This window comes from Elgaria multicarinata, chromosome 2 (assembly GCF_023053635.1).
Source record: "Elgaria multicarinata webbii isolate HBS135686 ecotype San Diego chromosome 2, rElgMul1.1.pri, whole genome shotgun sequence".
Lineage (NCBI taxonomy): Eukaryota > Metazoa > Chordata > Lepidosauria > Squamata > Anguidae > Elgaria > Elgaria multicarinata.
The window spans coordinates 96,638,642-96,692,241 of record NC_086172.1 but is presented as its reverse complement, the minus strand read 5'-3'; the positions used below and the strand labels follow the sequence as shown (position 1 = coordinate 96,692,241).

The following is a 53,600-nucleotide window of genomic DNA, read 5'->3' as shown; positions in this document are numbered from 1 at the left end:
TTGCAATTTAGCTCAGAGGAAGCAGGGAATTCTGAGAGCTCCCACACCCCATTTGTGAATCTACAAAGCTCAGAGTTATAGCGGTTGGACATGTCATAAGATGAAGAAAACAAAAATGCAGGCTGCACTTTTTCAAGGCCATGCATGTCAGAGATGCTGGGACTGTCATTTCTACTTCAGCAGCCTGTCATTCTGCCCCAGAGCTTTTTGAAATGAAGTCCTACATTTGGAAGAGTTTTAAAAAGCAGTTTATGAGTCAGCTGTAGAGGCGACAGAGGGAGGTCAGGTGCTTCAGTGAAAATGATGGCAAAACGGTGCTTTTAGTCTTCCTAGGAAAGCTATGAGGAGGAGGAAATTGTGCTTTAGTCTTGTTCACGTGCAACTATCATTTGGAACTAGTATTTTGGCAAAATTCTCTGGACTGAGAGCTTTCTTGCTGCCCATTTATGCCCTCATCAGTTCCATCAGAACACTATAGTAAATGTAGAAATCAGATTGCTTTCAGAAGCTAAATGTTTTAAAATTAGAATGGAGTCTTTTGCATATATTTTTCAGTCATGAAACGTGTGTTCTTTAGCTGCTCACATTCCTGCAGCTTACTCAAGGAAGCGAGCCCTGTGTTCTATTCAGAAATAGATGGCACTTAGCAGGCCTATACTTGGACAGAGGGAAAATTTCTACGCTACAGATGCCATGCCAACGATGGTCGGAATCTAGACGATGACAACATGGAATAAACATTGTAACTGTCTGTTAACAGCCTTTTTGGGGTTTCTTGAAGGCTCCAGTCAATAGGAAACTCAATTTTTCTATTCAGCATCTGTTTGGGGGAAATCAATCTAGAGACAGACACTTGTTTTTGAGAGAGAGCTGAAAGTGTTTCCGGGCATTCACTCAGCTTGAAGAATGAATACAAGTATGTGTGTGTGTGGAAGCCCTTCAAATGGTATTATGAATCCCTGAAGATGGCTATTGTTGCCCTTGACACACCTGTCTTTGTTTCACTGTTGTCTCTGATCAAACAGTTTTTCAGGTTTTAAACCTGAAAAACCAGTTTACCAATTATACTTCTCTCATACTGCTTTCAAAACTGTGTGTGTGTGTTAGAGAGAGAGAGAGAGATTAAAAACTTGTCTAGGGTGATCTAGCTACTACTAATAGCTGATACTGATAAGATGTCTCTGGTCAAGGTGTCCTGAGGATGGCAGTCAGGCAAGCCTATCATCTGGGCTGTCTTTAGCACTAACAATGTAAGCCGTAACTTGCACTGCTGCTGCTGAAACTCGATCCTATTCCTGGTAAGTGGAACAGTGTCAACTTACTGGGCCCTGGTTGCGAGGAACATGCCCATGCAGTCCTCCTGTTATTGCTCCCAAAGGCTAGAAAGACCCATAAGAGTCGGTGCTGGAGGAACAGAGAGGGACTATCCTCTCCCTGCCCCTGCCAGGGGGGCACAGCAGCACCCCTTTAGTAAGGCAGCGCCACTGTGGCAAGGTCCACTGTCATGCAGCAGGGGCACCTGGAGTTGATTCTGTTCTGGAGTTGGGCCTGGGGTTTTGCTCCGGCTCAGGGGAGCAAAGGTCTCCAGTCTGAACCTTACACCATGTACTCTGAGCGGCTGCCAGTCATAACTTCTGTTTTACATCTGAGCTACAATGATGCCAGATTTGTGAATATTTTTATGCTCACTTTGGTGCCAGAATGGAAAGCAACTCTTTGCATAAAAGCATGTGACATGCTTGCTTTACACTGTTGTGAAAATCCTCTTGTGTGTCGCTCTGTCACTATTCCTCTTTTTTCAATGGTCACGGTATTGAACAGGAATCCCCAAGCCCCACGTTCTGAGATCACCCCTCCAAGAAGGGGTGTAACAATGCCTCCAAGTTCCATCTCAGACAGACGTCCCAGAAGGATACCAGGGCTGATTGTATCGAAAGCCACTCAGAGTTCCAACAGAACCACCTGGAACATGCTTTGCCTGTTCCTGTTCCCAGCAGGATCGTTCACAGAGACCAAAGCGCTCTCTGTCCCATAACCAGGCCTGAAGATGGATTGAAACGGATCTAGATAATTTGCATCATCCAAAAATCCATGGAACTAAGAAGCCACCAACATGCTCCTCCAGCATAAACATGCTAGGCCCAAGCCTAGACTATCTTACAGAAATATATAGTTTCTGGTGAAGTGACACTTAGGAAAGAGTCCTTTTATTTTCAAGTCTCTTGTTAACCAGCCATCCTTCGTGAACTCTTAATCTGTGATATATAAAGGGGGTTACCTAAACTACATTATATACAATGTGTATATAATGTACGGTGGATTCCCCCCCATTGAGCAGGGGGTTGGACTCGATGTCCTGTAGGCCCCTTCCAACTCTGCTATTCTATGATTCTACGAATTGACAATGGAAGCTCTTTTTAAAGCATCAATGTAGACTAGCTTAATTTAGGACTAGATCATTCAGGGTTAATTCCACCAAACCTTTGAAGACAATAATAACAGACTCTTCAGATCTCCCAGGGGGAACACGAACTTTGTTTTCCAGATCACTAGCATACTGCACCCTGAATCCAGAGACTGGTAAGAAGGGTGCTCTTGGGCTCTTAAGATTCATTCCCATTAAAGGGCAGTCCATTCGTAGATCAGCAGAATGAGAATGTTGCTAAAGCTGTCCGTTTTAGAATGCATTTGACTAAGGGGTATCTCTACATTAAAGAATAACCTTGCACTCTTACTGACCTATCTTCTTCTGGAATCTTTCCAGGTTTATGATGGTCTTCTTTAGATGGCGACCATGTAATTTGAAATTGAAAACTTCCATCAGCAATATTCTAATACGATCAATGAAACAGTGCCATCTAGTGGCTGTATTGCAGCACAACACCGGCTTTAAACACCAGCTTTAATCACTGCATTATCTTTAAACTTTTTATAAGTGAGATTACTGGAGGGAGATGTCATGGGAGTTGATGACATCATGTAAATGACCCACAAACTTCTGTGAGTGTCCAATAAATCACTCATGTAGGGAAGCTCTAAGATGAGGTGTTCATCTATTTCCCCTAGAAGCCAATGAAGGAGGTAGAGAAAAAAGATTAGTTGTGAATTATAATATAACATGTGGGACCCACAACAACTTTTTGTAGTGTTCAGGGTGCTGGCCAGCCAAACCTGGCCTCTTCCACGAGACTCCATTTCATTCTTCCTCAACCCATTTCCATTATTTCTTTCCCAAACAGATGCTCCACATTCTGTGGTGACTGAGCATACTGTTTTGAGGTTTTTCTCCCCCTTAGTGTGTGTGTGTGTGTGTGTGTGTGTGTGTGTGTGTGTGTGTGTACACACACACACACACACACACACACACACACACACACATACATACATAAACCTGGGATTTCTCCCAAGCCTGCTGATACCTACCTCTTGCATGGGGATAGTGCTGTTTTGCTTACATAAGGATTAGTGCTCAGAGAACGAGTTTGCTCTTTGTACATGTGTGTGTGTGCGTGTTGTGGGTTTTAATCATATTTGATGTAATGCATCAAGACGTATTGCTTTTTTTTAAAAAATTAACTTTTATTTATTTTCCACAAAAAACAGACACATAAGGAAGGTACAAAAAAACAAAAACAAAAAAGAAACACTACAAACTATACAAACTACTACACCACACATACATCTAGTAAAATAAACACAATACATAAGACTATATTTCATTTAAAGAGATCTTCATGTCAGATGGCAAACATCCATTGTTTCTATATTGCCAGGTACGAATTTCATAACAACAAGCTAATGTATATATATCAAAGGCAAAGGTACAGGTTATGTATAAAACCCACAAACAAATAAATCATCCTTTTGCTGTTCCTGTATATACTCATAAAAGGTTTACAGTCCAATACATATGAGGCTATTGTTCTTTCATGTACTAGCGCCGTTAATTTCGCATCTCCGCCAGTTCCATCATCTTGAGGAGCCATTCTTCCATTGTTGGTACTTGTGTTTTCCCCCCAATATTGCGCATATAGTAGTCTTGCTGCTATCACAATATGTTGAAATAGCAATCTTTTTTCTTTAAATTGATCATCCCCGAGTCCAAGCAAAAACCATTCTGGTTTCATTTCTATGTTTATCTTTAATTTTTTTTTCATTAATACATGTATTTTAACCCAGTATGCTTTTGCTCTTTTACAAGACCACCACATATGATAAAAGGTTCCTTCTTGTTCTTCACATTTCCAACAATCCCCCAAACAACCGCTGTACATTTTCACTAACTTTGATGGAGACATAAACCATCTATACATCATCTTCTATTTTTTCCCTTTAGTCTAGTACTTAATGTGTACTTTAAACCTTTTGTCCACATATTTTTCCATAATTCAATTGGAATCTTATGCCCCACATTGTTTTCCCATCTGGCCATACAGTCCTTCATTTGTTCTTTCTCCCCCTCCAGCTGTAATAACAGTTTATATACTTTACCAATAAGATGTTCATCATTAGTACATAATATTTCTTCGAACAATGATTTTGACCCCTCAAATCCCCCCTCTTTTAAATCAAGATGTATTGCTTTTAATGCAACTCTTTTAGCCTGTGATGCAATGACAAAAGCTTGTCTACAACCAATGTGAAACCCCAGAGCTAACAAATGCTTTTTCATTTTGCTTGGTGTAATAAAATAAAATTCAGCCTTGAGAAGACATCCTCATAGGCGGGATTGCACTTTAGCATCCCTCCTATTCCTCAGCTTTGATGTAGCCTCCAGGCTTGCTGTCAATGTAGGGCTTATTGACCCTTTGCTAATGCAAGGCGCAAGGCCTCTGCCACGTGGCTCTTTCTTCCTATTACATAAAAGTGACATCATTTTCGTGGGGAGGGAGAGCTATGTTTTGTTTTCTGTTGCCTCTCTTAGTCCAGAGATAGAGGAAATAGAGTGAAGCAAGCGTCTTTATCTAATGAATTGGCAAAGTGCCAGAGAGCTCCTAGATGAAAAGCAAGTTGCCTTTATCCCCAAAGAGTCCTATTTGCTTGTAAATGATTCATTAGGTAACAATAGCCAACTAGTCTAACATGAGAAAACATCACTGGTGTAGCATTTTGGCTGTTTATCATTCAGCACAGGCAAAGGATGATTGAGTAATAGATTAAAAAAATCTGTGCTTTTCAGCTCCTGTGTACCTTAGGGGTGTGTCTTCATGGGGCTGTTTTGCCACTCCTTTCTGATAAAAACCCTGCACAGCTGTGGGGTGGGGTGGGGGAAATCCCCATAGCAGGAGGGAGCACAGGGTTTCTGGTGTGAATCCAGCTCATTGAGCTGGCCCTTTGCCCAGCCTCCCCATGCTTCTGGCAACCAACCAACGGCTGCGAACTACTCCCTGGTGTGAATCCGAAGTGAGGTCATTACCAACACATGGAAGAAGAGTGGTGACCTCAGAACAAATGGAAAAGTCTCAGTGAGTCTGCGTCATTTTTAATGCACAGCTTCAGGGAAATGCCCCGTGATGGCTGTGAGTTGGTGGTTGCATTGTATAACGAACTCAGCATCACTGTGCAGCCACCACAGCATAAATAGGATGTGTAAAGCTCCGGGTTTCATGAAGTGTTGCAACGCATAGTATTGTGCAGTTTGGGTATGTGGAAACTGAACATCTCTTATATCTCATGGAGCACCTTTACATGGAGCATATGTAGTGCAATCAGGATCGGTTACTCCTTTTCCGGGTCCTTTTCACGACGTCATCATCCTTGGGTGCCTCTCCCAGTATTTTTTGAAGTTTATTCCGCTGAGATTTAACGTACTGAAAATCCTGTCACAAATATACACTGCTATGAAAGAGCTAGTGTATTTTCTGGATAGTGAAATGTTCCTGTAATGTTGCAGCGCCATCTGCTGGATGTTTAAATGGAACATGTGGAACATTCCCACCACAGGAACTGCCCAAAAAGGGGAGGGGAGGAAAGGGGGAGGCACGTTTATTGCGCCCATTGTAATGCCAATATGGCTGAGCAAGTAGAAAACCCATTAAGAGAGCGGGTTTGGGGTTGTTTTTTTTACTTAATGTAGAGATGCTCAGAGTCTTCTGTACTTATCAACAATCACTCACATTATTTGCATATCCCTAGGGATTATCTGAACAATTGTCTCTTTAAGAGCACACCTACATGGAAAACATCCCAACTGACAACGGAAGAAGCTGGCATTCTGGAAAAGGTTAGGCGCTCCCCCACCCCCGTCCCCAGTCCCCCAATTACCAGAATAACCCCCACAGCCCAAATGAGTCCCAAAAGTGAGCCCATAGCTCTTGTGGTCCAGAAGGAACTGAAGACCTTGCACCTACTGCAGGAGTGGGGGAAACCACTTTCAACTCATAGGCCAAATTCAATTTTGGAGCCGCTCTCAGGTTCCCCATTCTGGGTGGGTGGGGCCAAACAAAAAGGGATGGGGGGAAGGCAAAAGGGGTGGGGTCAAAATACACCCCACCCCCTGTGTATTGTAGCTTAAAGCCCCTACTGCCACTAACTAAACCTTAGGAGAGAAATTTCAACCTTTTACAATGGGGGGAAATGCACAAAAGCCCGAAAACCATCCAATGATTTGTGGTTGAAGGGAAGAGGGTGGAGCCAAGGGAAGGGGCGTGGCCATCTGGAGAACCCAGGAGGGCCACATTTGGCCCCAGGACTGGAGAGTCCTCATCCCCGGACTATGGATTTAGGTACTCTGCAGTGCAAACGATATTCAGCCTTTGCCTCAACATTGGATTTGGACGTTTTTCTGTATGTGTGTATGCATGTTTGTACAGATGTGGTGGTGGTGGTGGTGGTGTTAGGCAGCTATAAGCCGCTCCCTAGCATGGATACAGATCCATGTGCAAAGTTCATCTTTTGTAGTATTTCTAACAAGATGCTTAAAAACCACCGAGTTTGGCATGACAAGCATGCACCTGGAGAGCGGTGTACCCACTTGTATGTGCACTCTAGAAGTTGCAGGCATTAACAACTCAGTGTGTGTGTGTGTGTGTGTGTGCGCGCATTGGCGTGCAGACAACAGGTTCAACAGGTTCAACTGAACCCCCTAATGTGCTGCGAAGCCCCGCCCACTCTTCAAATGTGTTTGGGAAAGCCTCTCTTCCAGGGCCATCAACTGAGGAGGAAAGAGGTAACCCCCGAATCTCAAGCCCGGGGAAACTTCCTGTTGCAGTGTGTGTGTGTCTCTGTGTGTGTAAAATGCAGGCCAAAGGCGGCTGCGCAAGGGAAACTGAGCCGCGGCTGCCCCTGTCTTCTTTCTCCTGCTGCTCCTCCTGCTCGCTCCTCCTCGTGTGCGCAAGTGTAGCGGGCGGTGCCTCCTTTCCTGCTGCTGAGGGAGGAGGAAGGGGGCTCTGGGTGAGCATGCTCTACCTGGCCGCCGGGCAGGTGCAAGCAGCGCTGCCTGCCCGCGCGTCTCTCTGTGTGTCTAGCCCTACTCAGAAGCAAGCAGGACAAGACTTCTGAATGAATTACTCCACAACACTTTTAAAGAGCATCCCAAATTCAAAGTCTCTGCATGTCTACTCACAAGTAAGCAGGTCTCTGGTCTGTAAAATGCACATCTTAATTCTGTGCAGCAGCTCTCTTGCCTGCAAAAGGCACTGCTCAAAATCTTTGCAACTATCCCATTCTTTGCAGGATATTTAAAGGTTAAATGCTTTTAAATATCCTCTTATCTCCAATCAGTGATCAGAGTTAACAGCACAGAAGCTTACTTGCACAGGGATGGAAACCCCCAGGGGCTGCATCCTGCCTGTGGGCTGGAGGTTCTCCATTAATTTTCTATGGGGACAGGCCCTGCCATTGTCTAATCCAGTGTGGCATAGTGGTTTGAGTGTTGGACTGGGACTTGCCAGATCCAGGTTCTAGTCCCCACTTGGCCATTGAAACCCACTGGGTGACTTTGGGCCAGTCACAGACTCTCAGCCTAACCCACCTAGTTGCAGGAAAACAAGCTCAGGGCTCCCACTGATTCTGCATTATGGTGAGTTGTATAATTATTTCATTATATATTACAATGTAATAATAGAAATAAAGTGCACAATAAATGTAATGTGCATGAATCATCCCAAAACCATCCCCTCACCTGTCCGTGGAAAAATTGTCTTCCACGAAACCCGTCCTTGGTGCCAAAAAGTTTGGTGACTATCGGGTCTGTAAATTCCCCCCTCAACAATTTAAAAAGCCAAATCCCTGACTTGATTTCCCCCCTTCCATTGCTTGCATCTGAGTTCTGGACTTCATTACATTTATTTTCCCCATATAAATAAAATAGAAGAAACTAAAAATAAATAAATAAATAAATAAATTCATACCCCTTTCATAAAATGACAAGGATAGTTCAGCACACTGTATCAGTGATACAAATCACAGAACTGCTTTAAATTTTCCTAAGGTTTTCCAACGAATTCATTGATATATATTTTTTATTTAACTATTAGCTCTTGTGCCAATTGGTGGGGTGTGGGATGGAGAAGGGTTTTTCATTTCTCCTGTAATTGTTAGTTATTTCATATCACCCACTTGCAGTTTCTCTAGACTGAAAGTCCAAAGTAAAATTGTTAAAAGTCACAAAGACATTTCTATTAAGGTATTTCCATTGGAGTTCTACTGATGGTAAATTTGACCAGCAAAATATCTCAACCTATGCCAATATGAGCGAGATTTCCCAAAACATTTGCTGGGTGGGATCAGGAATTTTGAGTAATGAAGGAAATTTTCCCCCAACATAGATATAGATAGTTGTTTTTAGTCATCCTCTGTGGTATGTGGTTTGGCTCGCTTGCTTGAGTAGTGCAAAGGAAGAAGTGTAACTCTAGTTGGTGCTAGAAAACAGTAATTCATTTTAAATAATGCATTTTGACCCATAGACCTTCCTCTCCAATTTGTTTGATATAATTGGGATGTTGTATATTTTGAAACAATTGCTGATAACTGTTCATCCTTCTTAAAATTGTTTAAAAAAATTAACAGGGTTGCCATTACTATTTATCATCATCATCATCATCATCATCATCTCTCTTTTCTTACGAGTGGTGGTCTTTCTAGATGAACATGATGGGCTTTACCAACTCATGCTGTCTTTTACTGATTCAGAAATTTCTTGACTATTGAACATGTTTTAAGTGTGACAGCTTTCCTGATATTGGTGTGGATGTATTTTAAGAACATAAGAAGAGCCATGCTGGATCAGACCAAGGGTCCATCTAGTCCAGCACTCTGTTCACACAGTGGCCAACCAGCCATCGGTCAGGGATGAACAAGCAGGACATGGTGCAAGAGCACCCTCCCACCCATGTTCCCCAGCAACTGGGCCACGCAGGCTTATTGCCTCAAATACTGGAGATAGCACACAACCATCAGGGCTAGTAGCCATTGATAGCCTTTGCCTCCAGGAACTTATCCAACCCCCTTTTAAAGCCATCCAGATTGGTGGTCATCACCACATCCTGTGGTAGTGAGTTCCATAACTTAACTATGTGCTGTGTGGAGAAGTCCTTCCTTCATGCAACCAATTAGTAGGCCTAATTTCTGAATGTTTTCTGTAAAAGAATTTTAAAAAATGATGTGTTGCTGGTGACTAATATGACTAACGGGATACATGTAACTTTCCCCTATTGCCATAGTTCTTTAACTTCCATAGCCAGTGGTGTTAATTTCAGATACATTGAAAGTCTCCCGTTCTTTATTTCAGTGATTTTAACATTAAGATGTTATGTAGAACAGTTTTATCTTAATTATGTGCTGTGAAACGCTTTTTTAAAAATCCCTGCCCGAACCACCTAATGAAATGTGCTGTGCACGCCTATGTGTGTGTGCTTCCTTTTGTGGACTGGGCAGTTTATACACACAGTCTTTTGCTTTTGACAGTGAAGGCGCAGTTTATCCTGTGGCGTATACATATTCGGCAGATGGTTTAGTTTTAAATCTATATGCACGGACCGCACTGCCGTGTCGAAAAAGGGGAGAAGGCCACGCGCGTTGTTTGGGAAAGAAAATGCCAGCTCATTGTGCAAAGCCTCCTTTCCCTCGGCAAGCTCCCGACGATGAATGAAGGCGACGAGGCAGCCAGCCAAGGTTGCATTGGCAAAAGGCAGCCGGCGCGTGCCTCATTTCCCTAGACATATTCTGGAGCTCACCCATGTTAGGCATGTGGGGATGTGTAGCATATTGCAGTGTGTGCACAACCCCTCCTTTACTCAGCCGCACTGGCTGGGGTACCTGCTGCTCTCCAAACGTCACACCACGGATTGTATTATAAAGTGCACACAATAGACCGTTGAGGCATTCATTTCGACACTGGAGTGCAGCGGCAGCTTGAGAGCGAGCGAGGCGCTGCCAGAAAAGAGCCGGAGATGTTTTACTCGGGGCTCCTCACAGAGCCAACGAGGAAGGACGTGGACATGAGAGAAGCCGCGTCTCTCCGGCAGCAGAGGAGAATGAAGCAGGCGGTTCAATTTAACCACAAGGACTCGGCTGACCTGCTCCCGTTAGATGGACTGAAAAAGCTGGGAACTTCAAAAGATACTGTAAGATATATACATATTTTAATCAAAGAGGCATAGATTCAAATGAGGAATGTCAAACATGTTCTGTGTGCCCTAGTGTTATTTTTTTCCTGTGTTCAGGAAATAATGAGCTTGATTGCCTTTGGAAGCCATAGAAAATTAGCATAGCAGGGAAGGGGAGGAACAACCACTGAGGGCAGTCTTTAAGCCCTCATTAGGGGTTATCTATGTTTTATCCAGAGCTGAACATGGTTTATACTCATGCTTGCAAGTGCAACAAAGCATTCCTTCTTGGTGATGTTTGGCTTTGTTTTTAAAGATGGCCTTGTTTAGCCATTTTGATTTATTTCCAGTAATGTAAATGCTTGTGCTTAGACATAGGGCCAGCTGGTTCCAATGGAACTTACTTCCAAGTAAATGCGTTCCAGCTTCTTGTTACAATCCTTGTACACTTTCTGCAGAGGAGCAAATAGCAGTTTCAGGATGTCTGAAAAAAAGATTTAAAACCTGTCCCTTATGGTGCCGAGGATTTGATCCAATTCAGGGAGGGGGTGCATAGCTTTTAAAGAAAAAATAAACACACTGATTGTCACAGATTTCCTGTGGCTTGTCCACTTTGGCTCCACGTCTAAAATATTGTCTCCTGCACAGTGGGCAGCGAGTTTTCTTCCAGAACGTACATTTTACGAATCTTCTCTAGCTTCTTTAATAGAAACATACGTTAAAGGCATCACTGCCTTTTATTGCTATTTTATTGTTTTACTCTGTACAGCACCATGTACATTGATGGTGCTATATAAATCATCATCATCATCATCACTGGAACTGAGGATGAAAATCTATTCAAGCAGAAACGTCTATGTTAATTTCTAGTTTCTTTTGGAGTTCAGATCTTGCTCTATATGTTGCATGCTATATTTGACCTTACAACATTTGTCAAGAGAGAAGCTGAATCTCATGAACTGTATGCTTTTTAGAACTTTTACTTTGTGTAGTCTTTCTGCTGTTAAAATGTAGGTTTGGATTTGTAATACCTAATGAGTATAACAATTTCCAATTTATGCACAAGAAACGTCTTTAAAAACAATATCAGTCCTTAGCTTCAGGACGAGTGCTGGCAAAACCAAAGATTCCAATATTAATTAAGATGTTGGCTTTATGTATTGACTTATTCCATCTACTATGGGTGTTTGTTAAGTGCTTGCTAGCTCAAATAGTATTTTTATTTCTATTTTAATGGTGTTGGATTAAGTTTTGGACCTAACGATGATGAGTCTGTTCTAAGCAGACGTTTTGTCTAGATGAGGGGTGTCAACCTTTTTCAACCCAGGGACCAAATTCCAATTTGGGAAGGATCTTTGAGATTCCATTCCAGCAAGCCTAAGGTCATGGGGCAGAGCCAAGGACAAACAAAGCCAAGTGGGCAGGGCCAGATAGAATTCTCATGAATTTAGACATTTTCCCAACAATCATACAAAACACAGCTCAATTCTAAGCAAGCCTACAAAGGAGTAAGCTCTAAGAGCAATTCCCATGCCCGTGAAATCCATGTCTCAATTCTATGCAACAGTTCTCTTGCCTACAAAGCACAGTCTGATTCTTTGCAGGGTATTTAAAGGTTAATTGCTTCTTGTCTCCAATTACTGATGGAAGATAACAGCAAAAGAAGCTTATGGGCCTGATGGGAGAACCTCCACTGGCTACATCCATTCCATGCACTGAAGGTTCCCCATCCCTGGTCCAGATCAACAAATTCAGAGAAAAAAACTCAACTACAGAGAAGTAATGAGTTTTCAGGCATAGGGCCATCCAATCCACCGGGAAGTGAAATGTTTGGGCCAGATGGCATCATTGCACAGATCTCCAGTTCCTCAGCACATGCCATCTTTGGGATTGACTCTGGAACACTAACCCTCTATCTATACATTTTGTTGGTTTAGTGTCATGCTCCCTCTTGAGGACATCTGAAGCCCCCAAAGCCAAACATCATGGAGGAGCTGCCTGTGTCTATGGTCCCTGAGGCTGATCAAGGTGATCCTGGGCCCTTGTGGGAGACATCCATTGACCCTACACTTCATGACCTAGTTAGGTGCCTTCCAGCCTCAGCAGAAGATGTTAAGCAGACATCTCAAGGTTCAGGTGTGGCCAGCTGCCAGAGGCAGGAGTGCCTCTGAGGCATAAATTTGTTTGTTTGTTTGTTTGTTTATTGCATTTTTATACTGCCCAATAGCCAAAGCTCTCTGGGCAGTTTATAAAAATTAAAACCATGGAAACAATTCAAAATATAAAACAAAGTATAAAAGCATAATATAAAATACAATATAAAAACACAACCAGGATTAAATCAAGCAACAATGCAGAATTTAATACAGATTTAAAATACAAATGTAAAACAGCAAAGTTAAAATTAAGTTAACAGACTGTTAAAATGCTGAGAAAATAAAAAGGCCATCACCTGGCATTTAAAAGAGTATAGTGTAGAGATGACAGGCGAACCACTTTAGAGAGCTCATTCCACAGCTGGGGTGCCACGGCAGAGAAGGCCCTCCTCCTGGTAGCCTCCTCTTGGAATAAGAACTCAGCATGAGGAAAGGTATACTTGTGGACAAGGCTCTGCTAGGGAATAGACCATTGCTCAGGTGGCACTGATGGCCTGCAGCTGTGCCATGGAGGCTCTGGCTTAAAAGTCTTCTTTTCTAGGCTCACAGTGCTGGAACAACATCTGTGCACTGGCTTTCAAACTCCTGCCTTTTCTCTGATAACCTTGCTTTTCTCTGCAACACCCTGTGTTTGGTACTGACCTTGCCTTTGGTACTGAATCTGACCAATTCTCTGGAGCTCTGTTCCTGTGCCACTGCAAGTAGGAGAGCTGGGGGGGGGGGGGGATATTTTATTTATTTATTTATTACATTTTTATACCTCCCAATAGCTGAAGCTCTCTGGGCGGTTCACAAAAATTAAAACCATAATAAAACAACCAACAGTTTAAAAACACAAATACAAAATACAGTATAAAAAGCACAACCAGGATAAAACCACACAGCAAAAATTGATATAAGATTAAAATACAGAGCTAGAACAGTAAAATTTAAATTTAAGTTAAAATTAAGTGTGAAAATACTGAGAGAATATAAAGGTCTTCAGCTGGCGATGAAAGGAGTACAGTGTAGGCGCCAGGCAGACCTCTCTGGGGAGCTCATTCTACAGCCCCGGGGTGCCACAGTGGAGAAAGCCCTCCTCCTAATAGCCACCTGCCTTACTTCCTTTGGCAGGGGCTCACGGAGAAGGGCCCCTGTAGATGATCTTAAGGTCCGGGCAAGTACATATGGGAGGAGGTGTTCCTTCAAATAACCTGGCCCCAAACTGTTTAGGGCTTTGAATGTCTATACCAGCAGTTTGAATTGGGCCCGGATATATTGGGGTTGGTACAAATCAGCAGACAACTTTGCTCTTCATACAATTCCAGGATAACACAAAGTTGGGTCAGCACAGAGGAAAGGGAGACTATCCAGTCCAGGGCCTAGTTCTTGGGTCCATTGGGCCAGCCAGGGCTGACTTGAGGCAGAATCATGGCTGGAGATCCATGGATGGAATTCTTAACTCAAGAAGGAGGTAGGATCCCACAGATAATATGAGGCCACCTCTATCAAACTGCCATAATCCAGACTAGTACAATATGCCACAAGCACAAAAAACGAACAGAAAAAAACACACAGCCAACTTGAAATATACACAGGGCTAATAAGTCAAGCACGTGATCTCATTCTCAGACTACACACAAATCGTAACATGGACGAAGGTACCATTTTATCAAGAAATTAAGACAATGGTGGGGAACCTCGGAGGTCCCATCCCCGTCCTCTAGGGTTCCCCAGAGACCATGCCCCACTCCCTTTCACCCAACTGTCAACCATTTGGTGGCTTTCTGGATTTTGTACTGTTGTTTCCTCTCCTGAGTACTGGTAGTAAGAGCTTTAAGATGAAATATGCTGGTACTTGTATTTTTGGCCCTACCCCTTCAGCCTTTGACCCTGCTGCGTTTGACTTCAGCCCACCCACCCACCCACCCACCACTGGAAGGTTGTCAACTAGAGCTTCTCTGAAATGGAATTTAGTTCTTGAGTTGAAACAGGTTCCCCATCTCTGAATTAAGAAAAGATTTGTATTGCTTTCTGTTAATGTAACACAAGTACTGAGACCCCAAGGTTATAAAAACTAAGTGGGCTGCTCATCCCCACCCCATTGAATTCTACCCTGATTGGGTTTCATGGTGCGCTTTATAATATCCTCATCAAATCACCTTTTCATCATAAACTCTCAAAAGGGAGCTTGGATAGGCTTTGGAATATATAGCCTCAAAGAGTGTGGATAGAACATTTAATGCTATAATAGTAGCAATTGTTTTAAAATGTATTATTTAAACATGGGGCAAGGTTGCAGAATAATCCCTGGGATTATTGGTGTGAGGGCTTCTTTAGCACCATCTAGAAATTAAGGATCAACTTTCTGAGCAAAAGAAGTTACACAACTGAATCTTTCTTTTTAATGAAAACCAAATTTAAGTGACCCCCTCAGAGCTATTTGATTTGACAATTCCTGTCTCCCTCTTCCTCAACTGCACACCCACACCCCACTACCTACCTTGTATTAGGAAGTTTACTGGCAAGTCACGAATGAATAGGTCAGGCTTTGATGACACAGTGAATCACAACAATAAATTTTGCATGGGTTGTGATGTCACACCAAAGCTTCAAGTTACATTGAAATGGCCACAGAGGCCTGTATCAAATATTTCTTTGTGATAGAAAGAGCAAGAAGCAAAAGCATCTCTTCACTATTTATTGATCAGTGATGGATTCATTTGTACAAAAATACCTTAAGTGTAAAAGGAGGGCAACTGTTAGTAACATTTGCCCACCGCCACTACTACCACTGACCAAAGCTGATATCTTGCCTGGGTCAGAAAATCATAGGGTTGGACTGGTGAGAGACAGCATGTTCCAGAATCACCTCATTCTAAAGTCAGAGCTAGGAAGGACATGCAGACGGTGTACCAAGATTCCAGGGACAGACTTTGTCTATGGCTTAACCTTACGTGGTACTGATGGAGGAGTTCCTGAAGCCATAGGACACTGGCAGGTAATGCCACACAAAACCATCAAACCCAAGAAGGTGCCAAAGGACTTCATTACCATGAATTATAAAGGAATTAAGGCAGGTCTTTTCACTGCAAGGGAACACTACTTGTATCGCCAGCACCATGATGTCCGCTGCAAAGGAGCGGAGGGCGATAGGTTCCCAAAGGATCCACCTCGTCTTCCTGACGCCATGACCTATGGGAAGCCATATCATCCTTCCACACCTATCACTGATATCCTTCAACATAAGTTTCGGGATCTGTGGCTACAGGAGCAGCAAAAATCCAATATATATCTTAAAGAAAAACACCAGCAGAAAAGGCGAGGGAAAATGTATGAGACGCGTACTGTTCAGCTGAGGAAACACCAAATCCCAGTGAAGCCGGACTCACTGTGGCACATGCCCCAGTTTAAGAACATCGCCCCCCACCTTGTCACCTTCCCAACTCTAGAAGATCGAGCAAATGCTTTTAAAGCCCAGCGAATCGAAGCTCCGGTTCGACGGGGTCACCTTGCTCAGGGCATTTATACACATGGCTAGGATTCGGCTTTATATAGAAACATGCAGCCACATATTCCGCCTCAAAAGGTGGAGCACTTACCCCATGCTAAAAAACAACCACTTTTGACTGTGCTTGTCATGGAGACGATATTAAAATGAAGTTCCTTGCCAGACATTTTGATTGGTGCTGTTGTAACAAGGATGCACTCGCTGTTAGGCCTGGGCCAGCAGGAAGGATGGAATTCCTGGTTCCCGCATAAGTTCGACATTGCAACCTGTGCCATTGGCCTGCCATTACGATGACATGCAATGGTACAATGCAACAGGTTACCACTGCTATAGCAGCAGCAGCAGCAGCTGGACTTAGTAAATCATTTGGGGGACCCTCCGGAGCAGATTTAGAGGACTTGCAGGGGTCTGAATGGAAGGGGAGAGGCTGTGGAAGTCCCATTCTGCAAGCAGTGTTCTTCTGCAGGCAGGATGAAGGGTCTGGATCCAACCCAGTGACTAGTGTTACCATAGTGTTAAGAATGAAATCCTGGGGTTTAAAAGGTCATCTGGAAAAGGGCTGTGGTGCACAAAAATGTGGCAACGGGGTTCTCAGAGTATCCTTTAGCTAAAAAGATGGTACCAGACTCTTCTTTTTGCCAGGGAAAATGACCCCTTCTTTGGAAACCACCCCTCACTTTATTGCATCTAGTCTGTGTTTTCTCCCCAAAACATTTTATCCACTTCATTTTATTACCTTTTCCATTCCTGGAAAAGGTAAATTAGATTATATATTATGGAGAACATCCATAATATATGATCTAATTTATTACTATTTCCTTCTTTTTAATCATCAAAAAAAATTGCTGGTTTACACTGGGCGGTATTTTTCAAGATGTATGTGTACATGCAGTATCTGCATATTATTGGCAGATTCAGGTAAAGATGGGTTCTAAGGTATATAAAACAAGTTAGTCTACATTGGGACCTATTGAATGTTTAAAGATTGATTGGCCAATTAACATGAGATTTTGGCCAATTAACATGAGATTTTGGAGAGCTGTCATAACTCATAACCTAAAATATGTATTTTAGTTGCTTATATGGTACTTCTACAGCTGTGAAGTATTTGGATTTCATTTCATTTGCATGGCTTCAACTCTTCCATATAGCTTTGCCTTATTTCCTGTCATCTATTTCTTGGTCACACTAAAGTGTGATGGAACTCTGGAACTAGTGATATTATTATTATTATTATTATTATTATTATTATTATTATTATTAATTTATTTATATAGCACCATCAATGTACATGGTGCTGTACAGAGTAAAACAATAAAATAGCAAAACCCTGCCACGTAGGCTTACATTCTAATAAAATAATAAGAAGGGGAAGAGAATGCACCAAACAGGCACAGGGTAGAGTAAAACTAGCAGTATAAAAGTCAGATCAAAATCAAGTTTTAAAAGCTTTAGAAAAAAGAAAAGGTTTTAGCTGAGCTTTAAAAGCTGCGATTGAACTTGTAGTTCTCAAATGTTCTGGAAGAGCGTTCCAGGCGTAAGTGGCAGCGGAAGAAAATGGACGAAGCCGAGCAAGGGAAGTAGAGACCCTTGGGCAGGTGAGAAACCTGGCATTAGAGGAGCGAAGAGCACGAGCGGGGCAATAGCAAAATGCCCATTGTGGTGTGTGTGTGTGTGTAAGGAGTGCATTACACTATTTTGTAAAGAGACATTGTGTCATAGTGGTTAGAGTGTTAGGCTGAGACTCAAGAGATCTGAGCTCTAGTCCCCACTTGGCCATGATGCTGACGGGGTGACTTTGGGCCAGTCACTGACTCTCAGCCCAACCTACCTCACAGGGTTGTGGTGAGGATAAATTGGAGAGGAGGCGGCCCATGTAAGCCACTTTGGGTTCCTCACAAGAGAAAAAAATAAGGCAGGATATAAATGGAATAATAAATAAATAATTTTGTAGTAGAGCCCACTTGTAATCTTAAATAGGAGAAAGTAAAGATGAATAACTGGGGACACCACTGAGGTAATGGGCCAAGACCGCCATTGATAATTGAGTCTGCTTCTGCCAATGTAGTCCCTTCTTGAGTTGTGTTTCTTGGTTGTTGTGTCAGAAGCCCTGCTCAGGTGTTCACCTGAACATGTGAGGGTTTAGACTGTGGAGGAGAGGCAGATTGCAATGTCTCTATCAGGTATATCATGAACAACATATTAAAAACAACATGATCAATTAACTAACAAATATTACCATGAATAAACAATAATAAAGCTCAGTGGACCCAACCGTTTATTACATAACATGGATGTTTTCTGACCTCACCAGAGTAGGCCTTACAGGAAGGCAAAAGGGGTGCAGCCAAAATATCCAAAATACCAGCACGTTATAACTTAAAGCTCTTACTTCCTGCAACTACGTCATAGGAGAGGCATTTCAACCTTTTAGAATGGGGGAAAAACTGCAGAAAAGCCAGGAAACCCCAAATGACCAGTGGTTGGGGGAAGGGGACGGGGTCAGGGTCAGGGATAGGGTGTGAGGCCATTTGGGAACCCTGGAGGCCGGATAGTGACTCCAGCTGAGCTGGAAGCCCCCCCACCTATTATAGCTGGTACTTGAGCATTACAGAGCATGGACAACATATCTGACCTTTAGGGAACCATCTAGAAGCCAATGAATGTGCCAAATCCCTTTCATGTATTTAGCAGAAGTGGTTGTTTTTGGTATGGATATGTTTTGTTCCTATGGTGTGCCTGGAAACAGAGAGAGAGAGAGAGAGACATATTATTTATAACTTTGCCCTCTGCAGTATCTAATGCTTATTTGCTGAGGACTCAGTTTGTTGATGCCAGCAAAAACACACAAGAAGTCATCATAAATCTTGCCTTAAGGATTGTGCAGTCGAGTTCTATCAAGAGGAACTGCAGAACACTAACAGTTGTCACACAAAGATAGGGTAGTGGGGGGAAAATATGGTTATGCTGGAAATGTTTTGTGGAATAACCAGGAATGACAGGTAAATAGGTTAGTTAGCTGCAGACACAAAATAAATATTGCTGAATAGTACGGGTAGCTTGAAGGAGGAGCCAACACCTGTACAGTGAAATCTGGGAATGGCAGGAAGAAAGACCTGAAACTGGTTCACATGTGAGGCATAGCTATGCTACAAATTTGTTGTCAGTTTTATAGCAGCTTAACTGTTATGGCTCTTCCCCAAAAAATGTCAGGAATTAGGTATTAGTTCTGTTGTTAGTCCTCCTCACAGAAATGCAGTACCCAGAATTCGCTATGAAATTGGTTTAGGACTGCAGCAAATGTGCCCTGGGAGATCCTCTTCTTCCTTGGGTTCCTGAGAACAAGAGGTTATTCAGGCCTGAGGTTTGACTTGACTTTTACTCTTCATAGGATGCTAGAATGACACACACACCCCAATTATGGCCTTAAAACATACTGGAATGCTGTATGTACTCTTCATAGGATGCTAGAATGATGCCCCCCCATTACAGCCTTAAAACATGCTGGAATGCTGTATGTACTCTTCATAGGATGCTAGAGTGATGCCCCCCCATTACAGCCTTAAAACATGCTGGAATGCTGTATGTACTCTTCATAGGATGCTAGAATGATGCCCCCCCATTACAGCCTTAAAACATGCTGGAATGCTGTATGTACTCTTCATAGGATGCTAGAATGATGCCCCCCCATTACAGCCTTAAAACATGCTGGAATGCTGTATGTACTCTTCATAGGATGCTAGAATGATGCCCCCCATTAAGGCCTTAAAACATGCTGGAATGCTGTATGTACTCTTCATAGGATGCTAGAATGATGCCCCCCCATTACGGCCTTAAAACATGCTGGAATGCTGTATGTACTCTTCATAGGATGCTAGAATGGAACCCCCCCCCCCATTACAGCATTAAAACATGCTGGAATGCTGTATGTACTCTTCATAGGATGCTAGAATGATGCCCCCCCCCATTACAGCCTTAAAACATGCTGGAATGCTGTATGTACTCTTCATAGGATGCTAGAATGATGCCCCCCCCCATTACGGCCTTAAAATATGCTGGAATGCTGTATGTACTCTTCATAGGATGCTAGAATGGAAACCTCCCCCCCCCATTACAGCCTTAAAACATGCTGGAATGCTGTATGTACTCTTCATAGGATGCTAGAATGATGCCCCCCCATTACAGCCTTAAAACATGCTGGAATGCTGTATGTACTCTTCATAGGATGCTAGAATGATGCCCCCCATTACAGCCTTAAAACATGCTGGAATGCTGTATGTACTCTTCATAGGATGTTAGAATGAACTCCCCCCCAATTACATCCTTAAAACATGGTGAAATGCTGTATGTACTCTTCATAGGATGCTGGAATGATGCCCCCCCCAATTACAGGATTAAAACATTTTGGAATGCTGTATGTAATCTTCATAGGATGCTAGAATGACACCCACACCCACACCCAGTTACAGCCTTAAAACTTGGTGGAATGCTGTATATGTCTTAGGGTGACCATAAAAAAAGAGCAGCTCTAATGGGAATTAACAAAAATGCTTATAACTCCATCATTTTTTAAGATAAAGACATGGAACTTGGCACAATGGTAGCTCTTAGGAAGGGCTTTAGTCATACCAAATTTGAAACAGATCCGTTCATCCATTGATTTTTTAGGATTTTTTTGAAAATTGAGGTTTTAAAATTATTATTATTTAAATCGTCATTTTTAAAGATAAAGAGATGAAACATTGTACCATGAAAGGATTTAGGTAGAGCTTTAGTCACACCAAATTTGAAACAGATCCGTTCATCCATTGATTTTTTAGGAATTTTTTAAAAGATGAGGTTTTAAAATTATTATTTTTAAAACTGTCATTTTTAAAGATAAAGAGCTGAAAGTTGGCACCATGATAGCTTTTAGGTAGGGCTTTAGCCATACCAAATTTGAAACAGATCTGGGGCCAGTAGCAAACCCTGTTAACAACAACAGCAGCTTGCAATGAGTGAAGATGCAGTCAGAAAAGATATTTGAGGGAAGGGGAGAATGTAACACACAGAGTATAGCAAAAGCTTCAAAGTACAGCAAAACCTACAAAAGTAGGAGTGAGTGAAGTTAATTTTAGATACATTGAATCTCTCACTTGTTCTTTATTTCAGTGATTTTAACATTAAGATGTTATGTAGAACAGATTTGTCTTAAATGTGTGCTGTAAAATCAGACATGTGACCAAGGCTATGTTCGGGTGGGCATGCCCCCTTGGTACTGGACACGCCCCCTTGGGGGCGACCATGTTGTCCTCCTTATTGGTTTCCAAAATATGGTCACCCTAGTATATGTACTCTTCATAGGATGCTAGAATGACCCCCCCCCCCAATTACAGCCTTAAAACATGGTTGAATGCTTTATGTACTCTTCATAGGATGCTAGAATGAACTCCCCCCCCCCATTACATCCTTAAAACATGGTGAAATGCTGTATGTACTCTTCATAGGATGCTGGAATGACACACACACACCCAATTACAGGATTAAAACATTTTGGAATGCTGTATGTACTCTTCATAGGATGCTAGAATAACACACACACCCCAATTACAGCCTTAAAACATGGTTGAATGCTTTATGTACTCTTCATAGGATGCTAGAATGAACTCCCCCCCCTCAATTACATCCTTAAAACATGGTGAAATGTTGTATGTACTCTTCATAGGATGCTGGAATGACACACACACACCCAATTACAGGATTAAAACATTTTGGAATGCTGTATGTACTCTTCATAGGATGCTAGAATAACACACACACCCCAATTACAGCCTTAAAACATGGTTGAATGCTTTATGTACTCTTCATAGGATGCTAGAATGAACTCCCCCCCCTCAATTACATCCTTAAAACATGGTGAAATGCTGTATGTACACTTCATAGGATGCTAGAATGACACCCCCCAATTACTGCCTTAAAACATGCTGGAATGCTGTATGTACTAGGGGTGTGCAAGGACCCCCTGCTCCGCCCCGAGGGCCGATCCGAAAATTTCGGATCGGCCCGCTCCGCTCCACTCCGCGCTGCTCCGCGCCGCTCCGCCCATACTCTGCTCCTCTTCGCCGCGGAGCTCCGGCTCCGAATTGGAGCTCCGCAGTGGAGGGGAGTGGCGCCAGGTAAGGCCGGGATAGGACGGCGGGGGGGTTACCGGGCTCTGCCGCCGTCGCCGCCCGGGCGGCGATGGCGGCAGGGCCCAGTAACCCCCCGCCCTCCGCTCCCTTACCTGCCAACCAATAAATTGTTGGTTGTTTTATTATGCTTTTCGTGGTTTTAATTTTTGTGACCCGCCCAGAGAGCTTCGGCTATTGGGCGGTATAGAAATTAAATAAATAAATATTGCATTTTTATACCTCCCAATAGCCGGAGCTATATGCTGGGCAAAGAGGAAGGTCTTGACCTGGCACTGGAAAGAGAGCAGCATTCATAGTACTGGTCTTGGAAAACTCCCCCCCCCCCGGGTGTCTCAGTGTCTGTAGGGCTAGGACTCCTATTATGAAGTCTAAATGATGCTGTACATCTTGAAAAAGGCAATGGTTCATATAATCATAGAATAGTAGCGTTGGAAGGGGCCTGTAAAGCCATCAAGTCTAACCCCTCGCTCAGTGCAGGAATCCACCCTAATCTGTATCTTTAACAATTTTTGTGTAACAAATGGAGGTCCAAGCTCATGAACTATTAGGAACACCTGAACTGTACGGAACCTCTTTGGTTCTGCCAGTTTATGAAGAGCAGGCAAAGAACAATTTTAAAAAACAACAGAAGAAACCACCAACATTAGTAACAAAGAAAATAAATTATTTATGTCTCCGCTAGTCCTCCAGTGTCAAGACATAAAGCTCCCATTCCCATAAAAAGAACTGAGAAAAAGGAGGGGAGACCAAGATTCCACGAATATGCATGACATTTAATCAGATTCATTTCTGACCTATAGCTATCACTATTTGTTTTAGGTGGGCATGTTGGGGTGGCCACACCCCCTTGAGGGCAGCCATATTGTCCTCCTTTTTGGTTTCCAAAATATGTTCACCCTGTTTTATGCAGATGTAAATGCTGCATTGATGCTTAGACATATGGTTGATCCCTCTTTCAAATTCTCCCTCCCATCCTCCCCGTTAACAGCATTCATAAGTGATGTGGAAGAGACTCAAATGCGCTTTTCAGTGTTACAGTACTGAGTTCAAATAATCATGGGTTATTTGAGGGATGTTTTCCCCTCAAACAAGCCAGAGGACATAACAAGCTGCATGTGGGAGGATAATTAGGCTGGTGCCTGGCATGCACTGCCAATTTAAACATGGCTTAAATGGAACAACAACAACAACAACAACAACAACAACAACAACAACAACAACAATAATAATATAATTTTGTAGTACGGCCCCACTTATTCTCTTGAGTAGGAGAAAGTAAAGGTGAATGACTGGGGGCATGACTGAGGTAATGGGCTGAGACCACCACTGATAATCAAGTCTGCTCCTGCCTCTGTAGTCCCTTCTTGAGTTGTGTTTCTTGGTCATATTGGATTGTGTCAGAAGCCCTGCTCAGGAGTTCACCTGAACATGTGAAGGCTTAAAGGGGGGAAACAGTTGGGGCTGTGCCCGCTGGCCTCTCCCCCCTGTGTCTCTTAGCATGTTGGCTCATCAGGGTCTGTGATTGTGCAGAGAGTTCTATTCAAAATTCAAGTGAATGCAAGTAGAACTACTTTTCACACCTTGCCAGTTCAACACAGCAAGGTCTGAACTGTGGAGCCAGTGTGCCAGGAGACTGGGAGACGGGGCCGTTGTGTATAGCCCCAACTCTCTGCCACCTTGAAGTCCTCATGCATTCAGGCAAGTGCCTGAACAGGGCTCGTATGTTGGGAAAGTGTGATAGAAACTGTTTTTGATGTAGAGAGTACCTTTTATCTAAGATTGGTGTGTTTGTTTAGCTAGCACCATCAATGTACATTGTGGTTTAAACACTTGATAATATCTGTGCCAGTATTGGAGAGGGGGGAAGTCAACAGTCTCCAGAGAAGTTATCATGAAAATTAACACCCCAACCCCAGCAAAAATGGGGGTTGGGGAGAGGAGCCAGGGTTGGTTTCAATTGTCTCTTTTTCATCACCCCCATATCAGACAATTGGAGCAGCTTGTTGCTGTATATGTGCCTACAGTTTGAGCTGACTCTGTAGAGAGAAATAACACAAGCAATGTTGCCGATATTAATGTGCTCACATCTTGGTTCTTAATGGTAAATTCCGGCTATCCTAATGAATGCAACTTTGGAATCCTTATTTTCCAAGAGAAGTTTATGGCTTGCAATCCTATATGTACATGAACCAAGAGGAAGTTCTACTGAACACAGTGCAATTTATTTCCAAGTAAAGAAGGATAAGATCACTCTTCAAATAAACATGGGATAAGTTGCAGTAGGGTGAGTGCTGCTGCTTTGCCATTGTTGTGAGAGAGTTAATGGATAGGTCTGGCTTGACACATTCCAAAATTGCTTCAGTATTCTAGAGTCCAAGGCAAAATTAAAAATCTTCTTAGGAAATCTAGAAAAACAAAATTCATTTTGTTTACATAAAAGTGCAGATTTTTTGTATTCCCCCCAAAGATCATTTCCCCCCATAAAATCCCCAAATTACACCTGTGATTACATCTGTTCTTTCTAATTTTGAGAAGACAGTAGGTGGGTACTTTAAAATTCATAGTAACTTCAACCACATCATTGAAAACTATTTCCCCAGTATCTTTACCATGATGTATGTATTGTATTTCTTCACAGATTAGGATACTAGCAACATATTTATACCACCTATTGAATTGTAGATTCTGCTTCACTCTTTAGGGATATGCACGTTCAGTAAAGATGGAGTGGTAATGCTTCTTTCCAAATTACTCTTCTGCCCCTTGTCCATTAAACTGTTTTCATCACTCCTCAGGTAAGGATGGCAAGACATCTCTCTGAACTACCCTCTGTAATATTAAAAGCCTATGACAATTGAAGATCCTTTACCATGAATTTTGGCCTGCCATTTTCTAAACACAACTAAACACTCCCCAAATCTATAGCCCAGATTCCTTAATAATGCCCTGCTGAAAGCCAGTCCTTATCCACCACACAAAGAAAACTCAGGGACTGTTACATTCTCTCTCACTCTCAAGTGAAAATGAAACAGCCTATCAGATGACACCACTCAAACAGCTCAACGTTCTAATTCCCCCTCCCGCTACTTACCATTGCCTGTAATAAAAAGGATTTGTTAAATCAAATCAAGCCTGCAACAAAATAAAATACCATTCCATCACAAGGACATTTTTGGAAGGTGCAGCAGCTTATCGTGCAGGGCTGGCAAAAGCTGCAGCACCCAGTGGCATTTTCTCCTTACATAGCTATTAAAGTTTTAGGAAAATCGGAGTTCTGTCCTCCTTGTTCGGACAGCATAGAAGTTAACTTAACCTGTGTTGCAGTTTTCTCAGCTGTCATGATGCAGGTCAAGTCAACCCCAATGCTGTCAGAACAAGGAAGACCAAATTGCTGTGTCTTAATAGCTGAATTGTGTTTTAGAAGTTCACATTATGGGTGCAATTTTTCACTCGTTATTTTAAATCCTTGACTCACTTTGAGCTAAGGAAGGCATTTATGGAATTACACTTACAGACTGTGACCTGGTTTGCACAAAACACTAACCCATCATTTATTTAACTCATGTGTTGTTAAATTCTGGGTTGTCATGATGTGCAAACCCAGCCATGCTAACAAATCATGGTTTGTTAAGCATGAATAACCAATGAAGAGAACTCATAGTTTGATGTTGAGTTGTGAACTCTGGGTTGTTTAAACCATGATTTTCATTATGTGGGAACCCAGAATTATAGGTTCATGGGTTGTTTCTCAAGGCTTCAGAAACCGTGGCCAGGAGTGGTAAACAAACAACAAAAAACAACAACAGCTGCTCTACATGCCAGTACTATAGTGCCACAAAGGCATTTGCGATACAGGGAGTGAGCAGGTGAAGGAGGAGGGAAACAAACAATCCTGGGATTTAGAAAACAAATCATGGTTTGTTCAATTGTCTGCCAGACAACAAACCATGGGTTAACCATGATCAAATAAACCATGGGTTAGCATTATATGAGAATCAGGTCTATGCCTTCTTCATATTTGGATACGAGATATGGAAATATTCCCATTTTTCAATGCCTTTGTATATGTGGGGCTCCACGATTAGAGGGTATTATTCATTATATACTCTTCTGTGAATTGTGCATCAGTTCCAGGAAAATAGTTTTTGCACCTTCGAAAGAATGTCAAAACTTTGGCTGAGCAAATGTGTAAACTACTTGTAGGTACAGAACTTTATGTAGCCAATCAAGTAGCTGTGGCTACTAAAAGGATTAAAGCAAAGCCCCTAAAAACTGTGCACTGATGAATGGATTTGATAGTTCAATCTCTTTTTTTTTTGTCACTGTCTCTTTTCTGATAAAATGCAAGACTCTATGGTTATATGCAATCAAGTTCCCTGACTGACTGACTAACTGAACTCACATTATGGGCAAGTGCAAGATGAGCTGAGTGTGGAAAGATCCTCAGTGAACAAATTTTGTCCTGATCAAGTGACCATTTCATGAGGAGTAAAACTGAGACACGAACTGAATGAGTCAATTCATCCCACGTTTCAAACGAACAAACAATATCCTGCAAATTGGATTATAATTGGCTTCCACCCAAATGCATCGCCTTAACTGGGTTCTAGATCAGGTTACAAATAATGTAATGAGTGTTTCTTTGTCTTGACACTTTGTGTACAAAACACAATTTACAGTTCTGATCCGGACATCAGTCCAATTGCACTGTTGACATATTGCCCCTCTTGCTTGGCACAAATACTTTTAATGTCCGGGGCTTTGAAATGGCAAATTGCTGTCAAGTATAACTGTTTGGCTTTGATTTACCTGCTCTCCCCACCCACCCCATAGCACACTTCTCTCTCTCTTTTAAAGCAACCACACAACGTCCTGCAGAAACGCTTGATGGAGACAAACATGTCCAGGCTGCGCCACAACCGAGGGTCATGTTCTCAGAAGAACGACCCCTCAGCCCAGGCAAACAAACTGAATCAAATGAAACTGGAAGGCCCCAAGAAAACAGAGCAGGAGGAGGACCTCATCTTGGTATGCTGCCAGGTATGGTTCTTGGCCTGCACTCGGCCATTTTAGTCCATTTACCATTGCAACGAGACAACTGCTCTTCTCAGTGCGGTAGGCATTTTGGAGTGGCCTTTCCAGCATTCTTATGCAGAATCAGAGAGCTCCGGCTATTGGGCGGTATAGAAATGTAATAAATAAATAAATAAATAAATAAATAAATCAGAAACACTTAAGTGCCTCAAATGGTAATTACTCTCAACTGAAATCATAGTTGATTAATTGTATGAGTTTTGTTTGATTAATGGGTTAACTATTTTATCATATTATTGATTGGTTTTATGGTATTTCATAATGATCTTGTGAAACACTTTGGGATTTTTGTAAAACATGAAAAGTGGTGTCAAAATGTTCTTTAAAAAGAAGAAGAAGGCACACACCTGGATGGAAACACAGCCAAGATGAATGCAGCCCATCAACTAAGTATAATAGCCCCTTGATCTGCCTCCCAGTTTTCTGCAAGTGTTTGGCCTGCAAAACTGCATGGGAGGAAGCTTGAATAGCACCCAGGAGGTCAAAAAGTTGGGCTGCCTTTGCTTGGTGGATCACAAGTTATGCAGGCCTAATGTACACATAAGTGGAGAGGAGCCCTGGCAGATAAAGCTAGGGGCTGCTTCATACACAAACTTTTCCTTTGCATGGTGCATTAATTTCATATGGAGAACTCACTGTGATGTGGCTCTCCACTAAGACAGCCACAGTTTTCTGGCAGTAGCAGCATATTTTAATCCATTCTGGTGGTGGGAATCACGTCCAGGAAGTTGCACATGGACCCCCAGAGAGCTGGGGTGTCACCCCTCTGATGCATGGCTGGGGCCAGTTGAGCTACATCACACAAAGGAAAGTTTTGACTGTGTGAACTTGTCCTAAGTTAACAAGGTGAGAAGTAAAATGAATGGGATTACAAAAAGCACATCCAGTTTGATGGAGTACTAAACCCAAAATCTTGTTAAATGTGTGCAAACTTTGAGAGCTGCAGAAATAATATTTAGAGAAAGTATGGTTCCATTGGGAAATCCACCAATGTTTAAATTAAAAAAGGGGGGGTTCCAAACCAGTGAGGCATAGGGGAAAGTAAGATGGTCTTGTTTCCAAATTTCTGTCCTACAATGCAAATCAACATTAGGAAACTTGCCTACCTTTGGTAGTTTCTTTCAAATGCTCTATTTCCCCCCAACAGTGTGCTGGGAAGGAATTACAACTTGTGGTTGATACTGGATGTCAGCGCAATATCATATCGTCTGCCTGTTTGGAGAGACTAGGGTAAGTATTTTTCTACGCTGCTACCTAATGAGGTGGATGAAAAACACACACCACTACCTGATATTTTCCACAAATGTCTGTTTGCCTTGGAGCTAAGCTTAGAGGCTTCTTCTTTGTGCTGATCAAAGATTGCCTGTGAGAACTGAACCAAAACAAAACAAAACACAGCATGGAGTAACTGACAAGGCTCTCATTGCCTATAATAGTACAGAATCTAACACTTTGTGCCAGTGCTGGATTTGTGAGTGCTGAAGCATCTTCTGTCTTTGTCCTTCTATAAATAAGACTGGAGACAGACAATCATTTCTAAGAGCTTCTTCACAGGAGCGAAATAAAGCACGCTCGCGGCTGGCCACTCCTGGAAGTCTGTGTGTCCTTTTGATGATGACGGCATCAGCCAGGACATCTCCTGCGGCTTCACCCCACCCCCTATTCCATTATAAAATAGATCAAAGAAAAGCTGGAATAAACCCTAATAGCACAAAATCAGCAGTGTGTAGAGCTGGGGTTGTGCTATGAATTTCCTGAGGAACAACTTTCCCCTGTCTGTGATCAAGAGAGAAGAGGATAAAATGCCTCCCTGCAACCAAGGGAGGCAGATCTGATCCCCCCCCACTCCACCAGGAGCACCCCTTAAAGTTCAATGGGGCTTACTCCCAAGTATGTGTGCTTTGGGTCTTACGTCTATTAAGGAAGTAAGTCCAGGCTTTCCTAAGGGCTGTGAGGAAACAGTACAGCAGACTTCCCCTCCCCTCCTTTGCACACATGCGAGGGAGGGAGGGAGGTGCTCCCTCCATTCAAGCCTTTAAAGGAGCCCCGGGGAAACAGCAGGATTTTCTGCCTTTTCACCCCTCTCCTCTGGTGTAATCAGTAGGGCTGTGCTCAGCTTCGCTTCAGATCGGAGAAGCAGAAGCAGATCGGGGTGCTTCGCCTCCCCTTAAGGCAGAGGTGACAAGGATCCGGGGGGGGGGGGTAGCGGAGCATCGCAGAGTGGATCAAGATGAAGGTGGATCCTTTGCTTTGATCCGGAGCTCTGAAAAAAACCTGGCACTGCTGCTGCCTGTGCAGTGACGGCAGCAGAGCCAGGTAAGGGGGGAGGGGGGGTCTTACCTGGTCCGTCGCGGCCCGTCGCCAGCTTCACTAGAGCTCAACCCAAAAGTGTGGGCCTACAGTTCTGGGTTGAGACACGGGCTCTAGCAAATCCGGTGATGGGCCGCGATGGACCAGGTAAGTGGTGTGCACGAGGTTTTTTTTTACCTGGCCCTGCTGCCGCCGCCTGTGCGGCAACGGTGGCGGAGCCAGGTAAGGGGGCAGGGGGTAAGGGTCTTACCTGCATCTGTCTGCAGTCCAGCAGCGGCTTCAACTGAGCCCGAGGACTCAAACCGGAAAACCAGGCTGCAGCTGCAGCCTGGTCTTCCCGTTTGAATCCTCGGGCTCAGTTGCAGCTGCCGCTGGACCGCAGACAGACACAGGTAAGGGGGGCCTTACCTGGCACCGCCGGCACCGCCGCTGTGGAGTTCCGATTTGGATCCGGAGTTCCACAGCGAAGCGAAGCAGACCACTGGTGGATCGGTGCGGAGCAGACTCGATGCGGAACTTGTGGATCGGGATCCGAAGAGGATCGGGGGTCTGTGCACAGCCCTAGTAATCAGCTCATATCAATTGTGCCAAGAACCAGGAAACACTACAGCCCCGGGTAAACAATGCAATTTCCCTTAGTGTAGAGAAGCTCTAAGAGAGTTGGAACTGGTTTTGGAGAAGCACCGCTTCCCATGGTGTAGAAACACATTTTTCTTTTGCTCCATTGTTTCCTCCTCTCAAACAGGTTTTATATGTTTTTGAAGCTACACAAAAACCTGTTTAGAAAGAGCTAAACCATGATGAATGTATACACCCCAGACAGCTCTTTTTCTCTTTTTACAAACTCTCTGAAAAAAACTATTGTGTTTTAAGCTGTCCTCATGCACATTTGAAGTGTTGGACATCAGGAGGCATTTTGACAATCATCCAAAAGGTCATCCAATCTGACCTCACCTTCTAATCCTGTATTTGACGGAATCTCTAAAATGCCCTGGGTTGTTCCAAAGCAAGAGACACTGAAGTACTGAGATCATTTCACCCAAGTTATAGAGTCAGTAACAATTTACTCATTAAGCACCCCCTCATGCTGAGTAAATAAATGCCAGTTTTCTGTAATTTCTAATGACTTCTGTGAACACGACTGTAGCTCTTATTGGCAGGGGAGAGCGACACCTATTAGTGAGCAAATCACTGCTGAGTAATTGACTTGCTTATTGCACAAAGTTATCATTATACATTTAGGGGTTTTATGCTGTAAAATAGTCTCCCCTCCTGCAGAGCAGCTGGCACCATTTCCCTTCTTCAGCCCACTGGAGCCCTGTAGGGATATTTCTGGAGTAGGATCGGCAGGCAGACCTCTCTTTCGTTAACAGCTCAATGGCAGGTGGGCATTCTAAAAGTCATGGTTGTACTTGTAGGGATGTTGGAAGAATCCATTTGGGAAGTGGAGCATGATGGGTTTTCCTAGTTTCGGTTCCCGCTGCGGCACCTGACTCAATCTGCAGTGAGACGGACCAATTTGTGGATTGTCTGGGAATTTGGTGCATTGGGGGTGGATGGGGGAAGTTCTGCAATTGTATGCAAATTTCGGAACAATTTGTGCAATTTTATGGCTGAATTTGTGTAATTTGCGCAAATTTGGGTGTAATTTGTGAAAATTGCTCAGACATTTGCGCACATTGCAGAACCGCCAAAAAGAAATGTGGGAGAAAGTTCCTGGAGTCCAGGGAACAGCCTGTAGCTCAGCTCACAGATGGAAAGTGATTCATAGCTGTGGAATTCTGTTGAACCAAAAAGGAACCAGATCTCCCACTGCAGCACTTTTTGAGGCTGGGGAAATTGACAAGTCCTTTGTCATAAATACAGAATATGGGACTTCTGAGCTAAACAAAGGAAGGTGTGATGAGGATGAAACTGACAAGGAAATTCAACTGACTCTGCATATGGCAATTTGGGTTGAAAAGTCTGTGTACCACTGGTATATAGAGTTAATTCTCTGAAAGCCATACTCTCCTAGTGCCACTCTATTATTTATTTATTTATTTATTTATTTATTTATTTATTTATTTATGTCACACCATCAATGTACATGGTGCTGTCCATTTTAACATGGACTCACTTCTGCTCAGCCCTAGAGTTTATGTTAGTTATCTTGGAGCTCCTTCAGATGGGGTAAATCGTGTTCCCTTACCGTGACTCTGTTTCCTGCTTCTTTTCCACTTCTGCAATGAGCTGTAACTACATGAGGAAGAGAACAGGGACGATGTGGCTTGTACAGCCTCAATGCAGTTGAATGGGACAGCGCCCTCTAGTGAGCATTTTATAGCACAACTTTGCCTTCACATGGCAGGAAAACCTGACAAATATCTATATATCCAGAAGAGTCGGGGAGGTTTTAAAACAGGAAAATGGAGCAGGAGATGCACAGGAGGCTGATGGCATTTTCAGAATGACCTGCAAACATCCATGAGTGGCCAGTAATGAGCATACTATAAAGCGCTCGTTTAAAGAAGCTCCTAGTCTCTGGAACATGCGAAATGCTAATGAAGACAGAAGTGCCGCTGAGTACATAACAAGTGCATAATTCTTACTAATGATTTGCCACAGCCCAGCTCATAAATCTGGGTCTGTGTTGGAAGAGTTCTCAAGTTCAGAAGTTGTGCCTGGCAGGCAGGCAGGCAGGCATAAGCCTGAGTCTCTCTGATTTGAGAAGTTAACTTAAAACCTCAGAGGCTCAGGCGGCAGGTATGATGTTAATTTGTGCCAGGGAAATTCGAGCCTATATTTCCTGGGGAGGAGGAGGGGTGGAAGGAGAGAGAACATTGAGTCTAGTAAGTACCATATGGCGATCAATCCTTTGGCCACGTATCTCAGCCAGAAGTACGGTCTACCCACCAGGGCAGCACAGAACAAGCTTCCGTGTCAACACAGTGAGAATGTCTAGATTAGCCAGCTGTGCTCTTCCTTGACAATGTGATAACGCCTGATCCCACATGCGGTTTCAGCTTTTTGAACTAAAAGGCAGGGGTTTACATGTTTGCATTGCAATCATTTCTGTGATGTCGAAGTACTAATTTCTTCTGTCGGATTGCAGAGGTTAGTGAAATGCTAAAAATTCAACACAAAGTCTAAAAACCAGCAGAAGATTTAAGATTTAAAATTGGAGTTATCGAAATACAGTATGAGGCCTGACTATTGTAGTTGCTAGTTTCACCATTCTCTTTGACCACGGGTGCTTCCATATGAGTCTTTTTCCAATCCTCTCATCTCAGCACAGGTGAGTCCTGCTGCCACGCATTCTAGCATGCACCAGCATTGGGATCTGCATTGTTATCCCTGATCTCATATCAGAGATAATAGAGGGAGATGCTTTCCAAGGCAATTCCTGCGGGGGCGGGGCTTGCAGCTTAAGCCCCACCTGCTCTGTGGGTCTGATTCTGTTGTCCTGCAAGCCGGAGGTTCTACATCCCTGTTCTATGCTGCTGACAGAGTTGACTTATTTATTCCTGTGGGGGGGGGGGGGTGGAAACAGATTAGGTTTCTCCCAAAATGTCGTACTCCAGTTTTTCCAAGATATCATTTTTCAGTACTGGTTTATCACAATTTTTGGAGTTTCTGGCACTTTTGTGTTAACATAGAGATTAATAATTTAATGCCGTAAGGATGGTCAGAGATGATGTTCATCAGAAGGAACACTGAGGGACTGTCTACATGTTGGGAAAGCACCGCAGTGGCTGTGGAACTGAGCCTCGTCGGTTAGACGATACAGATGCAGCTTCATAGCCACCATGGGGCTTCCCTGTGATGCTCTGATTTGAAAAAGTCAGGATTTACCTCAACTTTTTCAAAGGGAGTGACATCAACATGGCACTTTTGCCATGTAACATCACTCAGCAGCCAATCCGGGGCAACCTGGGGGAGCAGCCTGGTGGATGGCGACCAGCAATTGATTGCCTTCCACCAGGAGAAGGGTTGGCTCTGGGACCTAGATGGCTGCCAGAAACCCCACGCTCCCCCCTCGGCATCAGGATTACCCGACACCGTGGCAGGAGAGGGAAAGTGCGAGGTTGAAAAGGGAGCCGGTGCCATGAAGACAGCCCCCAGGATGCATGCAGAACTTCAGAGAAAGTGTTTTGGGTTAAGGTGCAAAAGGCTCAGGTTAAATCCATGTTCAGCTATGGTCACTCAGCCTCACTTGTTTGTAATGGTCTGAGATTTAAAGCTCCATCACACTGGGGGTTAACACACTCCCTACCTTTGTGTTTTCGTTCCTCAGTTACTTCCTCTTTTCACAAGAGGAAGTACACAACGAGCACGAGGCCCATTGAGTCCACTGTTCTAATGGCGCTACTTCTCCTGCACACAGCAGGAGAGAGCAGCAATTCCGAGTTTAAAAAAACATTGGACTTAATCAGGGTTTTTTTTGTCATGCAAGGAAGGCCAGAAGGGGAAGAAAGGGCGCAGGAGGCAGACGACGTTATGCGAGGGACCTGAGCAAACTCCGTGAGTGCCCAGTAACGAGTGTGCAATAAAATGCTCGTGGGATGGAGCTTATAGTCCCATCTCTGTAGAAGCTCTGGGCCAAGCCAGTTATCAAAGAGACTGCCTGCAAGACAAATATATGCTATTTTGAGTTCCTTGGAGGAAGCGTGGGGGTAAAATGTAACAACTCAATACAGAATGTAAATTAAATAATTGCAATGGACTTTGCTGTAAAGGGCTATCTAAATTATTAATATGTTAATCAGAATATTTAAAAGTTACAGAACATAAAAAGGAGAATTGGGCATCTTAGCTTTTGGAATTGGGAGTACATGTTGCTACATTTAACTCATTGGGAGAAGTTGGGACATGCAAGAAAGTGGAGGCAGGCTCATTGCCGGTTCTGGATGGAGTTGCACTCCCTTGGAAAGATCAGGTTCATAGTCTGGCAGTACTGCAAGTGGCCATGGCAGGTCTGAGTGCCTTTTACCATTATCCGCTGCGTCACCTGCTATGGGTTGGTACAGGTGCTAGTAACCTCAAGACTGGATTACTGCAATGCACTCTATGTGAGGCTGCCATTAAGGTTGCTCGGGAAGCTGGAGCTAGTGCAGAATGCAGCAGTTGGCTGTTGTCAGGAATGGACCCTTTTCAGCATGCAATTCCTTTGCCAAGGGAACCACACTGGCTGCCTATTCGCTTTCCAGTCAAGTTTAAGGTACTAGTGTATACCCTAAACAACTTGAGGTAAGGGTGCTTGAGAGAGTGCCTTCTCCCTTACCAACCTGCCCAGTCACTGAGGTCATTAGATGGCGTGTTCCTGGTGGCGCTGCATGGACCAATGGCCTGATTGGAGTCCACCTGGAGAAAAGCCTTCAGTGTGGTGGCCCTTTTCTAGGGAGCTCCCTACCTCTGGAGCTCAGGCAGGTGCCAACATTGCTGTTTTCAGCACCTCCTGAAAACACCTTCATTTCAGGAAGCCTTCATTGATTAACTAGCCGTGGTTTTTTTTTTTACTAGAATTTTGTTTTTAGTTTATTTTTTAATTTGGTGTCTTATTCTTTTATCTTTTTACCTTTTTATTGTTTACTGCTCAAGAATCTGTTTAGATGTGGAGGGGTATATAAATGTTGTAAATAAATAAATAGAGTGTACTGAGAAAAGGAGCCTTTTCCCTTGCCTTTCGTAACACTTTTAATAGAGAGGAAAATGGATCCTTCAAAGAAGCGGCATCAAAATGCCTTTAGCTTTGGCTCATCTATGCATAGGTCACGGATGACTCATCTTGCAAAGGACAGCAGTAGAAAAGTACCTTAAAGGAGACAGAAATGAAACGAGGAAAGGAACTATTGCTTTCAGACAGATTGCTTTTTTTAAGAACATGTCAGTTCTGCGCACAAACACAGCCAGAACAGTGTTGTCGGGGGAGGAGGGGAGAAAAGCAAACATCAGGGAATTGTGATTGCTTTCGGATGTACTTTGTTCTAATCCATGTATTGTCACATCCACTGAGTTTGCCTCTTGCATAAGCCCCATAGAAACGAAATGAAAAGAAAAGGATTGTGTTCGAGCCCAGCTTGCATTTTATTATGACATCAGAATCATTTTAAAAATGATTTTTAAAACAACGGTAAGAATAATGGATGAGACATTTCTATAGCAAAGATTTTACAACTTTACTTTTTAAAAGATTTCTTGGATGTGCAGTACATTCCCTACCTTTCTCTTCTCTAAGGTTATCTCCAGGGCAGCCTTCTCCAACCAGATGTGTTGGAATACAACCCACATCATTCACAGCCAGCATGGCCAGGCCATCTGGAGGGTACCACGCCACGGAAGGCTGGTTTAGGGTGACCCAGTGTAAAAGGGGACAGGGCTCCTCAATTTTTAAGAGCCATGCAGAGGGAATTCCAGCAGCTATAGTTTTTCTTATTCCTGTATGTCAAGCTGCATTCTCTTTAATTTCCTGCTCTGCATACAGGAGACCTTTGCAATGTTCATTCTTAGAGCTCCATCACACCGGAGGGAAACACACTCTCTGCTGTCGCTTCTCCGCCCATGTTTTCATTCCTCAGTTACTTCCTCTATCAAAAGAGGAAGTACACAATGAGCATGAGGCCCATTGAGTCCGCTGTTCTAATGGCGCTGCTTCTCCTGCACACAGCAGGAGAGAGCAGCAATTCCGAGTTTTAAAAAAATCAGACTTAATGAGGGTTTTGTTTTTGTCATGCAAGGAAGGCCAGAAGGGGTGGAAGGCACGCAGGAGGCAGACAACGTCATGTGAGGGACCTGAGCAAACTCCATGAGTGCCCAGTAATGAGCGTGCAATAAAACGCTCGTCAGATGGAGCTTTAAGTATGTCCACACATGGATATTGCCCATGCTCCTGACTAGAGAACACATTTGGAACACTTCTAGATCAACTCCAGAAAGCTGGCTCTCCAGAATGCATAATTCAGTCTTGTCAGTTGTATAATGAAGACAAGGAATTTGCATAGACTGAAACCTTTTATTTATGTGATCTGCAGGAATTGGATACCCAACATGAACTCATCTGATCCCTAAAATAAGCATGAAAGTGAAGATGTTCCAAGATGTGGTGGCTATAATCTGTCTAGATCTTGATAATAGGAGAAGAGCCATGGCTCAGTAGTTCAGCCCCTGCTTTTCATGCAGAGGATCCAAAATTCAATCCCTGGTAACTCCAGGTAGGGCTGGAAAAACGCCTGCCTGAAACCCAGAAGAGCTGCTCCCAGCCAGGGTTGACAATACTGGGCTAGACGGACCAATCGTCTGACTCAGTATAAGACAGCTTCCTTTGTTCCATATTTGCAATCATAACAAAACAAAGGAGGGAAACTGCAAATGATAACAATGATAGCACAAACATAAAAAAAAACACAAGAATAAAAGCATATCCAGTCACAATAACTGCTCACAACAACTTTTTCTTAACCAGCCTCTGTGTGTCCAATATACAAGAAACCTCCCTTTTTGTTGAATCAACCTCATTTTTAAATCTGCAGAAAAAGTACATATGGAAGCCAAAGCTTAATCAATTTCCCATTGATCAAGCTGTATAGAACATTCCAGTTTCCTATTCCATTCTTCTCTAACGTACTGAAAGTCCAGTTTATTACATTCCAAATACATTTATAAACAACTGTTGTAGGCTTGTCCTTCTGAAAAGAGCCAGTTAATTCCTCCAACATTATAGAAAGTACTGGAGCACTCATCTATATATAGATGCCAAGAGATGCTGTATTTGAATATATTGCCACCCAGCACTAGTTGATAAGTGATATCCACTCCGCAATATAGAAAATGGTAAGAACTCATCATCCAATCTTATTAGTTGATCTACACTAAAGTATAAATTCCGCTAACAACCCAGTTCCTTCACATACAAAAGACTGCTTCTCAATTTTTAAATCAGGATTCCTGATAAAGTTAATTTAGCACGACAATAAGGGTCACACTGGGGCTGATGAGACCTTATATACCATGTTTCTCTAGCCACAGAAATTTTGGATGGAACCATCCCTTACTTTCTAATGTGCCTAGATTTTAGTGCCATCCAGCCTAAAAGAGGTGCCAAGTAGTTTGACTCCAAAACAACCCATAGAGGAGTTTAAATAAATAAATAAATAAATAAATAAATAACTTCTGTTCATTGATACGAGATAATAGGTGAGCCTTAAGAGGAAAAATATATCCAGGTGCAGCTTGTACCATTCTATCAGAAAACCATCTGGCCCTGGACCTTTCCTATTCTTCAAATTATCAATACACGCTTAACCTCCTTGGCCCACAAAGACTCTGCAAGTAGCTCCTTTTGCTGCAAATCCAATTGTGGGAGGACCAAATTGAAAAAGAAAATGTCTAATTCCTGATTCATCAGATCGCTACCCATTATGTATAGTTCAGAAGCAAAGGTCTTCCTCTACTGGCCTAGCAGCTGGGTTCATGCCAAAAAGATAATCCTTTGAAGCACCAGGCTTTTGAAAAGATTTGAGACTGGATCTATGGCGAAGACAAAAGACAACTGGAAAGTGAATGAAATACTGTAGATTCTTCTGCCTATCTGAGTCTCAAGATTTTGAGAATGCATGTCATCGGTCCACCGCTTCCTTCGTATAATGTGGGAAGATCATTACACACCAATTCTGTTTTCCCCATCCCTTGCTCTTCACAAACTAAATCTTGAAAATCTCACAATAAAAGGGTGTGGCTTTTCAGGTGAATGAAATGGGGGTTCAAATGCAATGTGCATGCTCAATATCTAGCTGATAATCATTTGATAAAAACACAAAAAAGCCTCGGTAAAAGATGAAGATTGACCTTGTTCAGGCTTCTCCAGAATCCCAATAATGCATAGGTCACAACAGTGAGAATGAGGCCATAGCTAGACCTAAGGTTTATCCCTGGATCATCCAGGGGTCAAACCTGTTCATCTAGGTGACACACAAGGCATCCAGTGCTCAGGCAGGGGCAAACCCTGGATGATCCCACGATAAACCTTAAGTCTAGCTGTGGCCAGGGTCTCAACCTTAGCCTGCAAAGCCAGCCAACAGAAATCATGGGCGGCAGTGTTGTCTTCCAGGTGCAAGCTTCTAGATTCTGTAGCATTTAATGTTGTGGAAATGCCATCGATAGAAGTTCACAGCAGCTCAATAGAATCATTTATGTTTTTGAGATCCACAGCCATCACTTTAAGGAGTGACAAAGGGCATTTCTACACCAGCCTGGTGTAGAGGGAGGGAGGGAGGGGGGAGGATCTCATGATATCCTGATCGCGAGATCCTCCCCTTAGTCCACATGCGGGTGCAACATCTTGCGACCGCCATTTTTTAAAATTTATTTTGTAAAGGAGCTGCGCACATGTTTGATCCAATGAAAAGTGAGGTGTTTTTTTTAAAAAATGCCCAACCCCGCTCCCCCCTAACCCCGATTCCTTCCCTCTACTGTTCCCCACTACTTTCGCGGAGGAGGGAAGAAGCCAGGACAGGCGGCCACACCTCCCGCGGTCTTGGGATGATCCCGAGTCCATGGGAAGAATAGGATTTTCCCAGGGATTAGAAACGGCCATAGCTTCTCCCTCAGATTCTTCCAAGATCCCATGGCTCCTGTATTTGGAGGGGCTAAAGCTGGCACACTTTTCTTTTTCACACTTCTCTTGCCCACCATCGAGTCAATTTAAATGCAAGTTTAGTCAATAACATGAAGTTAACGAGAGGAGTGAAAAAGAAAAAGACCCCCCCCTGCAGTTACCTGCTTTCAACTAATGTAGAGATTAAAACAATTATCCAGATATAATAAAGCAGAAACATAGGAGTAAGGCAAAACACATCTGACTATGTTGCCACCTCACCCGGAAGTCCCAGATATGAACTTGGTTCAGTGTAAAGCATGTAAGGGAAGAGGGAGGAGGTCAGGAATTAAAAGTATCCCCAACTGCTACTTGACTGAGCAATGGAACATTGTGTATTAGCAAAAGATGAACGGATTGCCAGTTTTTAATATGTTACTAATTTGTTCCCATTTCCCACGAGGGCAGACTGGCACAATCTGCTATTGAGCAAAAACATCCGTGCCTTCCTTCTTTCTACAAAAGTGGCTCAGAAGCCATGGACTGAAAAACATAAGATCGAGAACATATTCTCTCAGTTTATTATAACAACTTGGTTTTCTTTTCTTGGAGCACTGTGGATTACAGAAGCCCCACGCCAAGCCACATCAGCTCCATCACACCTACTCATTTGCCCTGGTTTGCCCTCAAATTATCCACATTCATTTCCATAGTGTATGAAAGCCTGAGCACTTACCCCTTTGCACTTTTATGTTTCATTCAACTTTATACCTTTCCTCTCCTGCGCACCAGTGTATCGCTGTTGTTCCATTGAGATGCACTCTCAAATCTCCTTTGTACCTCCCCCTACAGTTCATTGGTTGGTGGTAGTTGGACACCTCGCCCTCCCTAGTAATCAAGATGGGGCACTCCTGGCCTTGCACTGCTTTTTCCAAGGAAGTTACTGAACTCTTGGGGAAAACTCTCTCTCCCCTACCTACTTTTGTGATTATTCCCTGTTGCCTAGGCTATGCCCGTTCCCCTCACCCTGCCTGGAGGCTTTGGAGTGTGAACTGGAGAGGGTTGCAGGGTTGTGTAAATCCCATTGATTTCAACTGCATTTACATCCAATTCATACAAAAATCCCATGCATGCTTACCTTTGAGTAAACCCCATTGAACAGAGACAGACTTACTAAAATGGGGTTTACTCAAAGGTAAGCGTGCATGAGATTTTAGTATGAATTGGATGTAAATGCAGTTGAAATCAATGGGCTTTACTCTTTTGTAAGGAAACTAGCAGATCGCTATTTTATAAACCTGGAAATGCACAGTTTAGCATGATCAAACGATCGATCCTTTACACTTGCAGACTACCAGGAAAAGGATTTAAGGGGTGGGTGGGTCTCAGGTTATGCCTTATTCAGCAAAACCTCATTTTCTGTGTGTATTGGATGCCACAATGCCTCTTTAATAAGGGTTTGTCAAACTCCAGCTAATTGCTGGAGGTGTAACACAACTAATGCTTCTTTTAATTGTATATTTTGGTGATGCCCAATACTTGCCTCTTTTGGGGAAAAGGTTATTTTACAGATGAATCTGTGATAGCTCCTTTCACCATATCAGAGGTTAATTAATGATCAGGAATGATCTGTCCTCAGTTTCTGGATATAGGGCAGCACAGGTATTGCCACCCCCAAATGAGCAAGCTCCAGAGCTAAACCCAGTGGCTGTTTTTTCATGTGCAGGCTGATGGAGCATATGAAATCCTTCAAGTCTGAAAGTGAGAAGATTTCATTGCCGCATAATACGAAAGTGATCGGTCACATAGATCATCTGTCTCTTACAATGGGCACGATCCACGTGGACTGTTCTGCAGTTGTGGCAGGTAAGTGTTCATGGAAGCCAGGTGCCGTAGAGCAGGGTGTTGAACCTCAGACCTGTGATCCAAATTTAGCATTCCTCGGACCCCAGTCCAACCCTCCAGGGTTCCCCAGATGATCAAGTCCCCTTCCCTGGCCTCACCCTCTTTCCCCTGAACACTGATCCATTGATGGTTTCCTCATTTCTGCATATTTCTCCCCATTCTAAAAAGTTGAAATGCCTCTCCAAAGGCTTAGGGACTGTCTTCACCATGCTGAGTTGGCACCATTCCCCCGCCAAACCCTGTAGTATCACTGGTGCAGGGTGGTGGCAAGTAATCTAGATGAAGGGAGGCAGCGCAGGCTTTCTGGTGGTCATTAGGCTCGCTGGGCCCACCCCTCCCCCTCCTGTAGCTTCCATTGGGAGGTCGCCTTCCACCCGGGAACGCCCCTGGAGTAGTGCCAGAGCGAGGACAGAGGGCAGAAGAGCTGTGTTGACCTCACTCGGGCAGGAAAAGTCGGGGTAAGTCCCTGACTTTTCTGCTGCAGTTCTTGGGCTCTTTGCCATGGGGTGGCTCTGAATCAGCAGTTGCATCATATAACCAATGCAGTGCAGATTCGAAGACACCCCGGGGCTTCCAGAGCAGATAGACAGTCCTTAGTTGCTGGCAATAAGAGATTTAAGCTAAAATAGGCTGGCATTTTGGCCCCACCACTTTTGCCTCTGGTCCTGCCCACCACTGGAATTCAGCCCTTGAGAGCTTCTCGAAATGGAATTCAGCCCTTGCGCTGAAAGAGGTTTGGCACCTCTGCCATATAATGGCTGTACATTCCGATGCACTGCCTGCATTTTTAAAAAAAACCTGTTTAGAATATTTCTCAAGCTGCTTGGTTGTTCTAAGCGCAGAATATTTGAGCTGCAGAGATCTGTTTCTCATAGTTCTTGAAGCAGAACAGCTTTTTTCAGAGAGTTGAAGATGGGTTGAAAGAGGGATCACTGTTTGTGTTGTGTATTCCATTTCACTTTTGTGTTTGGCAAATGTGTTTGGATTGGAAGGGTTTTAAAAATCGTTGCTGAAATCCTCGAAACCTGTTTGACTAGAGGTGACAAGCAAGAAAAGAGAGAAATGTCTCAGGATGCTGTTGACAAGTTTATTGTGAACAAGCCCAACGCTAGGGTGACCATATGGAAAAGAAGACAGTGCTACTGTATCTTGAAGAGTTGTCTGGAAAAGGGAATTTCAGCAGATGCTGATACTTGTTCTTCACTTCTCCTTTTCCAGAAGATAATGAGAGAAACTTCTCCCTGGGGCTACAGACACTGAAATCTTTGAAGGTAAGTCTCCCTCTTATCCCTACCCCCTTTACTTTTAGACCCAGTTCGTACATGACTGGGTATATTTTGCATGATCCATGTGCTTGTTGTTTCCGCTTTTAATTAACAACCCAGGAACACCCTGTTAAAACACCATGGATTAAAAAAATGCAGAGTTAACCCAATAACAAACCATGGGTAATTGTTGGCTTAACTCTGTGTTGTTTAGCCAATAAACATTACAATAAACATTAGCCATTCCTGGGTTCATACATTATGGAACAACCCAGGAATGGAGCATTCCTGAGTTGTTTATCTAAAGGAGAATGACAAATGCACGGGAGGCAATTTGCTCAGCACTTTGCTTATCCTCAGCAATTCTTGGGTTAAACAAACCAGGAATTACCACTGTGGCGGGTGAACCAGGTCTTAATATCCTTTTGCTTAGTACCGAGGCAATCTTAAAACTATTCTCTAGACTATTTTCTTATATTCACATTTATTCTTCCTTTAGTGTGTGATAAACATGGAGAAGCATCATCTGGTCCTGGGAAAGACAGACAGGGAAGAAATCCCTTTTGTCAGTAACTCTTCTGCACATGAAGAGAAGTGAGTGTTTTATCTCTAAAGCTGCACTGATATTTAGGATGATAAACATGCAATCAGATCATTGGCATGGTGAATATGTGGGACAAGAGGATTCTGGCTGCAGTTGGCATTGGCAATGGCATATGATGGAGGAGTCTTATGATTGTTCATCATGTGCTATCCACAGTGCATTTAGTGCACCACTGAAAAACTGCCATATGTAGACTGAATGAGCAGTGGGAAAGAGCTGAATATAATGCGTGGATATATTTAAGGATTTTATACCCTGCTGTTGAATAGGTTCCCAGGGCAAGGTACATAGCCACTGATAGCAATGTGGTTGCTTCACCACATGTACGTGAATTCCGTATTTGCACATAACGTTTGAAGCTGCTCTGAACCCTGTCCTAATTCACTCCTTAGCTGACATCCTCACCATACCAATTGGGTTGTGTAAATGGACCCTTTGTGTATGTGCTCCAAAGCCTTGGGATATAAACTTTGTCAAAGCAGCAATCAGAGTAAATCTAGTTCAAAGCACTGGTCCTGATACAAAATCTATCATATTTTCTGGATCTTTTGGTGGGTTTTCAGTTTCCCCCCTTGGGTCATTGTTTTAAGTGAGTACTTGGCATGTGTTTCCAGAAAGAGAGCCAGGGTGGGGGGCAGGGGGAGAGAATGGCATACCATTCAGCATATTTAATATTGATGGGGGACCAAATTGCTGCTTGACACCCAACAAGTTGTGATGTATAAATGTACCTCAGGAGAGTGAAGCGGCCACTGTAGGCAGCTGATTTGGGGTGTCATGAAAGGGAGCAAATTGTTGTCATCAAATTTGTTGTATTTTTATTTCCAGGGTGGGGGTGAAGCATCTGTGGGATTTTCTGCCTTAGGTACCAGAATAACTTGGCCAGCCTTGGAAACTATGTACCTTGACGTGTGTTTGCTCTACCTCAGGCAGCAAAATTTCTTGGGCCAGTCCTGTTCCAAAGATATGACCTTAAAGTATATGACCACCCCACCCCCGTTAATATGGTGATCAGTCATTAGAGAGAGAGAGTCTATGAAATCATAGATTTTAGGTGAAGAATCTATTTTGCAAAGAATTGAAAAAAAATATGAGGTGCCTTACTTGCTAAACAGTTATTTCCTAGGGCACATCCTCAAGGCCGCTACCTGCGCTCCTGGTTCAGTGCTGTAGCACACAGCTGGAAGCCTGGGAAGTGTCCCTGGAAAAGGCAGGTACCTTTTTCCTCCAGGATACCCTGTGCTGGTCCAGTCCAGGCCGGTCTTGCCATCGTCCCTGTCAGTGGAGTGGACAGGCTGGGAAGCAGCGTGGGTTGCAGCCCCTGGGGCTTGTGGAGAGCGTGTGGGTTGGATACACTGCATGAGCACATCCAGTCATATGGACATATCTTTGCTATAGCATTAAGAAATCAAACCTAGTTAAACAACAACAGCACCCAAACCCAACTCACTTTTGAGAGACTGCTTTATTCATCTTGTTTCAGCTCTTCTGAGGCGTGAAGCAAACTGCCCCATGGGCTGCGAAGAAGCGGAGTGGTTGAAACAGAAGTTGGCAGCAATACCCCACCCTGCTAGACTGCAGCTGGACGATAGCTAAATGAAAAAAGAGGCATCTGCCAGGAGCCTAGGGCAGCTTCAGCTTCAGCCATTCACTTACCATGCCAAGAGTCTGGACAGCGGGCTTGTAAGTGCACGTCCGAGTCCACTCTTCAAAATGGTGTCCACTTTACGGCCATTCCAGTATGAAAATGTCTGTTTGGAAAATCATCTCTCTTCTTATGAATGGTTTAGTGAAATGAATCACTGCTTGTGAAATTGGAGGGTGGGGGAAGGACAATTTTGTAACTTCCTCTTTGGAACTGATTGTATTTAACTGCAATGAGAGATTTTGGGCATCAGATTTTTAGAACGTATTTTTCAGTGGCTGACATCACCGGGTCATAAAAAAAAAGGGTATATTTCTGTGGAACTTAGTCCATCAAAACACTCAGATACATTCAGAGGGTCGGAGGTGGTATGATAAAGCCATTGAAGCTTGTAATATTACGGCTTTGATTCAGGAGGAGGGTGTTGATTATCACAGATTTCTCCTGCCCCCTGAAAATCTGCTCTGGAGGATTGGAGGACCTTCTAGAAAAGTGTGTGGGGTGTGTGTGTGGGATCTATAAGGGGAAGGGGGAATTAGTGACCATTGCCTCCCCACTTCCCTGCAGCAGTAGCCTCCTCTGAATATCAGTCCCGTCTGTGAAAGGAAGGAGCTCTTCAATTCACAGAAGGGACAACCCTGTGAATTTTCCAAATGTGCATATTGCCCAGAAAATTATGAAATTTGAATCTCATTTTTGAACTGTAAAATATCCAGTTTTTCATAATAACATAGTTAATTATATTTTCAGGTGTTTTTTTTTTAAATCTATTTATTATTTGGAACCATAATACAGCATACAACAGAACAGCAGTATCTGCTTGCTCTGATACTAATATTTTAGAGTCTACAAACCATTATCTACCAGTGATATTTGTTTCATTAAATTTGGAAAACCTAAGCCCTCTTTTTCATCTTGGTTGCAATATTGTTTTAAATAGATGATGATGATGATGATGATCCCGTAAGAATCAATTTGTACATTTTTGCCAGGGGTTTAATTTAGCTCTATCAATAATGATAGGCAAACCTCTAAATAAACATTCTGGGACAAACATATTTTTTATTGCTGCTTGATTATTATTTTATTCCTACTTAAGCTGGATGCTTTAAGGATCATTGAAAGAAATCTAGAATTCTACATTTAAATATGTATACCATTTGAAAGCCAATGTACTGATCCCTTTGTATCTCCCATGGTATATTGCTGACAATATATATTTTTCTAGGTATATTCATATTTAGATCTAGAATTTCAGATATATTTACATTTATCTTATAAGCAGTCAACCTATCCAAGAGTCTAAAAATGTAGAGTTCTGGGACTGATTCTTTAATATAGTTATGGTTTTGCAGGTGTTTGTGGGACAAAACCTGTTTGGGCAGAGGTGACAGCGAGACAAAGAAAATGAATTTATATAATAGGCGCCATGGGAAACAATATACCACCCCATAGACGAAGCTCTCTGGGCAGTTCACAAAAAATGAAAAACCATTAAAATGCATTATATAAAGTATAAAAACCATTCATGTAAGGACAAAAAAAAAGATAGCACACACAACAACAACATATATTTAAAACAATGTAATTCTCTTTTAAAAATTGTTTGTCTCTAGTCATGTTTCCTTTGGCTCCATTCTCCCTAATGGCATGATTCGCAACAAGAAGAGCAACCATCATCATACAGTCTTAGCCCATCATCATCTCCCTTGCCCTCTTGGGGACTGCAAATTCACCACCTGACTGGAATAATATCTCCAGCTATACAGGTAGATTTCCCACTGTTCTAGCCATTGACCCGGTTCACACATAACAGCGGCAAATGATGGGTTACACATCAGTGGCATGCACCTGACATACGCTGTAGCAAATCATGGGTTAATCAACCTATGATTTGTCATTGTTACATGCAGATGGGCTCATTGGGTATTGAGCCAGACAGAGAAGGGAGCTAGTTCTTCCCTGCTGCTGGGGAAGAGCAATATTGTTTATTTGATTCCCTTGGCAAGCTAGAGTCTTTAGAACATAAGAACAGCCATGCTGATCAGACAAAGGGTCCATCTAGTCCAGCACTCAGTTCACACAGTGGCCAATCCGCTGTTGACCAGGAACCCACAAGCAGGACATGGGTGCAACCACACCTTTCCGCCTATGTTCCCCAGCAACTGCTGCAAAATAGGCTTACTGCCTCTGATACTAGAGGTAGCACTTAGCCATCAGGACTAGTAGCCATTGATAGCTTTTTCCTCCAGGAATTTATTCAACCCCCTTTTAAAGCCATCCAAATTGGTGGCCATGACCACGTCTTGTGGTAGTGAATTCCATAGTTTAGCTATGTGAAGAAGTACTTCCTTTTATCTCGCTTGAATCTCCCACCAATCAGCTTCATGGGATGACCCCAGATTCTAGTATTATGAGAGAGGGAGAAAAATGTCTTCCTATCCACATTTTCCACATCATGCATAATTTTGTACACCTCTATCAGGTCTCCCCTCAGCCTCCTTTTTTCCAAGCTAACAATCCCATGTGTTGTAACCTTCCCTCATAGAGGAGATGCTCCAGCCCCTTGATCATTGTAGTTGCCCTTTTCTGCACTTTTTCCAGCTGTACAATATCTTTTTTTAGGCATGGTGACCAGAACTGCACAAGTCAAGGTCTAGTGCTGCTGTATGCTTTGTTGACTTCTGACTGTACTCTTTGGTTTTGTCCTCTAGGCCGATAATGCCTGGGTCATTTCCCAGTCCTGTGATTCTTCCTGGGCAGTGCTTTTCTATAACTTTCTTAAGCTTTCTTGCTACCAGAAATAGGCCTTCTTACATTGTTTGGGTGGTATTATTCTGGGTGGTATTTTTGGATCACCCATTTAGTTGTGTGAATTAGCACCAGAATAAGTGTGTTGTGACTGTGAAGTGGATTCGCAAAGTACATAGTGTAGCCTGTGGTTGTCCATTTGACTCGCCATGTCCCCAACTTGCAGTTCAACTTGTATGTACAATTCTGCTACAAATGGGTTGAGCTGCAAGTAAGAGTGTAGTGAAGCAGTCGTAAAACTGCAACAGTATATACTCAAAACTGTTTTAACCCATCTTCACATAGCAAGATGGTCATCTAAACTGCTTGCACGCCCACCCATGCATACAATGGCAGCGGGCAATATATTCCGGACAACTGTCTTAGACACACACTCTCTTCCTTTCTGAGAACACGGGGGGCTGTTTTGTAGATAATTTCCCTCGCTTCCCATTACTCCCAATTCAAAATATTCTCCCTCAGCTTCTGTTCATAACACAGCTCAAGCCATTATACGAAGCTCCAGTGGCTATGATTATTAGTCTTGAACTCCATGGCTATATAGTTAGCATCCCAGATGTGCTTTAATTACAATGTTTAATTAAGTGCTTTGCTGGAAGGAGCTTCAGTAGACTTGGGTACTTGTGTGTGTGTGTGTGTGTGTGTGTGTGTGCTGGGTGTCAAACCAATAGGATACAATACAAGTTTTAGACACAATGCATTCCTTATAAACATTATCTAGTAGAATACACACTTCCACCTTGAAGAGCCATCACTGAAGTCAATAGAAAGAACTATTAGCACTGATGTCAAAGGGATGCAGGCCTTTGGAGAGGCATCAGTTAGTGTTCTTTCATCTGATCTGTCCCTTCTGACAATAACCACAAAGAACATGCTATGGCTGCAGCACATCTGGTATGCACAGACTGGTATTATCTGTATTTTAATAATTTGTAGTTTGGCTTTCTGCAATGGCATTTGATAACATCCATTTTTAGCACTGAGTATTATATTGCTCACAGATTTGAAGAATAAGCGTTTGGAGACATTTTCTTCTTCTGCCTATCATTGCCCATCTTAACATGTATAGTATTTATATAATTATATTTAAAACAAAAAGAGCAAAACTTTTATGTGTTTGCAAGATGAACTGCACTATGTGTATACCTGCCAACATGTAGTAGAAATATGGAATATAATTGTCTAAGTAAATATGTTACTGATGTGGTATTTGGCTAATTTATTACCTGAGTGTTTATTACTGTGATGACTATGAAAATAAAATACAATGTTAACCTTCTATGAAAGTGTATTGATTTGTGTGTCCTTGATCTATCTATCTATCTATCTATCTATCTATCTATCTATCTATCTATCTATCTATCAATCAATCAATCATCATGACTCCAATTACAGTCACCTTGATCCAGAGCCCTAGTGAAATGTGTTCTGGTGTAAATATGGAGCTCCTGTGTATCCAGCCACTTTCTCACTGCAGAAATGAAGCCCTGCATATGCAGGTGATTCCCATTCTCTTCCAGAAGAGATACCATATTCTTCATAAAAGTGAATGGGAAATGTGTATATGAGGAATGAGTTTCAAGGTTATGGGGACAGGGGGAGAAAGAAAAACAAAAAACTTCCGGCATATTAATTATCTTTACAAGTAAAGCAAAACATTACAAATGGATAAGCTTTAGTTGTGATATTTATGAATCGCTAGATATAATAAAATCCCTCAGCAGTTCACATATAAATATTAAAATCACATTTAAAATACAATATTAAAAGCACAACCTTAAAAACAATTCTACTTACAATAAAAACAATACAAGGGGTAGTAAGATGTACCACTCTCTCAAGGGTTTTTTCCAGACTCAGGGCTCCTAGCACTACCAGTCAAAAGGCATTGAGCAGCCTTATGAATGAGGCAGGGCGATTACACTGTAAAAGCCACATCTGGAAGCACTCAAGTATTCTTTTTACTGAACTTTTTAAATAACTGCCCTTTTGCTATGTTATTAAGAAACCTGATTCTTTCTTGTAGAGTGAGGTGCGCTATGATTTATGGGAGCTTTCCCTTGACAGCCTTTCAACATGAGGCATTTATTGTGTACTCATGATTCCATGGTAGCTTGTCATCATTCTGATGCTGTCATCCTGCAGGGCCTCTCCTGTGTCCCCCACCCCCAAACGAGGGAAGTCTGGTATTTGTGTGAATGGAAGCATAAAACTGCGGTGTATTTGTGCAATTCTGTTACACCACAGCACCACCTAGAGGTTGGGTAATGGAACATTTAGAAAGGCAGAGAAAGGCACATACCACCACCCACCACCAGAAAAAACCATGTGTAAAGGAGCCGATCTTAATCTCACCAAGAATCTAGAAGCAGACATCTCAGTAAAGAGGTGGGGTAAAAGCCTGATGTAGAAAAGTCCTTTAAAAGAAACACATGAATTGGCCCTGTTGTTGATAAGGGTTGATATCACAATAAGCTAAGGAAGCCCTAGGGTGCTTCCACATAAAGCTTTTATTGTGCCACCATCACCCTGACCCATTCACAGAATTTTACCAGGGGTCCAGACATTGTTATCGCCCTTTTTAACCCTCCTTTGCTTTCCCACCATTTCTTACGACTTTTTTCTTACCATGGAAAATCTGTTAAGGAGAAAAGATGGAATAACTGCCCAGTATCTGCCCACATGGAATAACTCCCAGTATAACTAGGAGCCCTCTGTCTGGCCCAGGTAAGTGAGTTCTAGGGGGGATTTGAATTGCAAAATAAATGAGAAAAGTTTATGAAATGAAATGAATTGCCTAGGTACCACAGGCTTTCATGTTAGTTGCAATTTGGTTTCGGAACTTTCCTGTGGAAAAAAAGAAACATACATTTTTGCTTAGAGCATGAGAAGATTATGCAATTTCTTTCTAAAACAGTCATTATGAATTTGTTTATGAAAACTCTCAGGGCATATCTGTGCCATAGACCTAAACTGGTTTAGTATGCCTTCCTCTCACTGGAACCCTAAGAACTATAGTTCTGTGAGGTGGGATGAGGATCTGTAACAAAGAAATTGCATTACTCTGACCAGAGTACAATTCCCAGAATACTTGGTGGTTGGGCGGGCAGGTGGCATGACAATTTAACTGGTATGAAGTCAATACCTAATGTCGAGTGGGATTGCAGATCACAAGACAAGCTGAAGTCTCATTTATAAATGCCAAGAAGCTAGATAAATTCTTATGACCAGAGGAGACAGACAGACAAGTTTTTAAGTGAATTAAAAGCAGAGCCAGATTTAGGAACTAGCCATGGCTTAGGGCCTCATATTATGCAGGACTTTTAAATATATTGGAAATCACTAAGATGTAAGATAAATGAGATGAAATTGCTTTGACTGAAATATGTTGAAAAGTCTGGTGTGACTTACAGCAAAGTTGCCTTATAGAGAGAAAATGTGGCAATACAGTATTGGAAGCAATAAACACAAATTAGAGCCAGTTTAAAAGTAGTTCAAATCAACTTACTTCATTAGTCCTTTTATACACATCTTCAGAGAAGGCTAACACTGTTTAACTACAAGCAGCCCCTAATGCTGGTGGTATCCCTTCATTACCCTTCCTATAATAATGTAATACAACTTTTCCCTCTATTTTTATGGTATGGGGCCTCTGAATCTTCATGTGGCTTGGGGCCTCAGCATGTCTTAATCTGGCCCTGGTTAAAAGGCATTTGGCTTTCTTATGTACACTGACTGAACACAGTAGGGCATTGCTTCCCATAGTATACATAGCCTAGGCCCAACATCAGGACTTGACGTGGGTGGGCAAATGCCAGGATGCTTCTAGGGCTGACATAGTCAATGACATCCCTCCCTCCCTCTCTCATCTTCATTTCCTCAGAATCCTTTGATTCCCCTCTATGTCAGAGCCCAGAGAAAAGAAGATGGTGGGCAGCTGCAGCCTTGGCCCACACTGCTTTGCCGTGCACATGTTGCCCTGAAACTATGCAAAGAAAAGAGATCCCTGCTGTGCCACCACCTGTTAAGCTTATAATGGGGGTTGGGGCTACCAGGATGGGACAGGGCCCAGGGGGTCCTCATACCAGATGCTGGGCTTCATATACATACTGTTTCATATACATACTTTTTGTCTGGTTGGTTTTGCACATCTGGTCAAATAGGTTTTGCAGGAAGCCAAGCAAGGCAGTTTCCAAAAAATCAGAAAACAAACCATACTCAAATAAAAACATAATAAAACATTAAAAATAACTTTAAACACCATATTAACCATAACAATTTTTAAAAGCCAAGCTAAAAAAACATATTGACCTCCTTCCTGAATGTAGATATAAAAATATGTATATTTTTTGCTATAAAAATAAACATATTTACAATATAATTTAAAATATTTATAATAAACTAGCTGTACCCGGTGTAACATATGCCGTTGTAGCATATCTTATCTAAGCTCTACTTAGAGTAGACCCACTGAAATGAACGGGACTCGAGTGAGTCATGACTCACTTCAGCCCAGTCGAGGAGACATTAAGCATCCGAGAGACAGAAGGGCTGGAGTGGGGCGCGGGCTGCTTGGAGGCCATCGATACAGCACCGTCTGGCAGACCTGGGGGGCAGGGAGGTCGGGGGGAGCAGGTGCCCCCCTCTCCCTGGGGTTCCTGTCAGCCTTGGGCCGCCCACCCAGTTCGCATGAGATTAGGCTGGGGCCTCGGCTTGCAGCAGGCGAGCGGCCTCCCACCCGGCCACCAAGGGCCCCGGCCGTGCCTCACTCATGCTCTGGTCCATGGCACTGCCCCCTTCGTGTGTGGGGGGGGAGCGAAGAGGCAGAAAGGGGGGTAGGATTACCTTGAAAAGCCCGGAGGAGTCGGGCGAGGGGCTTAGCAACCTGTATCAGCTGATGTTACACGTTGTTACTGTTGCTTAGCAACCTGTATCAACTGAAGCCTGTACGGAAACATAACTAAGCATTTTATATAGATAGATAGTAAGTAAGAATACGTTGCTGCTACCACTAATGGCCATTATCTGCCTGTCTATCATTTCCTAAAACAAATTAAATGCTGTAGTGTACAAAAATAAACCAATGTAGTTTTATTTGCAGGGTTATAATCTAAACAATACAATAGCCAATAGTGATTGGGGAGAAATTCTCTCCTGATCCCATCATACAGTATATACTAATAGTGATTTCTATTGTCCTAGTGTTGATCCTTATGTATCCAAAATGGAAGCATCAATACACAAGAAGGAGATATCAGCAGGCTTGGGAGAATCTCAAAGTTTGCAGACATATTAAAAAAAAAAAAAAAAGAACCTTTAGGGGAAAAAATCTTGGGGGCAGGAAAAACCCCAGAACAGCCCAATGAGCATGCTAATTGTGATGGTATGCTGAAGGACTGTTGGGTTGGGAACAGAAAACTGGGGAGGGGGAATGGAAAGTAGAGCCCGGAATCCTGAAAAGAAGTGCTTCACACTGCAACATTTTACTGGAGGGTCGCATTTGTTTATGCTGGCATGCTATGAGGAGACATGACCCCATCTGGACCAGACAGTCTAACACTGTTTCTAACAGTGTGGCTCATCAGATGTTTCCAGAAAGCTTACAGGCAGAGCACAAATTCACAAGCTTTTTTTTTTGTGAACCGCCCAGAGAGCTTCGGCTATTGGGCGGTATAAAAATGTAATAAATAAATAAATAAGCTCACCCCTGTTTTATGTCTCCAGCATTTGGTATTCAGTGTTTTGCCTCTGAACATGGACATTCTATTTCATGATCATACCCTCCGTAAATCTGACCAGCTACCTCTTTCAAAATTCTTTCAAACTAGTGGCTGTCACCCCATCCTGGTTCAGCGATTTTCATAAGTCACCTATGCAGTGTCTGAAAGGGCACTTCCCTTTATCTCTTTCTGTACTGCCAAACAATTTCCTTTGGTGACCCTGAGTTCTAGGGGGAGGGATGATCTTTGCTGCATGTGGACGGAACAGCCCTACACTGGTTGAACAATAACACCATGACACTAAAAAATGAC

General features: G+C 42.9%; 2 protein-coding genes and 1 non-coding gene across 5 annotated transcripts; all 3 read left to right on the top strand.

Annotated features, from left to right (window-relative positions):
- The first annotated feature begins 3,289 nt into the window (after positions 1–3,289).
- On the top strand, positions 3,290–3,413 carry LOC134393823 (small nucleolar RNA SNORA23). Its single transcript, XR_010025108.1, has one exon. It is a non-coding gene; the product is annotated as a small nucleolar RNA SNORA23 (small nucleolar RNA).
- A 6,765-nt stretch (positions 3,414–10,178) lies between these two features.
- NRIP3 (nuclear receptor interacting protein 3) lies at positions 10,179–45,992 on the top strand. 3 transcript variants are annotated; one of them, XM_063117259.1, is made up of 8 exons: positions 10,179–10,565; positions 27,221–27,403; positions 28,605–28,687; positions 41,065–41,204; positions 42,462–42,514; positions 43,008–43,102; positions 44,239–44,322; positions 44,596–45,992. In XM_063117259.1, exons 1-8 carry the CDS (start codon positions 10,392–10,394, stop codon positions 44,609–44,611), a joined length of 828 nt encoding a protein of 275 aa, XP_062973329.1. In that variant the 5' UTR covers positions 10,179–10,391; the 3' UTR covers positions 44,612–45,992. The 3 variants fall into 3 exon arrangements, with proteins under 3 accessions (XP_062973329.1, XP_062973330.1, XP_062973331.1); XM_063117260.1 differs by having other exon boundaries at positions 44,228–44,322; XM_063117261.1 differs by lacking the exon at positions 44,239–44,322.
- On the top strand, positions 15,396–16,223 carry LOC134391906 (cilia- and flagella-associated protein 77-like). Its single transcript, XM_063115830.1, has one exon. The coding sequence runs from the start codon at positions 15,396–15,398 to the stop codon at positions 16,221–16,223; it is 828 nt and encodes a 275-aa protein (XP_062971900.1).
- Positions 45,993–53,600: the final 7,608 nt, after the last annotated feature.

Coding starts and splice junctions, on each gene's coding strand:
- LOC134391906 (XM_063115830.1), top strand. CDS start 15,396: ATGGATTCATTTGTACAAAAATACCTTAAGTGTAAAAGGAGGGCAACT.
- NRIP3 (XM_063117259.1), top strand. CDS start 10,392: ATGTTTTACTCGGGGCTCCTCACAGAGCCAACGAGGAAGGACGTGGAC. Junction 27,404..28,604: donor TCATCTTGGTATGCTGCCAG/GTATGGTTCTTG, acceptor TCCCCCCAACAG/TGTGCTGGGAAGGAATTACA. Junction 41,205..42,461: donor CTGTTCTGCAGTTGTGGCAG/GTAAGTGTTCAT, acceptor CTCCTTTTCCAG/AAGATAATGAGAGAAACTTC.